Here is a 72,089-nt window from a genome sequence, read left to right as displayed (position 1 = left end):
ACCACTTGTCACGTACTAGCTTTATTTCCTCAGGTCAGACATGCAACCCGATGCACCTAGCATTAAAAACATACCGTCCATTAGTAAACTGTACAAATTACTGCGCCTTAATGTTCCTTATTCTTTTCTTCTAATTACTTGGGGTCGGCACTGATGAGGTTTAAGTCCAGTTTCAAAGTCGGATGCCCTTCCTCGCACTAAACCTACGTGGAGGGATATATACACTGCGAAATAACGTGTTTCTGTGGTGGTTTGTAGTGTGATGTATTGTATTAAATTAATGACGTCTATTAAGATGGTAACAAACCCCCGCCGACCAAATTGGAGGAGTTAACTAGACGAGGTTATGACCCTGTGACCAATGACTTGAAGGTCACTCTGCTAACCATTCAGCCAAAGAGCTGGAACATTCTGTATATAATTAATTAAATTACGTTAACAGACCACAGATAAAATATACATTGTGGATGAATGAAGCATTTTGGCAGCTATAAGGATACATATGACGGAATAACACCGCCGAAAACGAATGGTTCTAAGCGGTGAGTTATGGTTACGTTTCAGCACAGTGAGGTCCTTGATGAACATGTCTCACGAGACTTGGAAAAGACTAAAGGGCAGAGCATTGTGAGTCTAAGTTGACTTGTAGTGAATACATTTGCTCATCTAAAAAAGTCATAAGACGAAGAATGTACAGTTCCTTACTGCCGCAGCAAGATTTAGTTCGTATCATCGGCTGGCGAGAGAGTATAATACTATCTCTTAACTGATGTCTTACTAAACTTTGAACAAAAATTCTGTCGTTGTAGATTTATTTAGGGAGTTATGACATTACTTGATTCAAGAACTGGAAAAAATCTTAAGGAAAGCAGCTCGATCTGTTCTGGGTGATTTCCGACAAAATAGTAGCCTTGCGAAAATGTTGCAAAGTTTGGGCTGGAAACACTTGGCAGAAAGGAGACAAGCTGCTTGACTAAGGGGTATGTTACAAATGTCAGTGGAGAGATGGCGTTGAATGACATTTGTAGACGAGTAAGTTTGAGTGGTGTCTTTAAATGTGGGAGAGATCACAACATGAAGATGAAGTTAGTATTCAAGAGGACAAAGTTAGGCAAATATTCGCTTATAGGAAGGGTAGTTACGGATTGGAATAACTTACCAAGGGAGATGTTCAATAAATTTCCTATTTCTTTGCAGTCATTTAAGAAAAGGCTAGGAAAACAACAGCTAAGGAATCTGCTACCACGACGACTGTCCTAAGTTCAGATCAGCAGTGATAATTGATCGTATTCAGTGGCACTGTCGGGTGAAGTTATTGTGATAAATAGTTTACTTGTAGCCGGCGCAAGAGGCTCAGACGGTAGAGCACTAGCCTTCTGAGTTCGTACTGGTGTGTTCAATCCCAGCTCAGTATAGTGGAACTTGAAAGTACTGAAATACCCCAATCTCCTGCCGGTAGATTTACGTGAATGTGTCCAAAGTGCTGTATTTCTCAAAAACACTTTCCACTGAGCACTGTTCCTCGACGTGAGAGGCTGGATCAGTGTCCAGAAATATCAACCATCTTCGTACGGTCAATGAAGGTCCTAGGAGGAATAGGATATCATCGTTTCATCCATCAGTAACTTCGGCACTACTTGTCCCTTTGTCCATAAGATTTAGTCTTGGTATTCGTTTATACTGTAAGCTGAATGTGTCCCAGTACTACAGGTGAAGGCATCGTTTCTAAATCCCTGTACTTTATCACATGGGATCGAAATCACGTCCTTCGGTGTGAACCGATTACGCCTTTACCGCCTATGCTAGGCAGAGGCATAATAATAATAATAATAATAATAATAATAATAATAATAATAATAATAATAATAATAATAATAATAATAATAATAATAATAATAATAATAATAATAATAATAATAGACAAATCTGCAGTACAAGAAAGGGTACACAAGATGGAAAGAGCATATGGTATCACAAAGAATTTTTATAACAAAAAGTGTCTATCTAAAAATCTTAAAATAAGGCACTACACTACAGTGGTGAAACCGGAATGCTTATATGCAAGTGAATGCCTGATACTAAACTATAGATTAGATAAACTTGAGGTACTAGAAAGGCGAATCATGAGAAAAATCTTAGGCCCTGTGAAAACAACAGAAGTATGGAAATTAAGATCTAATGATGAAATATACAGGAACATAGAAAACATAACAGAAACCATAAGAAAAAGGAGATTGCAATTTTTTCGGACATTTTACAGAATGGATGATTCCAGATTAACAAAAAGGATTGTCAAGTACCTTTAGGACAAAAAGGCAACAACTAGCTGGATTCAAGAAGTAAAGTAAGATTTAGAAAGAAATAACATAAGAGAAAAAGAAATTATGGACAGACAAATTTTTAGAAAGGGTAGTAAGTATGGAAGGATTCCAAGGAAGATTGAACAAGAAGCCAGGTGCGAAGTGGTCCGAGGACAGAAGGAAACAGCATAGTGAAAGGATGAAAGAATATTGGAAGGAGCGGAAAAGAAAACAACAAAGTATGACGAACTGAATTGAAATTGGCACGTAGTCCTTAGCAGGCCTCATCGGAAATAATAATAATAATAATAATAATAATAATAATAATAATAATAATAATAATAATAATAATAATAATAATAATAATAATAATCGTATATTTTATCCGTTAATTCTACTCGTTGACATTCTTAAAAGGCAGCGGAGCCGGAAAAGTTTGTTCCTTGTTCATTCTTTAACGTTCTAGAAGCCAAAGATGCAGTCTTATGGCACATAGACATACAACTCAGTCCGGATCGAACCTGCTATCTTGTGATAGGTAGTTCAGCAACAATTGCACCACTAATTTTGGTGACAGTCTATGATAGAAAGTCTCTCTGACAAGTAACATGTGGTTAGGTATCAACCATTTAAGTTTGATATGGTCATAGATATTTTGTATCCCACATAATTCAAGCAGGATAATGTCCTATTTATAACTAGTGTTACTACGTACTAATGTGAAAAGAAGTACTGAAAGCAGTTCAAATGAATTGTTTTATAATGCTTCACCTAAACTCTTTTGATCATGATTATTACATGATGAACAGCCTGACTTCTCGAAATGTAAACTATAGTCACTTTTAGAATAAACATCAGACGAGAACCTATATTTTTCTGGTTAGAAATCCCTCATAGCTCAAGTGGATGCTAGATATTACTATACAGTTCTTCAGGTAATCAACACCTTTTGTAGCGTCGTTATTCGAAAGAAGGGAACATCGGTTTGTGGATGGCTGCGTGTATCAGGAAGAAATCGGGTATCGTCAGAAGGTGTTTGTTTGCTGTTTGTACGTGCGGAAGAAATGTGACTAGGGTACGGTTTTGCCAAAAATTCGTCCAGAATTGCCAAGCGAATATTATTCAATTTATGGTGGCAGGTGGTGTTGGCGGAGGTGACATTTACCGTCGTATCACGCTGTACAGAGTTCAGATGGTGTTGGGAAATTCTTTATAGACAAGTAAGGACTTTCCAGGTCAGGCACAATGGACAGCCTGGTGAAAAAATTAAAGAAAGACATACAATCAACGGCTGGCGGTTCAGAAGCAAAGGTGAGTCAAAGACGCCGTTGAAGGATAGCTCCTTCGGCTCGGGGTATCCCTCACCAAGTGGAACGTTGGGACACTTAATTGAACAAACAAGGCGGCTATATTTAGGCAGAAACATCACTCTTTACTTACTGTATTTTCATGTATTCCAATCAATAAACCATTACAGGAACCAAGCCTGAGTTTCATTTGGCCAATCCATATATAATTATATTACATCATTAACAACGAAAATATTTTACTCGAAGGAGTGCTAAGATGTATCCAGTGTAGCTACATATTCAGAATTGTCTCATACCTTCAAACTAAGTGGTAAAATACTCAAGGGTGCCTGGTGTACAAGGGGTACGAATAATAAGTTATATGTTTCAATTTTGGTTCCCAGAAAGTCTTTAGTTGAAAAATTCAAAGTGCCTTAATGCAAGAGACTCCACATTCCATAGATTTATTTGTATGAAAAAGTGTTCTTTCTCAGAGCAATATCCTGGAACTCCGACGTCTCCTATGATCATTCGTAGCTGAAGAGACGGGAATCATGTATTATTATTATTATTATTATTATTATTATTATTATTATTAGTATTATTATTATTAATATTGTTATTATTATTGATACGGGGATACCGTGGTTTACAGAGGTGTAAGAAGGTGTGGGCATGAATGGGTGGATAGAGAGAAGATCAAATTTAAATGTAAACCTTTGAAACTCGAAATTTTATTTCTTTCTTTTTTTTTTTGTTCTTTTCAGATTTTAAACTTTGTTATACAATACCATATAACAATTTGATATACATAAGGGGAGCTCTACAGCTCTAAGAACAATAGTTATTTGACATTTAATAGCAATCAGATACAATAAAGAGAAGAGTTGGGAAGCTCAAAAGTTACAGTTACCAAGAGCACTACTTATCCAATTAAATACAAGTCAGGTGACTGGGCTCCAAAATTTACAACATTAGAAAGAGCGTCTTTGCTCCACACAATTACTCTCTAGGAGAATAATCTCCAAAATTTACAAGATTCCAGCCTTTCAAAGGCACAATTCAACTTTGTAAACCAATTTCCGCTGTCTTATTCGCTCGACAGTCTCAGTTACCTTTAAATAGTTAAACATCAACAGAGGCAATAAATGCCTATATAACATGGCCTTAGTGAAAAAAAAGGTTAAAGTTATTGGCCGAAAATCAAGGTGTTAGGAGGCGAACACTTTCACTCTTTGAAATTCACTAGAACATCATTAGAACCCTATGTGGACATATGGCCCGACGTTACAGAGGCTAAGCCTAAACTACGGAGGTGGCTAGATGGAAAGATAATTTTAAATTACAAGAAGATATAACTTTAAAGATTACGAAATCCCAGTCTCCTCAAGACCAAGTTGAAAGGGAATACAAGAGGTTTTACACTCTTTATTCCCTAAGTTACTCTAACGTCTTTAGACTTGTTTGAAAAATTACATTTAAGATTACATTAGAAAGAAGTTGAAACCTTACCCCCAAATTAGCTTTCTGAAGCTATTACATTAATACAAGATGTCTGCCATTACCTTGACCTGGTGGACCTTCCGGAGATGGACGAGACAAGCCTTCCCCTGCCTCCTCTACGAACACACTCTACTGCTGGACTGGAGCGATCAAAGAACAACATGACCCAAATGGTCCCAGCTTTTAAAGCGGAGAGGAAGGTTCCAGAATTCCCTGGGCCGAAGCAAATCAAATAAGTCAGTCAATACTGATCTGCATTTAGGGCATTCGCCCAGGTGGCAGATTCCCTATCTGTTGTTTTCCTAGCCTTTTCCTAAATGATTTCAAAGAAATTGGAAATTTATTGAACGTCTCCCGTGGTAAGTTATTCCAATCCCTAACTCCCCTTCCTATAAATGAATATTTGCTCCAATTTGTCCTCTTGAATTCCAACTTTATCTTCATATTTTGATCTTTCCTACTTTTATAAACGCCACTCAAACTTCTAGACACAGCCACAAATATCATAGGATAATGAAATAAATATAAAAAATGTCTGATTGGTCGGACATTTAGAAGAAGAAGGAAGGGATAGTAGTGCTAATAACCTAGGAACACAAGAAGTATTTACAACACTTCAGTGACGAAAACCTGAAAATTATAAATTTCTTAGAAAATTACATTTTCATCTTCCCACCAGGGGAAGAACCTAAATTGACAGTAGACATCCGACGATAAACGTTCAAACTTCTTCCACTAGAAGTTGCATAGTTCGTATTACAGATGGCCTCTTAAAAGGCGCTTAGTTTGAACGTACGGAGTTAGTGTACCTCCGGTACAACTATTATTATTATTAATGATGAACATATTAATTGAACAAGATTAACCGAAACAAAAATATGACGAGATGAAGATTATTATTATTATTATTATTATTATTATTATTATTATTATTAATAATAATAATAATGTTTCTAGTAACTATTTTAAGGGTATTGTAAACGGAGAGTTGCCGGAAAATGTATAATGCAGGAGTTCTTTTACGCACCCGTAAATTCTACCCATACGAGGCTGGCATATTGGATCACATTCAAGTACCACATAGCTGAAATCGAACCCGCCAGCTTGGGCTCAGGAAACCAGCGCTCTTCCATCTGAGCCACTCACTCCAGCAAGGTGAAGGTTACGTCAATAAGCAATACATGAATAACAATATCTTTGTGTCATCTAAAACCAAATCCGAAAAACGAAGCCTTAATTGTTGCAGTTGTTTTAGCGGTATTTTTGCAAGTTGCTTTACGTCGCACCGACACAGATAGGTCCTACGGCGACGATGGGACAGGAAAGGGCTAGGAATGGGAAGGAAGTGGCCGTGGCCTTAATTAAGGTACAGCTCCAGCATTTGCCTGGTGTGAAAATGGAAACCACGGAAAACCATTATCAGGGCTGCCGACAGTAGGGTTCGAACCCGCTATCTCCCGAATAATGGATACTGGATGCACTAAAGGGACTGCAGCTATCGAGGTTTAGCGGTGTCTACGTACAAGAGAATGCATTCATAAAAAATATAACAAGAAAAGATTATTGTTGAATTAAGTGGAACTGGATGGGAGCCAGTGCTGACGTAAAGTCTCGTCCCTTTATTGTACATACATGACAAAAATATAACTCAACTCTGTTCGGAAAGCTATTTGCATTCCATCTCCACGAAGCACATGAACTCCTTGTCTACTGACACAGTGCTCGTGGGGAAATTCATAATGTTCTTGCGCGGTACAGAAACTCCCCTTATATCACATGAATGGCATCTCCAACCCAAGTGCCGAAGGAACAGCCTATTAGAAGCTAAAAGGTGACGATTTGGCAGCGAGTTTGATTAATCTGGCAGCCATCATCCTTGGCTTTGCAGCTTTAACTGACTGAGAACCTGCTTAATATAGCCATTAAAGTGGAACACGGAGGAAATTTGGAAACAATGCTGAGACGCCCTATTAATACACACGTCGCTTCACTTCATGGAATATCAACGTAGCTTCTGAAAACTCCCTGCATGTTAATCAGCAAGCTCAGCTCAATGTCGGCGGAACGTGCAAGTCCGCTGTTATACGAACTGTGAGGTCCCGGCAACACTGGTTCTGCTTACATACACTAGTCTGTTCTGATTCGTCTCTCTACGCCGAGTTGGCGCGTTCGATCCCGGCTCAGTCCGGTAGTATTTGAAGCTGTTCAAATATAGCAGTTTCATATTGATATATTTAATGGTACGTAATAGAACTACTGTTGAAGAAAATTTCGGTAACTCAGTGTCTCTGGAAAGCGTAAGAGAAATAGTTACCGCGTAGCAATGAACCATGTGCAGCAAGCCCAACAAACAGAATCGGTAAGAAAGCCCCTCATTTAGGCACTGGAATAACACGCGTACATTGTTTTTAAACTACTCTTACGACTCACGTGTCCTCGTGCGACACTTATGGCTTTTTGTAACCCCAATCACTAACTTACTAAATTTTCCCCTTGGTATGCCTTGCTTCTTAAATGTGTAGTAGTTCACTCAGCTTCTTTTCCTTCTTCAAGTTCTTCAGTTTTTCCCACTTTTTGGGTTTGGATGTAGCGCTGCTTCATCATGATTTTTACACGAGTACAATTTTATACACTTTTTTTTGCTATTTGCTTTACGTCGCACCGACACAGATATGTCTTACGGCGACGATGGGATAGGCATAGGAATTGGAAGGAAGCGGCCGTGGCCTTAATTTATACACTTTAAGCATTCTCTATACACTTAATTACATTCACTATTCAACAACATACATACGACATCGTTATTTTCTCTCTACCGTATACTCGAGTGCCACGTACAGCGGAAAGACATTGGTTGCCTTTCCCTGCACCACTTCTGCTGTCGACACGATACAATGAAATTTTAGTTCTTCTCCTGCTTTTATTGTACCATCATCATTAGATCCAATAGGTTTATTATTTCCATACATTTGTAAATGAATCTTGTCTGGCTAAACGTACCGTTTAGTCGCTGGATCGCAATCCTATTCGGGATCTTCTACAGACTGCGGAATAGATTTTAAATAGTTCACTTGTTGTAATATAACAGTCTCCATGCGAATAGAACCATCGTACCAACAGCGAAATAATAGCTGCCAGATGCTAATGGGTACATTCGAAATTCCTTTGCAACATTCTCATCGAGTGGTTTACCCATCTGATCAATAAAAGTCATAGGCTGAGAGCGACTTAAATACTTAATTCGTTGTAATTTAGCCGCATCGACGTCCCGTCTATTTGCTGGATCGTTGTCCAGTTCGGGATCTTCTACAGAGTGAGGTGTAGACTTTAAGTCGTTAATTTGTTGTAATAATACGGTATCCATGTAACGTTAATTCTCTGGATCAGTGTCCTGTTTATCATATGTCATGTATCGCACTGCGGTATCTCAGTGCTATATATATACATATCCATGTCTAAATAAAAGCAGTTTCACACTATATGCAGTATACCATTTATTATGAATTTCGTCGTTGTGTGTTTTGAAGTGTATTAAGCAAGCGCAATTATTTGCAGTCGCGGATGCAGTTTCGTGTCTTATTCCAGAATCGACCGAACAAAGCCTCGGATCGCTTTTTCCCACAACCATTCGATGTCTCATCACCGGACCGTCGGGAGGTTTAAATACAAACCTCCCGCTTACTCTGAATATCTTGTTGAACGGAGTGCATTTTCAGAATATTTACATCTTCGCCAAGTCATTTTATCAACCGTAGTACGTGTTCATAGAACAGGTCATGTCCACGATCAAAATAGAAAACATGGTTTATTTGCATTAGCAGCGCACGAAGACGTTGTTTCTCCAGATAAAGTTCGTTCGACTCGTTCATAATTTTCGACGATGTATCAACGGATCAGCAGTCATTCAGGCGATTTTAGTGTTTGATGTCACAAAATACATACTATTTATATCTTTGCCAAACCTATACTCGAATACCAAAACAGCTGATTCGCGACAATGCAAATGCTAATGTCCTATTTCGACAAGAAGAGCAAAACATGCGTCATGTCTACGACGACCATGTGAACACGAACATCTCTTTTATTGCTTTCAAGGAGTTGTGTACCGCCTGCTTGGATGCCCATCGCCATGGCTGTCTCGTTATCGACAAACAGAGTGAAATCGACTAGGGCCGAAAACGTTGGGGTTTCGACGGTTTGAAGCTAACTCTAATATAGAGATTGATATCATGAAATGATATACTGACAAGCATCTGAAACAGCACATTGTCAGTTCTTTCAAAAACATTTAAAATCATTACTGGGGACATTACTGAAAAAGATGTCAAATGTGGCACAATCCAAGACAATGCAGACTTAAAGTAAAGAGCTCAAGACACAGGCAACGCAGCCTTTGGGCGACGAAGACGAAGTAGAAGAAGTAGAAGAAGAAGAAGTGCTTTCTCCTCTAAAGGAGTCACAGTTTCTCTCAACACCTGTCATTGTTTCAACGCCTACGACGTCAAAAGACGCTTCAATATCCAAAATCGTGTCCGCCGGAATATCCCACACAATTCAAAACGTTGCTTAGAAACACCTAGGGACCTAAAGTATCACCATTTCTGGAAGAACTATTTATCAAGAAAACCGATGCGAACTTTGGCATGCTCTACGAGAACAAGAGCTTTCGCATTGGCGATTCGGATACTGAAATAAACGATAATTCTATCACGGTGAAGGGCATTCAGCAAAAATCAACACCAGGGTTTCTTGAGATTCTGTTTTCGAGAGTCCCCAACAGCAAAGATAAAACGACGATCTCATCAAGTACATCTTTCTTTCCATCAACGTAACTACAGTTGTTCGGAACCCAACCATGCAAATAAGAGCGTTCAATACCGAACGATCACCGAAAAGTTATTCCCCACTGCGGAAAGTGTTCGACGCACAGTTTTGGCATTTGGCGACGCGTTTAAGACATTAAAACCTCCCGTCGATTTTTTACTGGAATAATCCCAATACATTTTAAAAAACGACAGCTTTTAATGGCATCTCCACAGGCTCACTGAGGAGAATTTTTTTAAATAGGAGAAGAAATCCACCATGCCTTGATCATCCACAAAACCCTCGCCTGATATACCATCACCTATTAAAATGGCAATTGTCCGCGTGTTGCACAACCTTGTGACGTACCGGGTCACTTTAATTTTAATATAAATACTCGCTCATTTAACTCTCCATACAGGATAACTCTTGGGAAACAGCCTTCAAACTTATGTCTTGAAGACAATAGTTGATAGTTAATAGTAATAAGTAATTGGACACTACTGTCGATACTCCCAGAGGTGGGGTGACAAAAATAGCATTAAGTACACACAAACTAAGAAACCAAGGATCATAAATAAGAATTTATTAAAGTATCAATTAAAACGATTTATTAGGATGATAAACGTGACGGCGTATTTTTACGGTAACTGAAGTTAACGGAATCAAAAGAAAACTTGAATGAAATTAAATTTAATTAAATTAACTGTTACGCTGAGACTTGCAGTAATTTATCCCATTAGCTCTCCATTTGTAGATACTGGTATCTGGACACGTTCGATGTAGGAGCTGTTGTTTGATGGTCCTCTCGTACTGCCGTTGTCGTCTCTCGTAGTAAGTACCAGTCCTATTTCCGATTCGTGCATTGCCCACTAATTGGACAACGACTTTCCTGACGTTAACACTACCTATAATACTCTTTATATAATGTGGTAATGAGCCCTAAATTGAATATCAAAACCACCTTGGGTTACGCTCATGGAGATAATACACTTGTACTCTTCAATATTACAGAAATATAGCGTAACTAAAGATATAACAAAATTATCTCCTGTTCCACACAAGTCAAAGTCGGTCTCTCGCTAACTTTATCTCTCTTCATTGAGATAGCCAGTTCTCAATGAGAGTAACTTTGAGTAGTGATCTACTCAGCTGCATTGTGGAATTGTAAACTAAACGGAGAACTTACTCTTGTTATCTTACCTGTCTTCTCTCGTATAATAAGAACGATGATAAAGACCTTCTTCCTCAATTATCATGACCAACAGACGCTAATACCTTCAGACCTTCACGAGTTCCTGTTGTTGAAGAATATAGGCTCTAAAAATCTCACTCCATCTCTCATATCACACGGTACAGTAAGATATGATGTTCTATCCCTTCTTCTCTCCATCGATGTATATCCACCATCGTGATTCGTATCATTCATTCACTTAGGTTGAAATTTCGCGGGCTTCGTACGCGCCAGGTAGCCAGCTACAAAAACTGGGAGTTAAAAAATTCTAACCTCTCCTCAGAATATGGAAGGGACTGATTAATTCTACAATCTCGATTATGTTCTTTTCCTGGTAAAGGGTTAAAATTGGCTTGGCGTGTCCGGTCGCCTGAACTCGGGCTTCTGGAAATTTACTGCAACCTATTAATACGCGTGATGTTGTAATACCTTACTCAAGACTTAACTCGTTCAGGTTTTTTTATTGCCTATATATAATCATAATAATTTAGAATGGCCTACCATAAATTAAATATATACATCTTTCGAATTAATTCTACAGTTTGATAATTTTATGCACATGCTGTATTGTTCAAAACATCACAACCCCACTCGTCGTAAATATTTTTACCACGAAGTCATTTCACGCGGCGTTGACTATCTCTGGCAAGCCGATCTCGTTGAAATGAAACCTTATACCAAGAGTAACGATGGGGTCAAGTACATGCAGACGGTCATCAATATCTATTCGAAAATGGCCTGCACGGAACCGGTGTTTAATTCAACATATGCTCTTGTAACTGCCGCATTGAAACGCAAATTACAGAGCTCGTAAAGCCATCCTAAACTACTGTAAACAGAACACGTAAAGCAGTTTTCAAATACGAAATTTCAGAATATCTAAAATGTATGGTTATTCACCAGTATTTTACTTATAGCAATTTAAAGGCGGTAATATAGAACGCTTCAGTCGAATTTGAACATGTGGCTAGAAATTACAGAGGATCGTATCGCTGCCTCGATTTACTGCAAAATATAGTCATACGTTTAAACGATATCGAACGTAGAACCATCGGATCGAAGCCACGACTCATAACGAAACATGTCCCGCTGTTGGATCGAATTATTAATACCATCGAAACAGTCGATCCAAAGAAATTACATTTTGAGAAAGGGCTTGTATATGGATGATTCGTTTTAGAATATGTGCAAAACATTTCTTAAAATCTACTCCAGGGGAAGATATCCGTTGAAATCAAAACTCGGTCTTGAAACGGGAGCAAAAGTCGCTAGAATCCATAAAAGAAAGGGAGCTTCGTTTGACTAGAAGTCTATATGTAATCGTTATTTAGAGTCTTCAGGCAAGATGATAACGAAGTTCAAATCGAGATATATTGTTTAGTGGGAGTGAATAGGTATTTACGAAGAATATAGTGCTCTAAGAATAGATACAGAGAAACATTAATGCACCACGGTTAAAACATGCTTCAGGCTGCTTTCACAACTTATGTTATAAAACATACTTCAGACTACTCTCTCATAAGGACTAATTAACTAAGGTGTTAATACGGTCCATATCCATAGCATATCGTCACATATCCATTATGAGAATATGACTGAGGTTTGGAGGCATTTACACTGGAAGCACTTCTTCCCTGTCATGGACAGGCTTACAGATTGTAAAATATAATACATATATATGTCTGTGTGCCCTATCAAGAAGGTATCACTCTAGTGGAAATTTTATTTAACAATTAATTTATGTGGTGAACTAACTTAACCAACGAAAATATTATATTCATAACAGAAATGTAATCCTGGAGTACATATTCAAGAATTGTTATTTGGGTCATCAGTCCATAGACAGGTTCGATGCAGCTTCCATGCCTACCTATCCTGTGCTATTTTTTAATTTCTACCTCAGTACAACATCCTACATTAACTCTAATCTTTCGTCATACTCATGCCTTGGTCTATCCATACAGTTCATACCGCATACACTTCCCTCAAAACCCAACTAAATAAGCCTCGGACGTCTCAAGATGTGTTCTATAATTCTATCTCTTTTCTTGATTAAATTACTCCAAATTGTACTCTTCTCACCAACTCAGGTCAGTATCCCTTCATTCATGATTCGAGCTATCGATCTCGCCTTCAACATTCTTCTGTAACAACACATTTAGAAAGGTTCTATTCCCTTTCTTTCTGGGCTAGTTATTGTCCACGTTTCACTTCAATAAAATGCTATGCCCCAAACGAAAACCTTCCAAAACATCTTTCTAATTACTATGTCAGTGTACACAATGAGCAAATTTCTTTCCTAAAGGATATTTCCTTGCTTTCGCTAGTCTTCATTTTATGTCGTCTTTTCTAATGCCATCGTGAGTTATTCTGCTACCCAAGTAACTATATTAATCTATTTTAAGACTTCATTTCCTAATCTAATATTTACTGCATCACTTTATTTAGTTCGACTGTACTCTATTACTCTTGGTTTATGTTTATTTATTTTCACCTTGTGCTCCTTCTTCAATACTGTGTCCATAAAGTCAAGCAATTTCTCTAGATCTTTCGCAGTAAAGAAAGAAAGAAAGAAAGAAAGAAGGAAGGAAGTAAAGTATTAAGTATCGTCTTTCAGACTGATAGTGCAAGCGTAACGTACAGTAGTTAATGTTCTACTTCAGCTCAATATTATGAATTACACTGTCTTTATTAAAAATGTATGGACACAATTTAAATTTCATCATTTCCCCACGACCACAAATCGATTTTATTTCATTTCTTGAGACCTCATGAAATCAGGTAAAACAGAAGCGGAATATAATAAACAACTACAATCAAATCCAAGATATATTGTAAGTTAGAGAGAGTGAGTGGGAATTTACTACGGGATAGGAATGTATAACTAAATGGAGTTTATCTCGGGTTTTAAGAATGAGTTGCTAGACACAAAAGTGATAATAGTGGCTACAACTATACTTTTGCTTTGAAAATAAGTAATTTACTGCTTCCCTCGTATGTGGCATACATCGATACACCTTAGCTTAACATGGAAGATGGGGAGTGGAGTGTGTGGAGATTTAGTTTGATTCAAAGGGTGTCAGAAATACCTAGCTTGTGATGTGATGTTCCTCCATTATATAAATATTTACTTACTACAGTCGTTCATAGGTATTCTGAGCAGTCATGTTGACTAACGATGGCTCGACTATTGACATAAAGATTCCCACGGCTTTCGGTCTGAAAATTTCAAAGACATAACCTGTTATTGTTATTGTGTTTCCTTTATCCCAGTTTTACGTATTTAATTTTTGTGTTGACAAATAAAGTAATATTGCATAAACGACTAAACAAGTAATTGTTGTGATGTGTCTCTCTTGTTACAGCTCGGTCCTATATGGTTAGAATTCTGTACAAAGTTTTCCCTTTCCACTGTTTCTTCTGTAAAATGTGCAATACATTCATGATTCCGCACGGAATATGCAGCGAAGGTTACAAAAGAAAACATACATTTCTCTTAAAATAACAGATTAAGAAAACGTGAGATGACAGCTTCCAAAAGTAACCCAATATTTTCACATAAACGAGGGGGTTTCAGTACCAAATAAAATCCATCCTCTAACTTCAGTATTATTTGAGGATAATGTATTTAAATCTTTAAAATATGACTTTGTGAAAGAAAAAGGAAAGCTCTCAATTCATACGTATTCTCGCAATCGAACAAATCACTTAACAGTGAAGTTTACGCAGACGAAATGTTCTTAGATTCAGTACTAACAATAATATTTGTTAAGTCGCACAAGGTGTAGAGATGGGTAACTCTGAAGCAATGAAGGATAAAGCATTAACATGACATATACGATGGAAATTTTTGAAGCAAATGAACACCAGTCTCAGTCATAGATGGCACTTAAACAGACAACCTAAATAGCACTCTCCTTTCAATATGGAATCAAAATTTTTATTTTATTTTCCACTTATCACTAATATACCTCTATTGTACGGAATAAATACGTACAGTCGTACTTAAATTGATGCTTGTATTATAATGGTAATTCCAACAAGAGTTTAGTATTATATTTGCATCGTAATGGTGGACTGGTGGCTATAATTACAAGACGATTGTAATGGTATGTACTAGTTAACCATTGTAACTGTAATGGTTAATGGTAATAGGCGATTAATCAACAATTTATGGAAAACATTATAATCAGCAGCCAGTACACTCTTATAATAGATTTAGGTTGTTTGAAATTGCCATCATCCGAACAGTCCTATCTCCCGGACTTAAGAAGTTTATCCATAGATTGTTCTTGGTAAATGTATTTTGAGCACTCAGTTCACAGTGTTTGTACGGCAGGTTTTTCTTTGTTCTCCACAAGTGAAGAGTTTTAAACAAAGGAATTCATATGAAGTAAACACATACTGGACGTGTACCCGTGTAACTGAAGCCACTACGTCAGAAGAATCCAATCGAAATATTTTGTATATGTGCAGAAGAATTGTATATAATTATTCTTACATTAATATACGTTCCTTCAAATGTCTGATAAGTAGAAGCTCTGGAAACCCCTCGTAGCGTCTGTGACTCAGTACAATGAACCATTGTGCCCAAGAAACCCTTCTTTCGCCTTGACTTTCACCCTGACTACTACTTTCACCTACTTTTGTGCAAAAAATTCACTCTTTTCTAGTTCTTGTCTTGTGTGTGAGACTTGTTTTTTATAATAATCGGTGATACTGCGACCAAGCGATCTGTGATTCATTATTTTCTGATGTTTGGAATTACCTTCCGGCATTTCGTTCATATCGTGGAAATATACGTTATCCATATATATTATGAATATCATGGAATGCAAACATTCTGTAGTTACATCGCTGCTGAACACTTCTTAAAAATAATGTTTCCTTTCAAATACTTTAAGATGAGATTCTCCTGATGTTCTTATGGTTCTTCGTGATTGGCTGCTGGCTTTCCATTCCCAGTCGAACCCAAGCTGCAATTTTCCTCTGAAAAAACATGTTGTGTCACGAAGAGTATCCGTCTTAGTACTTTCTGGAACATTTTGCATTATTCCAGAACATTTTGAATTATCCTTGATTATTTCGAGAATTCTGTATCATTCTTGCGAAATCAAGAACGGTGTAATGTACTCTAGATAATTCAGGAAATTTCTGCACAACACTTCAATGTAGGTATGTCTACTATTTCAGGTAGCCAGATTTTCTGGAAATAGCTGTTGGCTCAAGAAAAGCCATATAAACTAGTAGTAGGTAATTATAATTTGGTAATTGCGTAATTTCATTAAACATAATTGGCATTATGAAATAATCGAATTAAATCTTTCGCAATGCAACGTATCAATCAATCACTACTGATCTGCATTTAGGGCAGTCGCCCAGGTGGTAGATTCCCTATCTGTTGTTTTCCTAGCCTTTTCTTAAATGATTGCCAAAAAATTGGAAATGTATTGAACATCTTCCTTGGTAAGTTATTCCTATCTCTAACTCCCCTCCCTATAAACGAATATTAGCCTCAATTTGTCCTCTTGAATTCCAACTTTATCTTCATATTGTGATCTTTCTTACTTTTAAAGGCATCATCCAAACATATTCGTCTACTGATGTCCTCCCACACCATCCCTTCACTGACAGCTCGGAAGATACCACTTAGTGGAGCAGCTCGTTTCCTTTCTCCCAAGTCTTCCCAGCCCAAATTTTGCAACATTTTTGTAACGCTACTCTTTTGTCGTAAATCACCCAGAGCAAATCGAGCTGCTTTTCTTTGGATTTTTCCAGTTCCTGAAACAAGTAATCCTGGTGAGGGTCCCATACACTGGAACCATACTCTAGTTTAAGTCTCACTAGAGACAAAATCCTCTCTCCTTCACATCCTTACTACAACCCCTAAATACTCTCATAACCATGTGCAGAGATCTGTACCCTTTATTTACAATCATATTTATGTGATTACCCCAATGAAGATCTTTCCTTATATTAATACCTAGGTATTTACAATGATCCCCAAAGGGAACTTTCACCCCATCAAAGCAGTAGTTAAAACAGAGGATTTTTCCTATTTATGAAATTCTAAACATGACTTTTATCCCCGTTTATCATCATACCATTGCCTACTGCCCATTTCACAACATTATCGAGGTCATTTTACAGTTGCTTACAATCTTGTAACTTATTTATTACTGACTTATTACAGAATCTGCGAATAGCCTTATCTCTGATTCCACTTCTTTACACATATCATTGATATATATAAGAAAATATAAAGGTCCAATTATACTGCCTTGAGGAATTCCCCTCTTAATTTTTACAGGGACAGATAAAGCTTCACCTACTCTAATTCTCTGAGTTCTATTTTCTAGAAACAGAGCCACCCATTCAGTCACTCTTTTTTCTAATCCAATTGCACTCATTTTTGCCAGTAGTCTCCCATGATCTACCCTATCAAATGCCTTAGATAAGTCAATCGCAATACAGTCCAATTGACCTCCTGAATCCAGGATATCTGCTATATCTTGCTGGAATCCTACAATTTGGGCTTCAGTGGAATAACCTTTCATAAACCCAAACTGCCTTCTATCAAACCAGTTATTAATTTTGCAAACATGTCTAATATAATCAGAAAGAATGCTTACCCAAAGCTTACATACAATGCATGTCAAACTGACTGGCCTGTAATTTTCAGCTTTATGTTTATCACCCTTTCTTTTATATACAGGGGCTACTATAGCAACTCTCCATTCATTTGGCAAAGTTCATTCATGCAAACAACAATCAAAGGAGTACTTCAGATATGGTACTATATCCCAACCCTTACACATTAATTTAATTACATTTCGAAAACCACATCTGTGATTGCCTTGTAATGCATTACATGTTTCTGCATTATCCCGTAATGCATTACACATTAATTGTTCTCTGTGCGTCCATTATTTCTTAACTTTTTCCTTTCTGACACTGAGAATACTGTAGTCATTGTTAGGAACTCCTAGTTGTGGTTAGGCTGTGTGTGTTACTCAGCTCTGGGGATGATTATCAACACTTAAGATGAAAAATTGTGTTTCGAAGCTGTTCCAGGAATTGTTGATTTCCACGAACTTTTCAGTGATTTAAGGAGCTAAGTAGCTTCAGTCTTTTAATTTTTTATTTGCTGAAAATCATCGTTAAAATTACTAATGCTATTCTTAGGAACGAATCTAAATAACCTTAATAAGCATAATATACATTTAATTCAACATTGTGCGCTAGGTTTGTTTTATAGTCACTACCAATATTCATTGGTGCAATGTTCATTGATCTCATGGTTGCTTTTGACATTGTATGGAGGGACAGGTTAGTGTATAAACTCGTAAAAATATTACAGTGCAAAAACTCTGCAAATATAATCAATCGCATGCTTTCAGATAGAATGAACAATACCCTGAACAAACCAAGAAAATTAAACGACAGACTTCCGCAAGGCTCCGTATTTGTCGCTGTGTTATTCAATGTTTATCTCGCAAACGTCCCAGAAGCGGCGTCAAGACAATTTGCCTATGCCGAAGATATCTGCATAGCCACCCAACACACAATATTTAACAGCCTTGGGGACATGCTAATAAATGATCTATGCTCACTGACGAATTACTTTCAGAGGTGGTGCCTGACACCTAGCACTAGCAAATTTGCCTGGTGTGAAAAAGGAAAAGCACGGAAACCATATTCGGGGCTGCCGATGGTGGGATTCGAACCAACTAACTCCCGAATGCAAGCATGCAGCTAAGCGACCCTGAACACACGGCCAGCTCGCTCGGTCAGAACCAAAACAGGAACACCTTGCTTTCATTTCCGGAACTAAATGGCCGAGACCACCATGAAAGTTACTCTCCATGACAGCATTTTACCATATAAGCCAAACCCAAAATATATTGGTGTAACACTGGACAGGACACTTTCCTGCAGTTAACATCTCTCCAACCTTGAAGTCAAAGTTAGTGCAAGAAACAACATCCTATCTAAACTCTCTGGCAATGCATAGGGATCCACAGGAACAACTTTGCGTACTTCTGCGCTAGCTATACAACAACTTAATACTGCTCTTCCGTCTGGCCAAATTGCACCCACACCTAAAGAATTGACACCGTCCTGAATCAGGCAATGCGGATTGTCAGCGGTGTCATAAAAAGAAAATACCACTGCACTGGCTTCCAGTCCTTAGCCACATCCTTCAGGTCTGCGACGCGTGAACAATTTTGCCCGAGAAGCAAATAAAATACAGACCAATAAATCACTTCCAGTTCACCAAGGCATCTATAGAATAGCATCACTCCGACTGAAGTCCAGACACACTCCCCCAGCGCTGGCTCAAAAAGTGATGAAAGAAAATTACTCTGGACTGCTAAGGCCCCCAATGAATGGAGATCGATCTTTGACCCCACGCTTCCCCTCACCCTTATTTTACCATCCGTGCAGTACATGGGTCCCACTAAACAGAGTGCGCACTGGATACGGAAGAAGTCGCTCTCCGATGCATTCGAGGAATCTTTGACCTTCTCCAAGCTGTGAATGTTGTGAAGAATTCCAGATCATTCGACACATCACCTTCAGATTCCCACATAGAGACTTCTGTAGAACTATCAATGACCTTCAAAAATGGCAATCATCGACTATTCACTCTAGTTTCGTTCACTTTTTACATTCTTCCTTATATTTTGCATCATTTCTTCTTTTGAACTTGTCTTCCTATTTTCTGATTGCACATATCTCTTTCGATTTCTATTTTGTGATTTATCTTTAACTTCGCATGTTTATTCTCTTTAGTAAGTTATTCATTGTGTTTTATCATCCTGTTCTTTCTTTCTCAATTTGTGCGTGGCTTAAGTTGTGCTATAATGTAAACAATAATATTACTCCTCTGACCAAAACTGGAACAATTCTCGCATGGATACAACACTTAATATCGGAGGATATTGATTAGAATTATGACAGTTCTGTTGTTATTGTGATAAGTGATACGACTAGTATCGCAACTATTAACGTGTGCCCATGCCAAATAGACTAATTTCATCGTATAACGTGATTTCTGTCCCAACCCACTGACAATGAGAATCATGTTTCTTGTCCTTTAAAGCGAGGGAAAGTAACTACAATTCTGCACATGTTTATTTTATTTACTACAACTTTTCAACTTCTAAATTTCAATGATTTCCAAAATGTTTTCGCACCTTTGATACTTTCAAATGGATTCTTAAGTTATAATTCATTCAATGAACACATCATTTTCTTTAGCACACCTTAACATACATATGCTGGTAAGCCTATAAATATCCAGTCAAAATTTACCTTCATTTCGGAAATGCATTGGCACGTTAAAATTCTGAATTTTTGATCACAGAGATATACAATATCTTCAAAAATTATGGTGTTTTTCCTTTGACTATTGGCAACGAAGCAGGACTCATACATTCATAAATTTAGAACATACACAAGAAAATAATTGCACAGCGCTAATATATCACTGCGTCATTACGACCAGTGTAGCAGCAGCAGAAGTAACGCTACGCTATCACATTATATCTGAGACAATTTGATCAATTATAACACTAAAATATAAATACACATATAATCATTAACATTTAAATAATTACGTAAATTCTTAAACTGCTTTCTTAATCTGCTTGCCTTCCAGGGTCGGTTTTCCCTCGGACTCGGCGAGAGATCTCACCTCTACCGCCTCAAGGGCAGTGTCCTGGAGCTTCGGACTTTGGCTCGGGGATACAACTCGAGAGAATGACCAGTACCTTGCCCAGGCCGCCTCACCTGGTATGCTCAACAGGGGCCATGTGAGGGGATGGAAAGACTGGAAGGGATAGACAAGGAAGAGGGAAGGAAGCGGCCGTGGCCTTAAGTTAGGTACCATCCCGGCATTTGCTTGGAGGAGAAGTAGTAAACCACGGAAAACCACTTCCATGAAGGCTGAGGAGGGAATAGGACCCACCGCCACTCATTTGACCTCCCGAGGCTGAGTGGACCCCGTTCCAGCCCTCCTACCACTTTTCAAATTTCGTGGCAGAGCCGGGAATCGAACCCGGGCTCCAGGGGTGACAGCTAATCATGCTGACCACTACACCACAGAAGCGGACAGCTACGTAACAAATTTTATAGAGGTGGCTGAGGCCTGCGGCATATATTAATCAGTTTAGGAATTTCATTGAGTTCATTTCTGAATAAATTCAAGGTACAATTTCTAATCAAGTGTAAGACGGACACAACTATTATTATACATCGTTACCTTTGTGTTGAGGAGCTGCCTGACCGAGGCGGTAAAGGCGTGCGCGGTTCACCTGGAAGGACGTGGGTTCGAATCCCCTCCCCCCAGGAAGTCGGAAAATATAAGAAACGAGATTTCCACTTCCTTAGGTGCACATGGTCCTGAGGTTCACTCAACTTTCACCAAAAATGAGTACTAGGTTAATTCCTGGGGGCAAAGGCGGCCGGGCGTAGAGCTAACCACTGTACCCCATCAAGTGCCGAGGTTACGCATAGCGGAAGCCTTTACCTTCCACCCCTCCAAGATGGTTTTGCTTTACCTTTGTGTTGACAAACACCAATAAGAGCAGTATGCCAGCATTTCAGGTGGAACATCATTATTCGAAGGAACATTTCAAATATAAGTCAATTTCTGGAATGAGAGTAAATTTTTCAGCGTGCCTCACAAAAGCTTACATGTGAATCTCTGGGAGATTTCAAAACATCCAGCCCTACATGTTTATCATTTAAACTCACGTCCATTAAACTGTTAATAAAAGCTTCCCTGGTGGCCCGGCCCACTCGTCCATTGTGCAAAGTGTCTGTACAAAGTGCGCTCCTGGGTACATAATTACTCAGTTACTATGCATTTAAATTGGATACTGATCAATAGAGACCAATTTGGGCTAGTGGGGGAAGACATTGCGTTAGGAACCCCAAGTGTTACGTTTACAGCCTCATTATACGGTGCAGTCAAAACGCGAGTGTTTCTGTCTCTTGTTCAGGAAAAAGCAGCGGAGATCGATGCACTTATGCATATGATAGTCTGTAATCACACCGATAGATTGCGCAGAGGTTCACAAGCCAATAAACGAAAACTTTGGCACAGTGATAGTTGAAAACTTATTTCCTTTGCTACTACTTTAACGTGGCACTAACACATAGAAGGTTTTCGGTTACGTCATGTGGCGGGTCGAATTTGTTTTAGTACCATTAGCATGTATTACACCGAAACTCTCAAGTAAGCTAGGCAGAAGAGAGCGACCCTGTGGAAGCAACATATACCAAATGTGCTGGACAACCCAGGGAATAATAACAAATATAACTGAGTACGTAGAGAAGGACACTAAAGGATAAAGAAGAAAGCCAACATCGGCTGAAAAAGTGGACGTATTCAAACACGAAATAAGACAAGTTAAAGTGCCAGACGAAGTAAAAAATAACGACTTATTTCATAACAGATCAAAGAGGAATTTTCCAAAAGATCCCTTGCAGTATTGGATTTTATTCAAATAGATTTGACAAACACACACATGAATCGGCAGTGATGTTTCCTAACCAATTGGCACAAGATATAAAAAGAAATATTTAGGAAATAGGTATAGCTTCCAACAGGAAAATGATAATCGAGGTACATCACTTTAAATGCACGAAAATAAAAATATCTAAAATTTAAGACGAGATGTATACATAATCAAGCCTTACACTCGGAATAAATCTGACTGCAAAACACTGCGCTTTTCTAATAACCAAAGTCTTGAAAACAGTCAGACATGCACAGATACATTTCGTTCAAATACTGTGGAATGACAGATCCCAAAGGAAAGTTTATAGTGTTGGGATATGAACAGCGTTGAAGTACGAGGGTTTTTCGTAAGTTTTCGAAATTATTGAACGAAGAATGTTCATTTGCACATTAATTCAAGCAGTATTCTAAGATTACGGAATTAGAAATCCCATCGCCCTCCTATCGATAATGATCGAGCACAATCACTCGTGAATATTTATTTGCATGAATGCGAAATGTACAAGTATTAAGTTTACAATACCTTATGGCACAATCATAAAGTCCAATGCTGGTATGGAAAATAAGTAAAAAATTTCAGCAGCGTAAAACATAGATTGTCCTCTCTCTTCAACAGTCGAAGTACGTCTCAGATTAGGATTCTGATATAGTCAGTTATATTGGCAAGTTGGAGAAGGACGGGCAAAGGGGAAGTTATGACACACTTGTCCTTGCAACCGCCGAGAACTTGTTAGAATTTAGGAGTAGAATCTAGAGCCGATGACGTCATCCGGCGCTAGTAGACGATGGCCTGGCAGTAATTCCCCACTCGTAACGACGATATGGTTTGAGCCCAACATATCATGAATGCTATACGAACCGCCTGATGAACTCGCTTACTTACAGAGTGGTCATGAGAAGAGGTACGCATAGTGATCTCTTCTCCACGGGCAATATTGCCGTTTCCTATAATACTCATTATACATAATGTTGTAATGAGCCCCGATTTCAATATCAAAACCACCTTGGGTTACGTTCATGGAGAGAATACACTTGTATTCTTCCGTATTACAGAATTGTAGCGTAACTAAATACATGACAAAGTTGTCTCTCAAACTCATCGAAAGTGGAGTCGTGAATTTGCAGACGATCGATCGACTGTGAACGACGAAAAAATTAGTGTCCATTCATCAACATCTCGTACTGTACATTTTTCTGGTTAATGTTGAGTTTCTGTCTAAGAGATTTCCAAGTTCGATATCCTTTCTTCTTTTGTACGAATGAGTCCTGGACTCGATACCTATGTAGGTTAGTTATTTTGAATAATGTTACTTTTTTTTGCAAGGGAGCCAGCAGACTCGTTCTCTGTTTTTGGTCAACTTTTAATAATGATTTTGGCTTTACGTCCTACTAAAGACGTTTTGGGGTCGCCAAAGTGCCAGACGTTAGTTCCGCAGTATTTCTATTTTAGTTCAAGCGAGTCCCAAACTTGAACTCCGTTTTAGAGCCTCAAAGATGCTTCCCAATATTACGCCCCCTATGAATAAAGAATATATATTACACCGTACAGCACCTCCTTAGTCCTGTGTGTAGCCGCCATCTTGTTTTAAGTTCGGCTTCCACCAATCTCAGCATCAAAGCCCCTGGACATTGTCACATCTTGTCTAGTTAGGTTAAGCCTGGAATCGAATCTCAAATTGAGACTGTAACACCCTTGTAAGGTTAAGCCTGGCGTCAAACGCATGGCTGTTAGGTTAACCTAGCACTCGTGACCGTAATCACGTTGGTAGTTAGGTTAAGCTGGCATTCTTAGGTATCAAATTTGGGTCAGTAAAGCTAACGCCCTTAAGTCTAGGGTCGAATCCAGGACCTGTAATATTAAGCTTAGAGTCGAATCCGTACCTGTTTGGTTAAGTTTATACTCTTGAGTATGATCACGTTATCAGTTGGGTCCAGCTTGCACTTTCTGGCATAAAAAATGTGTCTTCGGCCCTTAAGCCTAGGGTCGAACCCGGGGTGTGTGAGGTTAAGCCTGAACACGTAGTCATTTAACATCATATGAGGTTAAGGGTGTACTCTAAGTCAGCACACTCAATGAGGTGGAAGCCTCGTTCAGGGGGCCTGCGTTGGCGGTGGTACCAGAACCATCATAAAGCCACTACTGCCGTAATACAAAGAATGAGATGATAATGTGAAATGGATGACTAAAATCCCTATATGTAAGCATAATGATTTAGAATGACCTACCACAAATTAAATATATACCTATTTCCAATTAATTCCAAAGTTTGATAATTTTATGTACAAGGTGTGATGTTCAAAACATTACAACCACACCATTCTACTAAGTGGCAAGTATACGGATAGTGGAAGCCTTTACCTTCCACTCCTCCAAGGGCGTCCATGGCCTGCACGGAGATGGCATTGTTTTGCACTGCTCTTATATAATGGTAAACAGTGCAAGTGTCTGCGCGATTTCCGTCACACATCTACCAGCTTGGATTCGGGAGATAGCGGATTCGAATCCCACTGTCGGCAGTCATGAAAATGTCTTTCAATGGTTTCCCATTTTTACGCCAGGCAAATGCTGAGACTGTACTTTAATTAACACAACGGTCACTTCCTTTCCACTCCTAGTCCTTTCCTATTCATTCGTCGCAATTTCTTAAATTAAAAATCATGGTAGGATTGCTTTACATACTGTACTAGATATTACGAAATATCACACTCACTAGAACTATGCAAGCTCATATCTGCTTCTTTCTGTTTTACGTCACACTGACACAGATAAGACTTATAGTAACGATGGAATGAGAAAGACTTAGGAGTGTGAAGGAAGCGGCCGTGGCGTTAATTAAGGAACAGCTCCAACATTTGCCTGGTGTGAAAATGGGAAACCAAGGACATGCATCCTCAGGGCTGCTGAGTGTGGGGTTCGAACCCACTATCTTCTGGACGCAAACTCACAGATACGCGCCCGTAACCATACGGCCAACTCGCCCAGTTATACATTCTCTGCTTCAAATGGCACTGCATAATAAGACTGCTTTTACACAATTTGTTTCCACTCCCAGAGTGGAACGTGTGAAGAAACATTTTGTCAGAGGATTACTCAGCTAAGGCTAAAGAGATTGGTACCGAAATATGACAGAATTAAGTGAATAACCTTAGTGTGAGGAAAATGCACAATCAAATACAGAGCGATATTGGAATGATAAATGAGTTGAAATTATGAGTCCTCTGTTCCAAATCTGGCCAGAAATTATGTGCGCTGAAGACACACAAATCTTTGAGGGGCAGTCTTCTTACGCAGAGGTACGTCGCTAACGATTAAATACATAGGCTCTGAATGAGTGAAATACACTGAAATCACTTAGTAGGATTTTGAGTCGTTAATACGGGCCCTTCTAAACAATTAACAGGGGAAGTCCCTCCATGAGATGAAACAGTTTATTCTTGAAAGTGACATCCTGGTGCAAGTAGCGTCTTCCTTTTCGACACTCACACAGTTTAATTTAATAACTTTAGGAACAGGCTTCTAGCCCTGACTCCGAATGGGCGTGTCAAAGGGAAAGCGACATAGCTCGGCTATGATCTATAAGATCGAATACTATTTACAATCATTTATTTCAACTGGCATTTAGGTTTACTATCACTAGGTACAGATTTCTCTCATGAGAGCGAACTTCATTCTGTGTCATACATACCTCAGTGTGGTCCATTACCTGCTTGTGTTGAGTGTATTTGCAGTCCACACGTCTTTTGTCCAAGTTCTTCTTTCAGTTGTTGAGGACTTACAGTTCTTGGTCTACTGTGGATCTCGACAACCCATTCACCCAGACTGATACTCTCTATGTTCCGAATACTGAAAGTGATTCATCTACTATCAGTCAGTACTATTGTAATGAGTTAGTTATATACTGTGTTCTGTATCTAACAATAAATTTAAGTGCAGTAAGAACATTCAACGGCACAGGGACCAGATAACTCAAAAGCAATTACATTTTCACGGTGATAGACTACGACGTTTAAAATAGTGTATGCATTAACAGTGAATTTCGATAGAGGAAATACAATTTTATTAGGTCCTTATCCCTCCTTATACACTAGTTATGGTACTGAATGTATTACACAGAAAATAACGGATAGTTATCTGTGAAAGTATGTGAAGTATTTTAAAGCGGAAACTGATGACCAAATCTGAAAGCATCATGGTATGATAAAACTAATCTTAGGACAATCTGATTTATAACTGTTGGCAACATATAAATTCTTGACCCAAGATAAAATTCGTTGTAGGCTACTAGAATTTCGATCTGCCATGGTTTATCCTTTTTAATGACGCCTCAGAATATAAAATTAATGTTATTTCATTTGAAATAAAGTACGTAACGAACCAACAAATAAATCTTATCCTAGATCACAGAAGAAAGGACAGTGCGTGCAATGTAATTGTAACGTATTGTACGATGGTATTGAAAGCCCCACTCAATGTTGCAGTAACTACGAAATAAAATACGTTTTGATCGACAATTGTATTTGCCTTGTTTTAAAACTCACACAGGCAGATCAAAGAGAGAATAAACGTTAGCGGTACGGTGCAGTATTTCATTGACAAGGTACCAGTACAATGTTCTCGTTCAAAATATGTATTTATGTTTGTAGATTTCACTGGAGATTGATGGTTTAATTAATGCTTTTTGACAGATTCTGCATTACAGTTCGTGACTTCAATGTACAGTATAATGAAGACGGCCCTATTCATCAAGCTATAAAACTACGTTAACAAATATCAGCTCACATTGTTGGTTTGAACTTGATTTCATTCCCTGGGAGAATTTTTTGCACGATTTTGTTCACTTTTCCCCAAATGTCTGTTTATTTCATTTGAAGTGAATACATCTATAGAAATGTATTGTTGACCGTTCTGTATACGCATTTTACAAAATTGTGTGTGTATGTAGGATGGGGGTGGGGTGGGGGTTTAGCTATAGGGTGGCTTACATCATGTTGAAACATATATGCATAACAATTTAACCTTGAAACACCTCCAGTGACGTGATCGTATGAGATAAATGGAGAGAGTTGGTTATTTTGGAACTAAGAAAAATAAAGGGAGACTTGCAAAATGATTTCATGGTAAGATCCAAGAAGGCAGGAAAGGCCACAGTGCTAACTGAAAATGAAGAATTATGAAGATGCATAGCCTCTACTCATATTCTTGCGGACTGAACACCTAAAAGAACGAATATCTGTAACTGAAAGAATGGATGCATTTGATCTTGAAGCACGTAACCTTATACGCGTACTGTAACTTCAAATTTTCTGCAAGTTTTATTGCTTCAAACACATCAAGTTGTAGTTGATTCAATTAAAAGACTTGCTATGGACGCTGTGTTTTAATGGAAAAACGGCCTGTTCGAAGATTTTAACATTGAATTCGTAAGCACTAGATGAACCGTGCGAATATCTTGCATAGTATCGTTATCAGTCACTGAATGGTAATATGTGGAAATAATTCAATGCAAGCATTTATTAATGAAAGGTGTTTTATTTTAAAGAGTACTAATGAATATCAGTCACAGTCTAAACAGTGGTTATGATTATATATACAATATATCTAGTTGTAAAACATTTTAAAATAGACATTAAAATTACATATTGTCTTTTTCAGATGAATTTTGAATTTTGTTTTCAAAATTCTTTACAAACATTCTTTGAAATCTATGTTAGCATATATAATGTTATCATCGCGTACTTTTCGGCCGAATGTTTCTTTAACACAAACATAAATATCTACGAATCTACGAACTCATGAAGAAGTTACGTATAATTGTCCATGTGAAAAGACAGGTTCTGTTAAATATAATCCTGCCCTCTGAATCGTTGATCGTAGTGAAGGCTACTTTCATTGGGAATTGTATTCTTATCATTTGGAAAGGCGAGGTTGGTTCAAAAGGTGTAAGGTTAACGCAGGGTATGAGCACCATTTTATCGGAGTGAATGAATTTAGCAGTGATGATGATGATGTACTCGCCTAAGTGCGTTACCACTAACCTTGCAACATTAATTAAACCCTGATTTGCGTTAAGATTTCTAATTAAAATAATAATAGCATCTTTATTTAAGAGCAATTTATGGGCTGGTAAACCGGATGGATTTAAGGATTCAGAAATTCCTTGGGGTACAATTGAACGTTGTTTATTTCTTCCTGTTGGACTTATTCAAAACTGAGGTAAACCTTTCCCTCTCCATGTAAGACACTGAAAATGGCATATTAATTAATTGTTGTACAATAATAGTTCTTAGGACATAAAATCGCCGTTCAATAGAATTGCGAAACAGTACGTTCATTGATTTCTGTGGCATTGAATATGGTGGTAATAATACTATCGTAATTATATTAATAATGTTTCGGAATTTTGATCGCTTCATTGTAGTAATCTTAACTCCTGAATCACCGTTACCCAACTTAATTAACCATTCAGTGAAATCGGGATCATCTTTTGCCCTCATATTTTGCGTCAACTTATGTATTCTAACACGAGACAATAAGGGCGAGCGTTAACTGTATTTTCAACTCTAGCTGTTCTAAAAGCATGTCTAACAACCGGTAACACCTGAAGGAAATCTCCATCAAACATAATTATTTTGCCTCCATAAGGGAGAGTATTCATGTCAATCGTCAACGATAAGCGCGTATTTCGGAACCATTGAAATCTCATCCCGAATTATGAGGTCTAAATCACGAAGAAGATCTGCATCCTTGGTGTGATGGCGAATCGATGAGACCGATGTATTCAAGATGTGTACAGGTATTTTGAAAATCGAGTGTGATGTGCGTCCCCCTGGTAGGAGATTGGCGGCAATACCTGTCCATGCAACTGGCAAAACAACCTTGTTTCCACCTCGTAAAATGTGGCACCGTATTTGGTAGAGAAATGTCTTACAGGAGCGCCCTGATCCGTCAATGAAGTAACAATAGGGGATTTTATTCCTTAACCGAGAAAGTCTTACATGCAGTACTACCTTCACGTCTACGTTTAGCTTCTCATAACCTGTCTTCCCGTTCATATGATCTTCTTCTACGTTGTAGGCTTCTGTTGTGTGTTTTGCGAAGGTCAAAACATGGGTCGGTAGCTTGAATTGATAGCACGACTCGCCATGATGTGCAACATAATTCTCAAATTTTTGCAGTGTGAGGTTGTAGTATTCAGGTAGTTTTGCTGTCTCTGAAAATCTTCTGAAACTGCGTCTCTAATGTTGTCCACAACTGAGGTATACTGGCAGAAGAACAGAATATGCAGATATAGCGAAAAGGCACCTTAAATGCGTTGGAATTTTGTGTCTGACGGTCTCCTGCAAGCATTCTTTCCACTCTGCATCGTTAATGACTAAGTGTAATTTTTCTGCAGCTTGTTGAAATGAGTGGCACAGTATTCCATCACCGAGCTCGATAGCTGCAGTCGCTTAAGTGCGGCAAGTGTCCAGTATTTGGGAGATAGTAGGTTCGAACCCCACTGTCGACAGCTCTGAAGATGGTTTTCCATGGTGTCCCATTTTCACACCAGGCAAATGCTGGGGCTGTACCTTAATTAAGGCCACGGCCACTTCCTTCCCACTCCCAGGCCTTTCCTATCCCATCGTCGCCATAAGACCTATCTGTGTCGGTGCGACGTAAAGCAAATAGCTAAAAAAACGTATTCCATCAAACGACTGTGTCCTTTTACGTGCAGAACTAGAAAGCATTTGCTTATTCGCTTTTTATAGAATATTCCATTGTCCTTTTGACCACATAAAATGTTCTGCAATTTCGTGGTAAAGGTACTTACGGGCGGTAATATTATCTTTGCAAAATTTAAAAATGGCATGCGTTTGAAATCTCTATCGAGGTTCGTATCCGGTTTGAAAGTACACCATTTGTTCTTCCGGTATGTGGATAGGTATTGGCAGGACTGCATGTGACCGTTGGGAAAGTCGGCGTTCGTATAATCGCCATATAGCCTCTGGTGGGCTCACATAACGACAGTTCAAATAAACGTTCAGTTCGTTAACGGTGAGTTTTTGTTGACCTTCAGAATCTGTGCACAATCGTAAAGCTGGGCAGTCATGACTTTATACACGTATTTGTACAAATATTTAACGGATTTGATTGAGGAATGTTCGATATTGATATGACAACAATAGTTTCTACTGATAAATCTACAATATGGTTCAGGCCACCGATTATCCATGATAAATGATCGAACTGTCATTGTAACATCGTTATCGCGTCGTCTTAAACAGGGTAGCCATTGACAGTCACATTCATTTCCTCTTGAAAATCATTTGGTTAGTTTTTAATACATATTTGTTCGTGCATACATGGAATGTTTGGACTGGCAGTACCGCAAGGCCCGTGTAACTTGCATTCCTGAATAACTGCATAAAGTTGGAGGTTTGTTTCTTTATCTGGAATGTCTGCACAAATTAAAGAGTCTACGTCTTCAACTGAAAGTATTTTACCTCCGTTTGACAGAATGAGCAGAATGTGTGCATAAGGGAGACCTCTGTTTTGAAATTCAAGAACACAAACATAACCAATGGCTACGCCTAGTACGTGTTTTTGTAAAAGTTCATCTAACAATTATTTCAATTTTAAATGAAAAATCCTGGTACAAACTAATTTAGGTCTATTTTCAACTCCTTCATATGGTTTCAGTTGAGATGTAATTTCAGTCCATTTGGGGTTGAAAGTATTTGTGAGAACAATATCAGACTTTCCTTGTAGAGGATTGTAAACGGACAGTGCTCCTCCATCTAGCAGGGAGTTTAAGAACTATTCTTGTACGCACATAACTGTATCGATTTTATGTATCGAGTGTTGTGTGAATAAGGAAATAAATGTATTGAAGGTGTGCTTGGTGTGTCGTGTTTTATCCCCCAATATTTTGGTGCCGGAACCCGGGAGTGACTGTTAAAATACGTGATACGGTTGTGCGAGAAGACGGACAACAACCTGCTGGAATTTGGACGACCTCGAAGGGAGGGAAGAGTTGGAAAAGACGAATTTGTTACCAACCACCCCCTACGCAAAGAACACGTCATCACAGAGCTAAATCGCATGAACTTATATTTGGGACATATACTTTAAAAATTAATTGGAAATAATGCATGATTGCAAATATAATAGAGAAATCGCTAACGCATCACAACAAGGCAAATCTTTTATATTAACGAAAGCATGATGCCAGCGATAACTAGTAGCAGTGAGATGTACTAACAAGCATGCGGATTTACATTGTGACCCCATCGCCGAAGACGACTCGAAGAAGAATATTGCAGATTTAGCGACACTTGTCACCTATTCACTGTACTGTAATCTCAGTCTACGATCTTCATCTAACGGCTACTGAGCATACTACTGCTGCTAGCCTTCACTGTTACTTCATCCCTCTCATGACAACTACCCTCTTCTCCTGGTGAGCAGGTAGTGAAAGGGATTATAGCCAGCCGGCGCTAGTCTTTACTGCTTAAAGTATTCCAGATGACCAGCACACCATGGCAGAAGAAAAGCCTGATTTACAAGTGACGAATTTGAAAAGGAAAGGGATTACTTCCAGGGCACTGCTAACTAAACTTAGGACTGCAGTTAACGAGGCTACTGTGGACGCAGTAATTGACTACGAATAAAATAGCATAAGACTTCAAGATATTAGATAACCTCATCACCCTGGACTCTGCTATCCACGACCTTTTATCCGATGAAGAATACGAAACTGATGCGCCCAAGTGCGAAGAGTACGTTGACACAGCCAAGAGAGCCATTCTCTAGGCAGAACATGCGATCAAAGATATAATTTCCTCATCGGTTGCCAGTGTGAACCCCACTCCAATCAGCCCAGCAGCACCAACACCGCAACCACTTACGCATACCGTGAAACTCCCTGTCGTCTGATTAGAGCCATTTTCGCGAGACATAGTGTACCTGTCCAATGCTTCAGTACATAAACAAAATAACGTGGCTCATAAATATGATATTAGAATGAAGCACATCCGATGAGCTTCGAACTCATCCCGGTATCGAAGTCACATATCCCCTACTGGAATAATTCGCTAGCTAAATCGGTAGAACATTACGGGTCTGAATGGACCGTCCGGTGGGGCGATAATCTGCTAATAATCTCTATGATAGGGGAATCTTAATTATAAGAGGAATACTAGTTCATTACTAATCAGAAGATAAACTATATCTTATATAACAACTTTACTACACTAGTGAAACACATCTTATTCACACGGATATGCCATATAATACCCTTTACAATAATAATATTCAGATCCATCTTGACGTTTTAAATGTTTGGTAGTCTCCTTCTACACCTCATTCTACAACCAATTATTTCAATCTTAAAGAGCCGTTTCCTCTTGGATTATTTACACTTTACACTTGCACTAATCACATTGCGCATTGTCTATCACAATTACACATATTTAATTAGTATGGGCATACCCTGCTATAATTCTGTTTATCTGTCGAGAATTAATATATTCAAAATATACCAAATTACGATACCCTAACATCGGATGAACTGAAGAAAATTGTATTTCCAAGTATTTGAAGGTCGTATCACGTCATTTCACTAAATTAATCATTGCTGAATATGCAATACAATACACCCGCTTGTTTCAATGGGGTTCCAGCAAATATCCAACATGACATTATATACAACGTTGTAATTCTGTGTACGAACAATAGAACGACTTCAAACGTCCAATATCTCATGAATATACAATTTTGCACTTCCTGTATTAAATACACAAAACACACTTTTAAATACATTACATGAAGTTGCAGAAGGTTCAATCCATCTGTCGGTGGTAACAGTGAGCACCATCTTTCATTGTATCCAAGGAATGAACCGCGGATGTCCTAAGACATGGAATATGTTAACCTGTAACCCTATACGGTTTGAATGGTTCAAGAAGAAACTGGTGGGATCGCTCATCTCATAACACTGGAGCTTAATCAACGGTGTTAATAATAAATGTTAGCTTGGAATAATTGTTTCGAGGGAAATACGACATATACTACTCCTTTACCCTTCACAAACATAGCGAGCACTCGGCCCGTCTGCTATGTGCCAGGCATCATTAATCACGCCAGCTGTGACCTGGTTCACTTCCAGGCACAACGGACCGCCCTTCCGGGGTCCCTTCTGAATCCGTTTCTTCGCGGCAAAATACACCATCCCTTTCCTAGCTGCTATCACGACTCATTACACCTTGTATCTACCTCTGGCCATAATTATTTTATCTATGGCGCGGCATGCACTTCGCGCTTATCAATTTAACTCGAAAGGAGATTAATTTACATTTCACAATACACGTCCGAGCTACAGCCTGGACAAAAAGCTGTCTCTCTCCCCCTCGATACGCTGAAACAAGCCACCTTGAAGATGAATCTACCACACGGGTCAAGTTATTCCAAGCACTCCCGAGCTGAATGGGTACACAATACATACTCCAATGTCATGTCTCGTTCTATTGCATCCGACGTCTTAAATTCTAAACGGGGATTTTGCCATATCATTATGTGAAGTGTCAAATCAACAAATTGAGAAAACTTGTGACGACTCCTATTAGCTAGTGCATCGGTGATGATCTGAGTCATTTATACAGAATATTTACGCTCTATTATTTCACAACACTTCACACTTAGCTTATCTAAGGTCCTTAAATGTACGCCATGCACGACAAACCCTTATAAATAAGCAGAAAAGAAATATGGTTGCCACAACCATGAAGAAATATCTCCTACAAAACCATCAAATAAAATGCTGTCATCCCGCTGAAATAGCATACAAGCCACCTATGTTATATCTACATGCAATTTTTTTTTAGTATTTACATTATGATACGATATTCAAATAATAATAATAGTTCAAAATGTACTCAGCCTTATGCAACCACGAACACAGCTTTACAGGAGGGCACACCCATATATTTACTCGGTATTCATGATGCCTTCAGCGATGTCAACTCCTTGGATGACCAACTGATGAGTCATGAACATGACGGCTTGATCTCGCACGAAGTTCCGGACGGCCTCTGCTATACAAGGCGAAATTCCGACAGACAGCTAGATGTCTCGTTCTCACTGCTATACAAGGCGAAATTCCGGCAGACAGATAGATATATCTTTCACTCCGACGTTCTTGTAGACTCCTTACCTAAATGAGGGAATGTAGTTTAATGTGAATGCGTTAGTTTATATCACACATCACAGATGGATCTGCTCAATGACACGAGCATCCCAGCTTAATGACGGCTATGTCTCTGAGGCCCGACATTATTTCCTCCTCAACTACCTATCCTTCTTATCGATATGTATCTAGGCCCTGAAGTTTCACTGGTTCACTTAGAAATAACACCGGATACGCTACTAATGTGTTAACACTCTTGTACTACATAACTTTAATTCAGGCATACTCCACTGTACTTAGTCATACGCAGGTCGAGCTCTTTGCTGCGTTACGGATTTATCTGACGAGGCATCGCCCTTATACATTGCCGACAATGGGCCGTTCATTCACTTTCCTAAATATTTCACATTCGTTTCTGATACACTCGCTCCACGCACTTAGCTAAATGCATGCCTATTTATGTTAATTGAGCCGTATTAGTAATCGAAACAGACTTTCAACATATTAGGTCGGGTTACGTACATGTAGTACGTGTTGAAGTGGGTTTGGATCCCACTGGTGTCCGGCTGGCCATTTTTGTTCTGTACTTAACATCTCTTCGATACGTTCTACATGTACGTAACACGGCCTAATATGTTGAAAGTCTGTTTCGATTACAATGCGGTCGTGAAAATTCAATATTCCTTGACATGCCCCGCAACGGGCGACTTAAACGCACTCTACAGTGTGCTAGCAGCAGTGCCAGACCTGTAGCTCAGATCCTTTCAAACAGAGCAAAGATGGCCTAGGCCACCATAGCTCAATTGGTAGAGCAACCGACGCGAAATCGGGAGGTTGTGGGTTCGGATCCCACTGGTGTCCGGCTGGCCATTTTTGTTCTGTACTTAACATCTCTTCAACACGTACTACATGTACGTAACACGACCAGTCTGTTTCGATTACAATGCGGTCGTGAAAATTCAATATTCATTGACATGCCCCACAACGGGCGACTTAAACGCACTCTACAGTGTGCTAGCAGCAGTGCCAGACCTGTAGCTCAGATCCTTTCAAACAGAACAAAGATGGCCTAGGCCACCATAGCTCAATTGGTAGACCAACCGACGCGAAATCGGGAGGATGTGGATTCGGATCCCACTGGTGTCCGGCTGGCCATTTTTGATCTGTATTTAACATCTCTTCAGCACGTACTACATGTACGTAACACGACCTAATATGTTGAAAGTCTGTTTCGATTACAATGCGGTCGTGAAAATTCAATATTCATTGACATGCCCCACAACGGGCGACTTAAACGCACTGTACAGTGTGCTAGCAGCAGTGCCAGACCTGTAGCTCAGATCCTTTCAAACAGAACAAAGATGGCCTAGGCCACCATAGCTCAATTGGTAGAGCAACCGACGCGAAATCGGGAGGTTGTGGGTTCGGATCCCACTGGTGTCCGGCTGGCCATTTTTGTTCTGTACTTAACATCTCTTCAACACGTACTACATGTACGTAACACGACCTAATATGTTGAAAGTCTGTTTCGATTACAATGCGGTCGTGAAAATTCAATATTCATTGACATGCCCCACAACGGGCGACTTAAACGCACTCTACAGTGTGCTAGCAGCAGTGCCAGATCTGTAGCTCAGATCCTTTCAAACAGAACAAAGATGGCCTAGGCTACCATAGCTCAATTGGTAGAGCAACCGACGCGAAATCGGGAGGTTGTGGGTTCGGATCCCACTGGTGTCCGGCTGGCCATTTTTGTTCTGTACTTAACATCTCTTCAACACGTACTACATGTACGTAACACGACCAGTCTGTTTCGATTACAATGCGGTCGTGAAAATTCAATATTCATTGACATGCCCCACAACGGGCGACTTAAACGCACTCTACAGTGTGCTAGCAGCAGTGCCAGACCTGTAGCTCAGATCCTTTCAAACAGAACAAAGATGGCCTAGGCCACCATAGCTCAATTGGTAGAGCAACCGACGCGAAATTGGGAGGTTGTGGGTTCGGATCCCACTGGTGTCCGGCTGGCCATTTTTGTTCTGTATTTAACATCTCTTCAACACGTACTACATGTACGTAACACGACCTAATATGTTGAAAGTCTGTTTCGATTACAATGCGGTCGTGAAAATTCAATATTCATTGACATGGCCCACAACGGGCGACTTAAACGCACTGTACAGTGTGCTAGCAGCAGTGCCAGACCTGTAGCTCAGATCCTTTCAAACAGAACAAAGATGGCCTAGGCCACCATAACTCAATTGGTAGAGCAACCGACGCGAAATCGGGAGGTTGTGGGTTCGGATCCCACTGGTGTCCGGCTGGCCATTTTTGTTCTGTACTTAACATCTCTTCAACACGTACTACATGTACGTAACAGGACCAAATATGTTGAACGTCTGTTTCGATTACAATGCGGTCGTGAAAATTCAATATTCATTGACATGCCCCACAACGGGCGACTTATACGCACTCTACAGTGTGCTAGCAGCAGTGCCAGACCTGTAGCTCAGATCCTTTCAAACAGAACAAAGATGGCCTAGGCCACCATAGCTCAATTGGTAGAGCAACCGACGCGAAATCGGGAGGTTGTGGGTTCGGATCCCACTGGTGTCCGGCTGGCCATTTTTGTTCTGTACTTAACATCTCTTCAACACGTACTACATGTACGTAACACGACCAAATATGTTGAAAGTCTGTTTCGATTACAATGCGGTCGTGAAAATTCAATATTCATTGACATGCCCCACAACGGGCGACTTATACGCACTCTACAGTGTGCTAGCAGCAGTGCCAGACCTGTAGCTCAGATCCTTTCAAACAGAGCAAAGATGGCCTAGGCCACCATAGCTCAATTGGTAGAGCAACCGACGCGAAATCGGGAGGTTGTGGGTTCGGATCCCACTGGTGTCCGGCTGGCCTTTTTTGTTCTGTATTTAACATCTCTTCAACACGTACTACATGTACGTAACACGACCTAATATGTTGAAAGTCTGTTTCGATTACAATGCGGTCGTGAAAATTCAATATTCATTGACAAGCCCCACAACGGGCGACTCAAACGCACTCTACAGTGTGCTAGCAGCAATGCCAGACCTGTAGCTCAGATCCTTTCGAACAGAACACATATGGCCTAGGCCACCATAGCTCAATTGGTAGAGCAACCGACGCGAAATCGGGAGGTTGTGGGTTCGGATCCCACTGGTGTCCGGCTGGCCATTTTTGTTCTGTACTTAACATCTCTTCAACACGTACTACATGTACGTAACACGACCAAATATGTTGAAAGTATGTTTCGATTACAATGCGGTCGTGAAAATTCAATATTCATTGAGCCGTATTAGTTTAGCCATATATGAGGCTCGATGCACGATCTCCTCGTCATACGGAAAACGGTCATCACAGTTTCGTAACGTTTTACTAGATTTGTTAGCGGCACACTATACCTTACACTGTACACCTTCATTGTTTAATCAGATTGTGGTTACTTCCGCATAAAATCACAGATTTTAATACATCACTGTAGTGTACTGTTCACACTTCAGAATGCTTCCTTTACAAAGAACTCACACATTAGTCACAACGAACTGGTAATGAACTGATGACGAACTGAAAATGAACTGATGATGCCTGTATCGCAGCTCCGTAATATATAGGCAAGACACTCTGATGCTGTTGAAGGAGGAAAATACGCCTATTTCTGAAAATGCACTCAGCTAATACGTAACGTACAGTAAGGAACGGGATAACAAATTATAGCTCCTGTACTCCCATTTGCACTGAGTTAATCTTATTAAAATAGCTTTGTGGATTCTCGAGCAATCATAAAAGCGTCCTTTTGTCTCTGTCGAAGGAAGGTGACGATTTCTAGGGGAATCCTTGAGCTCGCTACTGCGGTCATGACCTAACATCTTGTAACCATTAAGGCGCACCCTTGTTACGGCGTAATTACCGTTCTTTTAATTATATAGAGCACTTCTCTGCTTCATAATTATGTGTAAAATTCTCTGATTCAAAGGAATATTTGCACTTGACTATCCGTTGAGCACTGTGCGATATGTATTAATTGTCTTGTGAAAAACAATTGAACTCAGCGAGCTGGCAGTGATGAATGGTTGAGGGAAATGCGGTGCAATATTAGTTCTTACGTTGGATGTCCTCCATGAGCTCTGCTAGTGACCTAGATTCTCAGTCACGTGATAACGCGCCTCTTTTCATCACGCTTGCGGTGGGAGTGAGAAAACTTGAAGTACAAGCGCTCATGTAATGCTTCGCGGATAATTACCAGCAACTAAAGTTGGGTTGCGCGAGTCAACGTACTGTCATTCGTTTCCCAGAACGGGTGGAAAAGTCCTAACTTGGACAATTTTTATCTTAGAATGACGCGGAAAACGGCACATTTCATCTCCTTGGTATCATGACGTACCATTTGTGGCGTTGTGAATGGTCACATCCCTCCCCTGCCTAAAATAAGAAAAATAACGGGTGGGGATTTTTCTTACCAATCACATGGTTCTCATACTGATAAATGGGAGTGTATCGTAGGATGGCATTTTCCTGCCTTGATGTGTGTCCCAGAATAAGGATACGCAAGTATTCTTGGGTCATGGTATCTCGTCTTTCCGCGCATGATAGACAATCTTCAGCTTCTAACACACCATTAATATTATCCGCCTCATGAAGTTCTTCTAGTTCCAAATAGTTTATTCCATAGATCTCTTCTTCAGGATCCGCCTCATCGGCGACGTCTACTCCGTTGTCTTCCTCGTCTTCTTCTTCAGGTTGTCCTTAGTCTTCCTGGTCATCTGGATCGCTTGGATTCTCCACTGGTAATTGTCCTGCTACATGGTAGAATTTTAGATTCGACGCGTTGTAGATAGCCTCAGTTGTCCCATCCATGGATTGTACATTGTACGCATTATTCTCTAAATTTTGAATTATTCTATATGGCCCAAAATAAAGCTCTGAAAATTTGTGGTAAAATTTCCGTGGTGGATCCGAAATTGCGGGACGCTTGACCAATACAAGTTGTCCCACACATAAAGGTTTATGAAATCGTTAGCTTCGCAGACGTCGTATTCGCTTTTCTGCCTGTTTCTTCAAATAATCCAGTATATCTTTCAATCTCAACTCCAATGAGGGTCTTGGATCTTTTGGACATGGCACATCATCTTTCCATGGTCTCTTGGGATGTCGTTGAAGTGAACAAAGTTGCGAATCTGCTCTGTCGATTCGTGAACGTTTGAGTTGATGCATTCCATGATTGTCTGAATAACATCTATCCACCACCAATGCTGTCTCAGGCAATAGATTCTCCAAAATTTTCCGATCTCACGCATAATCCTTTCTGAAGGGTTCGATTCTGGATGGCGGATTGAGCTCATGAGATGTTGAATCCCAACCTGCTCAAGTGTCTCTACGGAAAGCGGCTGATGTGAACTGCGATCCGTGATCGGTTAAGAGTTTATCGGGTTCGCCCAACTTGGGAATGATCTTATTCCTTATCTGGTTGACCATCGTACGGGTATTCGCTTTCTGTAATGGATAAAGCATGACGTATTTACTGAACACGTCCATGCACACCAAGACGAATTCGAGCCTCCTGGTCGCCTTGGGGAGCGGACCATAGAAGCCCATTGAAAACAGCTCACGGGGCTCCTCAGGGTCAACGGCATTGGTGGTTGTTTGAGCAAGTACGCGTCAGGCTTAATAAGTTTGCAGATGTCACAAGTCATGAAAACTGTACGAGTCATCCTCCTCATTCGAGGCCATGTAAAGGTCTCTAAGTGTAGCCTAGACTTTGTCTATCCCGGCGTGTCATATTGAATGAACTTCAGCCATATTAAGTAAACCTGGAAAGCGGGTGGAACGACCACTCTGAGACGGGTATGGGCATCATCCACATATTTATTTGAAATCCCATTTATGTTATTATAGTTTTGGGCGTGTTTCTCAACATCTTGATATTCTGGCGTTCCTAGTTGCATTTGTTTTCACAAAAACTGAATCATTCGGCGGGTCTACGGCCAATTTTGTTGTTCTTCAGGAATTTTTCTGAGTCGATCCAAGGTCTCTCGATCTCCAGAAATCAGCTGTAGATGACGTATAGGTTCGCCCTCAGGATCAGGATTTCTGCTATTGGCGTCCGCAATTATATTTTGCTTGAATGCGCAATGTTCTATCTCCAGATCAAATTGCTGGACGAACAGGGTGTAACGATTTACCCTTTCAGAAGACATGGTGGATTTAAGCACAAATGTCAAATTTCGATGATCCGTTCATAATAAAATGGGAAACCCATTAATGTATTTGCACCGGGCGAGTTGGTCGTGCGCGTAGAGGCGCGCGGCTGTGAGCTTGCATCCGGGAGATAGTAGGTTCGAATCCCACTATCGGCAGCCCTGAAAATTGTTTTCCGTGTTTTCCCACTTTCACACGAGGCAAATGCTGGGGCTGTACCTTAATTAAGGCCACGGCCGCTTCCTTCCAACTCCTAGGCCTTTCCTATCCCATCGTCGCCATAAGACCTATCTGTGTCGGTGCGACGTAAAGCCCCTAGCAAAAAATGTATTTGCGCCAGTGATTTAGTGCAGTTACGGTCGGAAGCATTTCCAATTCAGTGACGGTGTAATTTTGCTCATGCCCACGCATGATGCGGCCCTTGAAGGCCAAATAATTTATCCGTGGTTCAGCGTCCTTCCTTTCCTGATATAATACTGCGCCGACACCAATCATGGACGCATCCGTCTGGATTATGAACTTCTGGCCATAATCAGGATACCTTAATTTACGCTGTGCTCATTGGGTTCCTAGTCTTATGGAAAGCTTCCTCACAAGCTGCATCCTACTACCATCGGTTGTTTTTCTTTAACAGCTCTTGTAATGGAACAACCGCGGTGGTATATGACGGACAATGGTCCGCAAAGAAACCGCATAAGCCTAGGAACTGCCGAAGGTGTTCCACTCTGGTTGGCTTTGGGAAGCTCTGAACTGCCTTGATTTTGACGGGATTTGGAGAGATACCCTCGGCATCAATGACACGCCCTAAAAAGAGGATGCTACTCTGACAAAGGTGAGATTTTTCGAGATTAATTTTGAAATTGTTTCGGCCTTCTTCTTGCGAAACGAGGCGCAAAGGTTCCATGCGTTCTTACAAATTTTTCGTGGCTATGAAGATATCCTGTACATATTGGACAGTGATTTTCTTCACTTTATCAGTTAGGTTGCGATCAAGTGCTCGAATTAGGGCGTTTTTGAGTCCGAATGGGAAACGATTATAAACGTATGTCTGCTGGTCAAACAGAAAACCAGTCAAGACATTTGACTCGGCTAACAACTCTACATGATGATATGATGCTCGCAGGTCTACGCTTGAAGAGAACTGCATATGTTGAAATTTCTTTCGGAGCTCTTTGATATTTGGTACACGTCGTATTCCGGCATGAGTCTCTCATTGATACCTCGGGCGTCCAAACATACCCTCAGAGATCCGTTTCGTTTAGCTACAATGCAATTGTGTTGGAGCCTTAGAAATGATGTCATTGTTCTCCCTCTCCTTAATGATCTCACGCACCTTAGGGTAGGGTTTCTCTGGTATGAGGTAGGGGTTTTTCTTAAATGGTTCCCAGCTAGTTACAACCATGTTATATTTGAAATTTTGAATCTTCCCAGGTTGGGATCCAAAACGTCCTGGTAATTTTCCAAAATTTCCTTCAATTTACCCTTATTCTCGTCATCCATATTTGCCTCGTTCGTTTGACCTGTATAATATCCTCAAGCATAGGTTATACTTCTTCCATTTTCTCCAGATTAGCAACCATCTCGTCGACTTGTTTTCTAATTTCCTCAATCTTCTATTCGTCCCATTTCGGGAATTCATGGTAGTCATCCTCTGCATCTTGCAACAACTGGGTTGTCCATATCCATTCTCCGTCCATGGTCTCTGGTTTGTCATTCATTTGTACGTTCTCCTGAGTCATGTTGATGTAAAACTTAACATGGTTTTGATCCATGTCGATGACTGCCCTGTATTCACGTATAAAGTCAGCTCCCGGAATAACGTTGTATTCCATTCCGTCCATGACCAGAAATGGATGTGCGAGTGTGGCGTTGCCTATACGTAGATCCAAATACACCTGCGTGTCGAACACAGAGGTGCGATCCGGAATAACTCCTCGCACATTCATTTTAGAAACTGGTAAGGATGGAATTTTTAATTTTGACTGTATTTCACGCACAAACTTACTTGAAACTACGTTGACACTAGCTCCTGTGTCTACTAGACAGCGTACGCGTAATTCTTGGACACGTATATAGATTACTGGAAGCTCTCGGATAATCTTTCTACAACATGGGCCAGGATCCTCTAATAAATTTTAGGGTTGAATTTCCCATGAATCAATCGAAACAATGACTTGTTCTGGCTCGTCTCGATGTTTGCTAATGCGTGGAGAAATTATCCCCTCGCTACCTAATTCTTTTTTTAATAGCTCCGCACCCTGCGAAGTATTCTGACGCAAAAGGATTTAGCCGGATTCCTCGGTCTTGCTCCCGTTGAGATTGAAATTCGATACTCTCAGCTCCTGTAACTTCTTCGGATGACGCCATCTCCTGAATGGGCCTCTGCCATTTATCGTTATTGTGGGCCGATTTCTAAGCGGCCCGGCGCACCTCTTCGATTCAGCCTGTCGATCTCGTATTTGGTTGTCCATATTCGTCGGTCTATCCCATCACCGTCTGCTTTCTCCTCTCCATCTACCTTATGCCTTCTGCAAAGGTCGACCTGTCTATACCTAAACCTATTTCTCCGTTCAGGTCTTCTATGATACTCGTAACTCCTGGAGTTCCATTCTTCACGATGTCTATCTCCTGGTTCACTCCATCTCGGAGGATTCCTGTCACTATCCCTCGATGCTGAGTACGTTTCCCTACTCTCTTCGGTACCCGTACCCTGACTTCGACGTAAGCCCTTGTCAAACAGGTTTGTAGAGTATACAGATCATTTCGTGTTCAAAATTTTATTATGGTCTAAAGTGTTTTATGGGAAAAACAAACAAATCGCCTGGCTGAGTAGCTCGGCCTTCTGAGCCCAACTTTGCAGGTTCTATCATGGCTAAGTACGATGGTATTTGAAGTACTCAAATACGTCAGCTTCGTGTCGGTAGAATACATGGCACCTTATATAACTCCTGCGGGACAACATTACGGCAGCTCGGCGTTTCCGAAAACCGTAAAAGTAGTTAGTGGGACGTTAAATTATTATTATTATTATTATTATTATTATTATTATTATTAATATTATTAACGAACAAAGTTCTGCCGAGTTCGTTGTTTTATGGCAGTAGTTAAATGTAAATTTAGACATTTTAAAGTTAAAACTCCAGCGTTTGTGGGAGGTGCAAATACCCTCTGTGGCCTCTTGTGGACGCCGTTGTAATGAAGGCTGGTTCGAGGTCCGCTCAGATTACGTGATTACAATTGAGGAACTATCTGACAGTGAGATGGCGGCTCAGGTCTAGAAAGCCAAGAATAACGGCCGAGAGGATACGTCACACTGACCACGCGCCACTTCAAATCTGCAGGCTTTTTGGCTGAGCAATGGTCGCTTTGTAGTCCAAGACTCATCACGGCTACTGTGACATTTTGAACGGGGGTTTACGAAGGTGTTTGTGCCAAACTTTGATGCACAAAAATTCCACTTTAAAACCACAACAGTAACATTTTAAAGTGGGAAAAAACAGTATAATTCTGTACTGTGGAGATATAACACGTGAAACAGAGCTTTCGTCTTACGTCAGTGCTAATATCTCTTACTTTACTAAGCTGCACACCCCTCTCTCTCTCTATCTCATTTCCATAGCAAGGAAATTCAATGTATTTAAGATTAAAATAAAAGATTTTTCTCCCCACAATCAGTGGAGAAAATTAAGAAATAATATTTCGTAATTTTAAAATACACCAAATGGTGCGATCTAAATCTTTTGTTCCACCGTACCACAATAACACAATTTCATTTCCGAGTTTGGATATAAATTTACTCATAAATATGCATGGGAAAATTACCATATCAAACAAGCGACTTTATTTTATTTCAGCGTGTTAATATTACACTTTATGAGAGTTGAAATGTGCTAAAATAGAACACGAGGAATATGACAATACCTTTTGATAAAACTCATGTAACAGAGGAGAGGAGTTTTATAGTTATGTCAACATTCACCTGGTTACAAAGGTGTTTGGTCGTAGCTGTTATTCTCTCATTAACGGACTGACGGTCCATATGTTTATTCCCCCAGTCGTACAGAGAACTAGAGTGAAGTTTTCTTCCATTACTCCTGATTATTATTTTAGGTTTCGTATTAATGACATGGTTTTTGACAGGCACAGGTTGGTACGAAATGGAAGACTTACCAGTACTGTAGGAGAAAGTGAGATAGGGAAGTATCCAAAAAAGAAAGGAAGAAAAAATAGTCCCTTCTTGGAAAGAAGAAATAACATGGATGAAATAACATAGTCTTCACCAAATGCAGACAATCAATCAATCAATCAATCAATCAATCAATCAATCAATCAATCAATCAATCAATCAATCAATCAATCAATCAATCAATCAATCAATCAATCAATCAATCAATCAATCAATCAATCAATCAATCAATCAATCAATCAATCAATCAATCAATCAATCAATCAATCAATCAATCAATCAATCAATCAATCAATCAATCAATCAATCAATCAATCAATCAATCAATCAATCAATCAATCAATCAATCAATCAATCAATCAATCAATCAATCAATCAATCAATCAATCAATCAATCAATCAATCAATCAATCAATCAATCAATCAATCAATCAATCAATCAATCAATCAATCAATCAATCAATCAATCAATCAATCAATCAATCAATCAATCAATCAATCAATCAATCAATCAATCAATCAATCAATCAACCAATCAATCAATCAATCAATCAATCAATCAATCAATCAATCAATCAATCAATCAATCAATCAATCAATCAATCAATCAATCAATCAATCAATCAATCAATCAATCAATCAATCAATCAATCAATCAATCAATCAATCAATCAATCAATCAATCAATCAATCAATCAATCAATCAATCAATCAATACTGATCTGCATTTAGGGCAGTCGCCCAGGTGGCAGATTCCCTATCTGTTGTTTTCCTAGCCCTTTCCTAAATGATTTCAAAGAAATTGGAAATTTATTGAACACCTCCCTTGGTAAGTTATTCCAATCCCTAACTCCCCATCCTATAAATGAATATTTGCCCCAATTTTCCTCTTGAATTCCAACTTTATCTTCATATTGTGATCTTTCTTACTTTTATAAACGCCACTCAAGCTTATTCGTCTACTAATGTCATTCCACGCCATCCCTCCGCTGACAGCTCGGAACATACCACTTAGTCGAGCAGCTCTTCTTCTTTCTCCTCTTCATTGATAAAATGACCAATTCACTATAGGGCTCTTGATTATGTGCTTGACATTGTGCATGAGGTTTCACGACAGAATATCGAAGCAGTGCCCTGGCATTTAAGAGTGCTTAAATATCAGAGATGCATGGCAGCTACTGCCCCACATCCAGAGCAAAATGTCAACAACCTAACGTCTCTAAAGACTGATAGTTGTTGAGGTGACGTTAAAATGTATTATTATTATTATTATTATTATTATTATTATTATTATTATTATTATTATTATTATTATTATTATTATTATTATTATTATTATTACGGCGTTACCCTTGGAGCAAAAGAGGTTAAAGAAGGTGCGGGCTAAGAAGGGTCTAACTACAATGTCAAGAATATAATTTAATACTTGAACTGAAGGTTATATTTTCAGAAGATTAAACTCAACAATTCTTTTGTTGATGCCAATATTACAGGTAAAAGTAGCAATCATTAAACAAAATGGGGAAAACTCCAAGATCCAGAGTCTTCAATCCCCTAGCTTTACATTTCCTGAGCTACTAGCTCAAATTTAAAAAGGGCACAAATTTATACAAGGGCAGAAGTCCCCTAATTCAAAGAGCACTTGCTCCCAAAATTACAACATCTAGCTTTCAAGAGGCCTTCATTAATCTTACAAAAACTTTGAAAAAGAGCTAACAGGCTCTCAGTTTTACAGGCCTACTCAAGGCAACATCAACTTACAATTTCTGGCCTCTAAAGGCACAACTTACGATTGGAAAAGGATTATACGTGGGTATTTTATACCCAACCTACTGGGCCTTCATGGAAAAAGAACAACGCTTAAATAAATGGCCCGAACACAAAATGAATGGAGGCGAAACTTGCAATCCTAGGTGTGAACACTTAAAACCTAAAGGGCACTAGGCCGATGAAACAGGGGCTATTCCCAAACTACTGAGGTGACTCGTATAGAAATTGCATTACCATGTTACAGAATGGAAAAAGTTATGAAACGTAGTCACCTCAAACCAAGATGAAGGGGAGCTCGAGAGGATACATCACTCTCTATCCCCGATTTACAGTTAAAGTTTAATGAAGTTTTTACATTTGCCGGCAGAAGTTACGTTTTTTCAAAAGGAGGTTACGTAGTTAATGATTCGGACCTTTCTCTCGGGTTAACTTGCGGATTTAGCAAGAAAGAAAGATGTAATTATGTGGCCATACCTTGTAGCAGTTCAAGTAGCCGAAGAAAAGACCGCCCGCCTCCTGATTAACACACACACTCAGATAGATGTCGATCAATTGGCCAAGAAACGAGAAACGCAGTTTATAAACCTCAGGGAAGGTTCGAGATCATGTACGATTAATCAAGACACACCCACTGAATTTCATTGGTAGATTTCAAAAGTAACACTCAGAATCGGAGAAGAAGCCTGTGATAGGTGGAAAATTAATTACAGAAATTAGTGATTGGTTGGATTCAAAACTGGCGGAAAAAGGTAAATACTGCCAACCCCAAAATAAATGAACATATATTAGTTAAAAACCTAGAAGTACAAAACTACCTTAAATTATAGGTTCATTCACTGCGCACCAGGGTGCATGATCATAGTTTTTAGTGGCGTCATTTGTGGAAGAATGTTCAAACTTCTTGATGAATGTCAAACAAAACATGTAGAAATTCACTCAGGTTAGGAAACCGCACAATAACAAAATTACATCATATTTCTGTGGTGACATCTTCAGAGTAAAGTTCTAAGTTGGTGTAGTTTCAGTTTCACTGTTTTGCCATTAGAGGAGTTCGTTTAGGCGCTGAATTTAAATGCGCGGAGTTAGGGTGTACATCCTGGTACAATTATAATTATTATTATTATGATTATTATTATTATTATTATTATTATTATTATTATTAATATCATTATTAAAATTCGGATCTCTGGTTGGGGACTACACGAGAGGTGTGATCATCAGTTAGATGGATACTGACATTCTACGAGTCGGAGCATGGACTGTTGGAAGTGTGAATCGTTGTGGTAGGTTAGAGCATCTGAAAAGGGAGATGGATAGACTAAAGTTAGATGTAGTTAGTATAAGTGAAGTACGTTGGCAGGAAGAACAGGTTTTTTTGTCAGGCGACTACAGAATTATCAACACAAAATCAAACAGGGGATATGTAGGAGTTGGTTTAATAATGAATAAGAAAATAGGGCAGTGGGTAAGCTATTACGACCTGCATAGTAAGATAATTACTGTCGTCAAGATGGACACCAAACCAATGTCCACAACAATAGTGCTGGTCTACATGCCTACTAGTTCACCGAATGATGAGGAAATCGAAAGAATATATGAAGGGATAGAAGATTTAATACAATATGTAAAAGGTAACGAGAATCTAATTGTGATGGGAGTCTGGAATGCAGTGGTATGTCAAGGAAGAGGAGGTAATACAGTAGAAGAATTCAGATTAGGAGAAAGAAACGAAGGAGGATGTCAGCTGGTTGAAATCTGCGCTGGTCATAATTTAGTCCTTGCCAATACTTGGTTCAAACACCACAAACGACGGCTGTATACGAAAACGAGACCTGAAGACACTGGAAGGTATCAAGCAGACTTCATTATCATTAGGCAGATTCAGAATGCAGGTGTTGGATTGCAAACCATTCCCAGGAGCAGACGTCGACTCTGCCCACAACTTGTTGGTTATGAAATGTCATCTGAAGTTGAAGAAATTGAAGAAAGGAAAGAATGCATGAAGATGGGATCTAGACAAACTGAAGGAAAAGGAGTGTAATGGATCGTTTCAAGGAACATGTTGCACAAGGACTAAATGAAAAGGCTGAAAAAAAAACACAATTGAGGAAGAGTGGATAGGCATGAAAAATGAAGTCAGTAGGGCTTCTGAAAAAAATTTAGGAAGGAAGAAAAGATCAACTAAGAATCAGTTGATAACTCAGGAGATACCAGACCTGATTGACGAACGACGAAAATACAAGAATGGTAGAAATGAATAGGTCAGAAAATAATACAGGTGATTAAATAATGAAGTGGAGAGAAAATGCAAGGTAGCTAAGAAAGAATGGCTGAAGGAGAAGTGCAAAGATGTCGAAGGTTGTATGGTCCTAGGAAAGGTAGATGCTGCACACTGGAAAATCAAGGAAATCTTTGGAGAAAGGAAATCTAGGTAATGAACATTAAGATCTCAGATGGAAAGCCACTTCTAGGGAAAGAAGACAAAGCAGGAAGATGGCAGGAACATATCCAACAGTTATATCAAGTTAGAGATGGAGATAATTTGGTTCTGGAACAAGAAGAGGCTGTCGTTGCTGATGAAATGGGAGACCCAATTTTGAGGTCAGAGTTTAACAGAGCTGTGAGAAATCTAAGTAGGAACAAGGCACCTGGAATTCATAACATTCCCTCTGAATTACTGATCGCCCTAAAAGGAATCAGCACGGCAAATTTATTCCATTTAGTGTGTAAAATGTATGAGACAGGGAAGTGCTATCAGATTTTTGGCAGAATGTTGTTATACCTATTTCCGAGAATGGCAGTGCTGACACGTGTGAAAACTATCGCACCTTTAGTTTAGTATCTCACGCCTGCAAAATTTTAACACGTTCTATTTACAGAAGAATGGAAAGACAAGTTGAAGCTGAGGAAGATCAGTTTGGTTCAAAAGAAATGTAGGAACACGTGAAGCTATCCTGACTTTACGTCTGATCTTAGAGGATCGAATTAAGAAGAACACGCCCACGTACATGACGTTCGTAGATCTAGAAGGGCATTCGATAATGTTGATTGGACCAAGCTATTTAAGATTCTGATGGTGATTGGGACCAGATACCGAGAACAAAGAATTATCTACAATCTATGTAAAAATCAGTCTGCAGTCTGCTTTGAAAAAGAAGCAGCAATCCAGGAAGGAGTGAGGCAAGGCTGCAGTTTGTCCTCCCTCCTTTTCAATGTTTATATAGAACAGGCAGTAAAGGAAATCAAAGAGGAATTTGGAAAAGGAATCTCAATCCAAGGAGAGAAAATCAAGACCTTGAGATTTGCCGATGATATTGTTATTTTATCTGAGACTGTAGAAGATCTCGAGAAGCTGCTGCATGGTATGGACGAAGTCTTGGGTAAGGAGTACAAGATGAAAATAAATAAGTCCAAAACAACAGTAATGGAATGCAGTCGAACGAAGGCAGGTGATGCAGGAAATATTAGATTAGGAAATGAAGTCTTAAAGGAAGTAGATGAATATTCTTACGTGGGTAGTAAAATAACAAACGATGGCAGAAGTAAGGAGGACATTAAAATGCATACTAACAGAAACAAGGAAGATCTTTCCTAAGAATATACATTTGCTCAATTCAAACATTGATATAGGAATTAGAATGATGTCTCTGAAAATTTTCATCTGCAGCGTGGCATTGTATGGAAGTGAAACATGGATGATGACAAATAGCTCAGAAAGAAAGAGAATAGAAGCTTTTGAAATGTGGTGTTACGGAATAATGCTGAAGGTGAGATGGATAGATCGATTCAGGAATGAAGGAATACTGAATCGAATTGGTGACAGGAGATCGATTTGACTAAATTTGACAAGAAGAAGAGATAGAAGGATAGGACAGATCTTAAAACATGCAGAACTAATTCACTTGGTTTTTGAAGGAAGTGTAGGTGGTAAGAACGGTAGGGGTAGCCCAAGGTATGAATATGCCAAGCAGATTAGATCATATGTAGGATGCAATAGTTAAGTAGAAACGAAAATATTAAATAATAATAATAATAATGTTATTTGTTTTACGTTCCACTAACTACTCTTTTACGGTTTTCGGAGACGTCGAGGTGCCGGAATCTAGTTCCTCAGGAGTTCTTTTACGTGCCAGTAAATCTACCGACACGGAGCTGACGTATTTGAGCACCTTCAAATGCCACCGGACTGAGCCAGGATCGAACTTGCCAAGTTGGGGTCAGAAGGCCAGCGCCTTAACCGTCTGAGCCACTCATCCCGGCAACGAAAATGTTAGCACAGGATAGGGTAGCATGGAAGCTGCATCAAACCGGTCTATGGACAGACTCATACAACAAAAACAACATTATTATTATTATTATTATTATTATTATTATTATTATTATTATTATTATTATTATTATTATTATCGTCATATCAATTTTTTTGCTAGTTGCTTTACGTCGCACCGACACAGATAGGTCTTATGGCGACGATGGGACAGGGAAGAGCTAGGAGTGGGAAGGAGGAGGCCGTGGCCTTAATTAAGGTACAGCCCCAGCATTTGCCTGGTGTGAAAATGGGAAACAACGGAAAACAATTTTCAGGGCTGCCGACAGTGGGGAAGGAACCTACTATCTCCCGAATACTGGGTACTGACCGCACCTAAGCGACTGCAGCTATCGAGCTCGGTATATCATATTTCACTGTGATCCCTAGACTTACATTCTCACATATTACGGCGTGTTCTGTGCCACAAGAATGTTATTACTTCACGCTCAGCAGCGCCTGATTGCTAACAAACTTCACCTGGGAGTATCAACAACAGGGCTCGGATACTGATAACCTAATAAATGACCTAGAAATGACAAAAATGACTTAAAATGACCCAAAACATAAAGGAAAGTACATATTTACGCAAAATAGTAACTGAGTGCATTCTCCACATCACCTGTAACTCGTAACTGAGTGAATGCAATTAATAAGTAATATTAATAATAATAATAATAATAATAATAATAATAATAATAATAATAATAATAATAATAATAATAATAATAATAAATACAGAAACCCCTAAAAATAATCTTCCAGTCCTTTTCTTAAACATTCACTTCTTAGAAGAAAAATAATTGTGTACCCATACGTCGTCATTACTAACACATTATGCAATCCACTGATATTCTGGATATCACGTGTTTGTCGTGACATGCGTCTTACTGAACAGTGAATATTTTACCTGCTCTCCTTTTTGATTTCCCACATTTCTCAGAAAGATAGAAAGAATCTGTAGAAAAAATATTCTCATTGAATTTCAAATACAGTAACTTTCTTTCAAAGGACGCCCTTAGATGTCTTTACCTTTGATATTATAACACATCTTTGAACATTTCACACTTTCACCTTTAGATGTTTGAGCAGTCCAATTTTTCTGGATAACGTGTGTAGATTTCTTGAGGGGGAGGGGATGGCGTTATTGTCGTTTAATGAAAGCTCGAATGATATATTGTTTATCCAATGTAAAGACCTTAAAATGACAAAATAATAAAGCAGAATAAAGAAAACTGACTTTCAAATAAGAAATAGATATAATGAATTGCTGAAAATGATCAAATAATGAGGTAAAAAAGTGATAAAATTATCAAATAATGGCAAAAATGACGAAAACATGACTTAATAAATACTGATCTGTGTATTCAGCCAATGGCCGTAGCCGTGTTGAAACACCGGGTCCCGTGAGATGTCCGAAGTTAAGCAACATTGGGCGTGCTCAAAATTTGGATGGGTTGCCACGCGCTGTTGGTGGGGATAGGGTAATGGAGGAGCGGAAAGGAATTGGCCACCCTACCGTACGTAAACTACGGCTCAGGCACACCTCTGCGGAGGTTCGGACCTGCTTTCGGGCAGAATACACCCTTACCTTACCTCTGTATTCAGGGGGCCATGATCAGGATTTGTGTATAGTGCACCAATTTAAAGATGACATGTCAAAATGCGGGCCCTGATTATCAACATTCTATTCTCCTTTTAGTTCTCGGTCAATTACTTTCCTCAGTTCACACCACACTTCTCTGTTCTCAAACCAACCTCCGATCTGTTTTCTCCTAGAACTGGATTTTCATCTGCACTTGTAACATTAATACAGCTGGCGTCCATTTTGAAGAAAATTCCACCTTTCTTGATATAGCGTATAGCTTCCCTCGGTGGGGTGGGAGGGATTAGATTCTGTCAGCCCAGACGGCATAGGTTTGGTTGGCAGTCTATCCCGGGTTGAAATTTTAATTTGGAAAATCACATGCTGTTAGGACAGGCATCCGACTTTAAACCCCGGCATAATGAGAAACGAAACAAAATCAGTTGATGCCAGCAACCGCTGAAATAGTTACGATAAGCTGAAGTCTTTTTAGTGTACAGTATTGGTTCAGCCTTTAATTTATACTGCATTCTCCTATTTTATTTGCATTTCCCTTAACTTGTTCGTAATGATAATGCTACTGTTTTTACGTCCCACCAACTACTTTTGACGGTTTTCGGAGACGCCGAGGTACCGAAATTTTGTCAGCTGGAGTTCTTTTACGTGCCAGTAAATCTACCGACATGGGGCTGACCTATTTGAGCACCTTCAAATATCACCGGACTGAGCCAGGATTGAACCTACCAACTTGGGCTCGGAAAGTCAGTGCCTTAACCGTCTGTGCCATTCATCACGGCTAACTTGTTCGTAGCAGACTGTGTAATATCAATTATCTTGTCCTATGATTGAGATATGTATGCGACGATTTGAAATTATGTGATATCCTAGTATTCTTTCGAAGCACGTTCTTCTTCTTATTATTATTATTATTACTGAATCATGCTTTACGTTTTTAACATTGTGACTACGACGGACTCTTTACTATTCTCACTAATCTCTATTGATGAAAAGTACTTCTCCGACCTTTATTGGTTAGGGAAGATCTAGGCACAAGCTTCAAGCAAAACATTCATCGGAAATTACCGTTGCAAAGATTGTCTGATTTGTGCTGGACAAAGCGGAGGCGGGACAGGTTTTTCACAGGGCACTCCGGTTTTCCCTGTCATATTTCATTCCAGCAACAGTCTCCAATATCACTTCATTTCATCTGTCAATCATTAATCATTGCCCCAGAGGAGTGCGACAGGCTTCGGCAGCCGGCACATTTCCTATCCTCGCCGCTAGATGGGGGCTTCATTCATTCCATTCCTGATCCGGTCGAATGACTGGAAGCAGGCTGTGGATTTTCATTTTCATTAAATGTAAGAATAATGCGTCACATATAATTGCAAAGTTAAAATTGGAAGAAACCAATAGAGGTCAGACATAGTTGCGTGTTTGAAGTTACAAAAGAACAACAATTCATCAATAGAGATTAATCGTAAGAGTAAACAATCAAAAATAGTTGAAAACGTAAAATAGGAAGAAACCAAGAGTTGCCCAATTGTCAGGTGCTCTCACGTTACAAGTCGTCTCGTACTGTTGCAGAAGAATGTAATCGAAGTAATTGACAATGCATTCAGAAGTAAGATTTTGAGTTGCAGAAACTGTACTGGTGAGAAGTTTCAAAGCACTGAAAACTTCATTAATTGCATTAAATCGGATGTGCAACAGCTACTTAACAAAACATTGTTTGGTCATAATTTATTTAAACTTAATTTTGAACTTTTTGCGTTGTGTATTAAGAGCACAGGTGAAAGTGAAATAACGGATATTAAATCATTTAATACGAGGAATATAGCTATAAGTGAGTCAACTGATTTTAGTAATGTTGTCGGAGATATCTCAAACGTTATCTCTACTAAAAGTGAAGAGTTTCAAGAGAAGGAATCACGGTGGGCTTTGGCTGAAATTTTGTATCTAGAGGTTAATATCAATAAGTACAATCCCTTGTGAGGATCTTCATACATCGAGCTACCGACATGGACTTAGCAAATATGAGCTGTTGTAAACGTCCAAAACAATGACGTGGCATGTTTTTCATGTGCTATTATGTCAGATTTATACCCAGAGAAATCGAATGTAGCGAATAGAACATCAACGTATCTTCACTATTCTAGGCAGCTAAATTTAGAAGGTATAGAATTTCTTATGCAGTAAAAAGATATTACGTGCTTTGAACATGTAAATAATATTAGTATTAATGTGCATGGCGTATATAAAAATTATCTAGTAGTACCTCTGTATTATACAAGTAGTAAGAAAGGTACACATGTTAATTTACTCTACGTAGAAAATAGTGAGGATAGTCACTTGTGTAGGATTAAACATTTAAGTAGACTTGTTAGTAGTCAGTTGTCAAAACATGATGGAAAAAGTGGTTATGCGATGGATGCTTGCAGTATTTTAGAACTGAAGATCAGTTAACGAACCATTCTAAAATGACTGCAATCATGTATGTACAGAGATAATAACTTTTTAACCCATCCATACCTTGTGTTCAATATATTGGACACTAACTTTAATTCTGTTTCGAAAGCAGCTAACTGTCTCAACTACCTTTAAAACCATGTGCCCATTATTCTGGAAGTTTGGATAGTGAAGGAATTGAGTATTTCTGCCCTCTGGTGAATTATGTAATATAGATCAAAACAAGAAAGATGGCAGACTCATTGCCAGGACCATCAGGTAGGTCTGATTACTTTATTAATTACTTGAGTAATTTTCTTCATGTGACTTCTTGTTTTTCAAAATGTTATTGTGTTATTGTGTGCCAAAGAGAGTGACCTAAGTATCAGTTTTATACTATAATTACTGAATAAATAAGTTTACTTGAGTTTCTTAAGCGATGGAATTCAATGTCCAATATCTTGGACATCAGGTCACAATGGTAACACCACTTCTGAAGTACATGACATGGATGCTGATGAGAGTACCTTACTTATGAATATTTTGCAAGCTATTATCTGCTTAAATTACACAATAATTCTTCCAAAACGTACAATAAGTCTGGTTTGCCCTTCAACATAAAAAAAATTAGGTTATTTTTAGCACAAATCTGAAAAAATTGTTTTATTTCCAGGTTGCCGAAAAAATGTCAATGTCCTCAATGAAACTCATGCTAAGGAGATCCTCGACATGCTCGAAGCCGGAGATATGTCAGATATTGCCATTTCCAATGAAGAGGATAATTTTGAAGACATTCCTGCTGCTGTTGGCCAAGGCGACCGGGTAGGACATACAAAGCTTTCAGCCAAGGAAGATGGCATGATAGCCCAAATGGGATTCACGGGACTGGCAGATGACGTAGAATGTGCTGTGACGAATGAACTGATGGCAGAAGATGGGGAAGAAGGTGGTGGTTTGCTAGCACAGTTAGGGACTGGTGAGACAAATTTAACAAACGGCGACCATCTGTTCGACAATCTCACAGAAAAAAAGTGAAATTCAATGCAGGCGTCGCCCTTTCTTTTCCCCCTTTTTCAGTTTCGAGATGATTTCGGTGATGTTAACGTATTTGAAGAGTATCCCATTGATTATTTCATGAAGTATATTACAGAGGACGAATTTGAAAATTTAGCTAAATACACAAATATTTATGCCCTGCAGCGTGGTAAAACAAGTTTCAAAAGTACTAGTGCCAGTGAAATAAAAACATTGATTGGCCTACACATAGCTGTAGGAAACCTCAAATTTCCTCGAATCCGAATGTTTTAGGACACGTTTATTGGACTAGGATAGTTTCTAGGTAACATGAGTAGAGACAGACTTTTTCAGCTGTACAATGCCCTACACGTCGTTAACAATTTAGAGCGTCCTGAAAACTGCACTGAAAAACTGTACAAAATTCGTCCCTTGTATGATGCTTTTAGAAGAAGATGTCAACAGCTTCCCCTTGGGGAATTTTTGTGCATCGATGAGCAGATGGTACCGTACAAGTGACAACTTTCATTCAAGCAGTATATGAAAGGTAAGGCATGCGCACGGGGAGTGAAAATATCTGTGTTGGCTGGTAAAAGTGGAGTCACATATGATTTCCTCGTTTATCAGGGCAATACCACTGAGATTGATTAAAACAATAAGCATAGGTTTGAATTGGGAGCTTCAGTGGTTCTATATTTGTGCAACAGGATAGAAAAGGAAGGACGTAAATTATTTTATGACAATTATTTTTCGTCATACCACCTTCTTCAGATCCTAAAATAAAGAAATTTTTTGCAGCTGGGACAGTTCGTGTGAACAGACTTTTTTCTCTTCCTTTGATGAACGACAAGGATATAAAAAAGAAGCAAAGAGGATTCTCAGACCAGATTGTTAGTAGAGATGGTGACGTCGTTCTGACAAATAGGCTTGACAATAGGACAGTTGTTATGGGCTCGAATTTAATTGCAGAAGGTGAAGAAGACAGTGTAGATCGGTGTGAGAAATCATCTAAGACATATGTAAAAATCAACCGCCCAGAAGTTGCGAAGCTCTACAATCTAGCAACGGGGGGGGGGGGGGGGGGGTGGACCTTCTTGATCAGCTGACTCGATTGTACCGAATTTTTATAAGGTCAAGAAAATGGACACTGAGAATGCGGATGCATGCCATTGATTTGGCGTTGGTTAACAGTTGGCTGGACTATAGGAAATACCGCCGTGAGAACGAAGTTCCAGCAAATCGGACACTGGACTTGTTCCAGTTTCGCATGCAAGTAACTGAAAGCCCAATTCGCTCTGGACACAATGATAAAAGGAAAAGAGGGAGGCCCAGCTCTGAAAAATCTGAAAGAAGCCCAACTTTGAAAAAATCCAGAACAGAAATACGTCGTACTGGAGACATCAGGTATGATGGCATTGATCATCTCCGTTTAGTAGACCCGAGGAAAGATGCCGTAAGGTGCAAGAACACAGCCTGCAAAGGAAAGTCAAAATTCCTCTGCTCAAAGTGTCATGTATTTCTATGTATCAAGAAGAATATAACTGCTTCGTAGCTTTTCATACAAAATGAAGGTAAGAAGCCCTGCGTGTATCCAAATATTTCAGCTCTTTAATATAACATAGGTGATGACAATATCTTTTCACATAAATATTTCTTAGAACTGGATATCACTCGATAATTTATTTAACGATATTGTGTCATGTAACAAAATGTGTCGTGACATGTTACATAGCAACAGTACCTTCAGAGCTGCACATATCTGTATGTCATGGCCATAAAGCAGTACTTCACATCACAGCCCGAACGGTTACTAGGTAACATCGCGTTACACATTTTATTGCAAGAAATATTTAAGAACATTTGATTTTCCCACAGGGAAATATCTTATTATTTTAATGTTTTTACAGGTGTACCGAATGCAAGCTGGTTCATATTCTGAAGAAATGTAAAAAATAAGAAGTCAGTCCTAATTATTTTGTTTCTCGGGAGTTTTTCTTTTAAAATAGAAAGTCAGATTAAATGATGTTGTCATTTATCTGTACATATCATTGATATTAACAATTACTTAATCATATTCTGCAATAAAAACTTTTCTAACATGCATTTTGGTTACCTATGAGTTCATGGCCTTACAACCTCCCAGACCCAATGTCCAATATATTGGACAAGAAAATATTTTTCTCGAGCAAGAAGGGGGTATGCGAAGGAATAGGGTGGGAGATTGGAGTGAGGGATGCGTCTGAAACACCAGAACAGTAAAATGCATTAGCGATCTTTGTTGGGTGATATATTTGTTGCCTGACATTTTGGCGACTTTTTTGAATTGTAGGTGCCACAGACAAGCAATGAACTCAGGGCACCAAGACGTAGTGACATATTGCTTTCCTCAGTATGTTCGATTTCGGTGTCGTGTGGTTGACTGAAGAACGCTGGACTGGGCCTTGAAGTGTGTCAGCTTGCTAAGGGCGCTAGGTCGTGCCGATCTTGATGTAACCACTGCTGTTGATTTCTTGGCTTGGATTCAGCAAGTCGTTGTCTTGGTACGGCGGGTGGCCAGCTTTCTAGGAGACTGGCAGGGGCTGGTCGTGGCTCTCCTCGGTATAATTCCGGTCCGCCCCTGGTGGCACACTGTACCGGTAAGCTGCTGATGAGCCGTAGTACTGGTTGGTTTCCTCCTCTCTAAACGCATGTTCCTTCATCGAGCTCTCGTCAATGAATGTCTGCAGTGCGGTCGCACGATGCAAGCCTATATGATGTAAACCGTTGCGCGGAATGGGGCCTAAAGTCGGAAATTGAAATTTTCAAGCAGACCTGAACAAAAGTGTCTGGGGATTAAAATTGCATTTCTATATTTTGATTTCTTACGCTACGTATGAGTCTTCTTAACCAACCAAGTTACGCAACAGTTGGGTCTTCGCCACTCGATGTCATGAAATCTTTATACAATTGGAAATAAAATGAGTGAAAGCCGAAATTGCGGTTTTCTCATAATACAGTTTTATTTATACCAACAGTCAATTATTAATAAGAAGCATGAACTATTTTCCTAAATGCTCAGTATCTTACGCCGGACCGATGACCTCGATGTTAGGACCCTTTAAAAATAAGCATCAGTATCTTACGTAAGAGTCGCAAAAATCTCAACAATGAAAAATCCGCCTTTAGGCCCCTTTCCACGCAACGGGTCACCTATATACTAGCTGGTAAACACACGCACGAGCCCAGCAGAGCCTGAGACCGGTCACTGCCCGTTTGTGGTCATAGCAGAAGAAAGGGGAGGATCAGGAAATATCAAGTTTTATGTAAGGAAAAACTGTGTTAAGGAAGGCGAGGATGCAAGTGAATAGAAGTGAAAACAGACTTTTTCAGAGCAAAACAAGATGAAGCACTTACTAGGGAAGCTTTCGGACCTTCCGACGGCAATCATCAGGAAGCTTCCTGCGGGTGAATAAGTAACTGGTGTGAAGTGTGGCATTTCACAAACAGCCACAACCACTAAGAAAAGGCCTGTGAAAGTAGGGCGCACGACTGTAATGTTTGAAATAAATAACTTGACAAACGCAATGTACTTGAGGGTCATGATGTCAATATGTGATACTGTGCATGCATGGCGTATAACCTGCCTGTGTACAGCAGAAACTGTTGCTTCGTCCACCTCCGTAGCTTAATGGTTTGCATTATTAGGTGACGTCCTTACAGACGGTGAAGGGTTAGCGTGCCTTCCTCTTTCCCTGAGGCTCCGGGTTCGATTCCCGGCCATGTCAAGGACTTTTACCTGGATCTGAGGGCTGGTTCGAAGTCCACTCAGCCTAAGTGATTAGAATTGAGGAGCTATCTGAATGTGAGATAGCGGTGCCGGTCTAGAGAGCCAAGAATAACGGCCGAGAGGATTCATCGTGCTGACCACGAGACATCTCGTAATCTGGAGGCCTTCGGGCTGAGCAGTGGTCTCTTGGTAGGCCATGGCCCTTCAGGGCTGTAGTGCCATGGGGTTAGGTTAGGTCGTTACAGGCATTCCCGGTACTGCCAGAGATTTGAGAATGACAGGTGGGCTGGTATGTGGTTAAAATGTCACGTGCAGCTCATGCTGCATGAGCTTTTTCCTATGCTAACGAAGGCCGTACATGGAATACGTGTATACTATTGCGTGATGGGAAAAATGCTGTATTACATATACTGGTGAATGAGTTGATGCAGACTTACCAAAAGGTCAACATGCCTTCAACGTACATCGGTAAGCGCAACGCAAAGAAGTTATGACAGTGTCAATATTACAAACAAAACCATTGCAACAACTGCTCGACAATTCAAGACATCACCTGAAAAGTGTAGCACATAGAAAAGTCACTCGTGGGACTTGGGACGTTAGAACACAGAAATAATCGATTTGTCGAGTATATGTACATTAAATCATGGAATGCGCGTGACATAGGATGTGCAGTTCACTGCTGGAACGTAAAGAAGTGGACGAAATAACCAGCTATCTTGCACGATATTTCCAGTTTTAAACCCGGTATGTATTTTCTGCACCAATTCAAACGCCATTATAAAATGAGTTGCCCATTTCCAAAACCCGTTAAGTCCTTCGAACTAAATTGTACAGGAACCGCAAAAACTGTCGTTTGTGTTTTAATTGTTTTTCATACACTTTCCATTGTGTTTTTATACGGTATTTTACCCTCCTCTCATCTACATAGTATAATGAAATCTTACTTTGATGGTTTATTTGTAATTAAATGTACAGTATTATGTTGGACTTAAGTGTATTTGGTACTGTAGGTATGACTTACAGCCTCTGTGGTGTAGTTGTTACTGTGATTAGGTGCCACCCCTCGTAGGCCCGGGTTCGCTTCCCGGATCTACGACGAAATTTTGGAAGTGGTACGAGTGGAACGGGCTCGACACAGCCTCGGGATCAACTGTGTAGAGAGGGTTTCGATTCCCTCCTCAGCCATCCTCGAAGTAGTTTTCCGTGGTTTCCCACGTTTCCTCCAGGCACCTAACTTAAGGCCATAGCCGCTTCATTCCCTCTTCTTTCTCAACTTCTTCCAATCACCCCTTCCCCCTACAAAGCTCCTGTTCAGAATAGCAGGTGAGGCCGCCTGGGCGAGGTATTGGTCTTCCACCCCAGTTGTATCCATCGACCTAAAGACTCACGCTCCAGGGCACTGCCCTTGAAGCGGTATATGTAGGATACCTCGCTGAGTCCGAGGGAAGCACCAACCCTGGAGGGTAAACGGGTTAAGAAAGAAAGGTAGGAATTCCCGGGATTTGGAACCGCATTTGACAGTTCACGATAGCGAACAGAAAGGGATAAGTTACAAGTGTGTTAGTGTCATTATTATTAATAACTAATACTGACATCGATCACCTCATTTAATATGTTCACTAGAAAAAATAGAGATGAATAAACGTAATATTTTTTGTTAGTATTATGAATTTCCACGAAGAGCACACACAGTGAATAAAACAGACATTAAACTAATGGTAATAACACATAATGATGACATGATCCTTTCTGCTTTTTTAACGAATCATTGGGTTTCATTTTTTACTTAAACGTTTACCGGCGTTTCATAATCAGGATCTGGAGCTCTTCATGATCAGATTCTTCTTATGGTTGTTGAGCTCCAGTTTGTTGTAGTATTAATTTCTTCTAGAATAAAATACCGTCGTAATTCTCCCATATTGATTATTCAAGGGAGTTATGATGCAGTATCTTTAATTTCTCCTTTCGTTAAATTTACACCTTTCTCGATTTCTATGGGACGGTTTCTATGAAGGACTTCCCTCTTCTGCAGATATTGTAGCTTTTCTCATCTCGAACAATTAATGAGCTAGTAGTACGTTTCTTCTGGATAACTAAACTTTTAGAAGGCTTGAACAGATAATATGAAGATAAAGATGGCTCTGATACTTCTTTAATGGCCGTTTTTCATTCAGAAACCATTGCGTCTGTTCCCAGTTTTAGCAACGTACCATGATGCATAGAGCAATGATAGGAAATATTTAAATTTGCAGAGTTTAATGCTTTACCGAATACGTGGGCAAAACGTTTGATTTTAACTGTATCGTCAATACAGCACCTTTTCCTTCGGGCCTTAACAAGTTTTGCTCCTGTAGTCGGTTACATACATAACGTTTTCTGGACCTGCGACACCCCAAGACATAAGCAGGTTCGGGAATGTAGCCGATAAAATCATGAATTTGGATGAAAATCTACGTCCATTGTACCGTCATGTATGGCTTCAAACCCGTAAAAAGGTGCCGTCTTATCAGATGATTTACAAACGTGAAAACTAAAATCCGTGGACGCGACTCAAATTGTCAGACAGGAAAACAGGTTGCATTGCTAGGTTAGATTTTACCCTTGACTACACCGTGAGGGCAAGAGTATTGGAATTTGCTCGGGGCATCACGGCCTTCATTTCTGTTAATGCAATCGATGACGTCGTAGTGTTCAATATGGACGAAAGTCAATTTAAGTGTAATTTCTCGTCAAACAGGACACCACCAATGACCGGAAGAAAGATCAATGAAGCTGCTGTTCAACGCGTTGCTTCTACAACCCACTCTTACACCATTCAGTGTTTATTCCATATGAAGACGCCTCACAAGGAAACTGAACATCTGATTTCAGGAAGAGGGTGCTAAATTTTACAAACTGGTTTCTGACACACTTCAACGAAACCAACCTGTGAATACAGGATATGACAGCAGCACCAGTGCTAAGATGTCAATAAATTTTGTACATTCCTGGATGCTTTGAATACTTGAACCGCAACTGTTGGTGGATTCATGACCTAGTCTAATAGACACACGGTTGTCGACCAAAGGGACGTAAACTCGTACAAGAAAATCATACCACGTAAAAAACCACGATGTGTCAGCCATCATATTTGCTGTTCATCACGCATGCAGCACTCCAGACTTTGATTCCACTGCCGTCAAGGTATTAAATTGTCAAATGCCATACACACACATCATTCTACATCGTTGTAATGTGGTATGAGAAACAGTGCTGCATAGAAAGTTGGGTCTCACTCCACCTGTATATATGACATTTGAAAATTAAAGACGTGCATAATCTCAGCATATGCAAGTCTCATTTCAGGTACAGTATTCGTATGTTTGACACTTCACCGTATGACTGCAAAATACACAGCCGTGCGTCCTATTTTCATTAGCTTTGTCTTGATGTAGTGGGTAATTGTTCAATGTTGCACTTTTCATCAGTCACTTTGGTCTCTTGCTTGTTAACTCCAGAAAGTTACGTAACAGTTGTCTTCGGGAGGTACAAAAGCTTCCGTTGTTGGCGAAGCTGGTACTAAATCTGATGGTCTGGAAGACGCCGGCAAAAGCATTGTACAGTTTCATGAAATAAGCTACCTATTACACGTTTACATTCAGGTTCTAACACATGTTGGATGTTCCAATTATGCCAATGCCATATGTCGAACAGAGGAAAGATCGGATATAATCAATTTCAGCTGAGTTGAACGAAATAGCAGTGAATCAAATAGATGAGTACACAGTAACTGGAGGGCTGCATGAAGCAAACTAATACTTGAGTGACTTCCTTGGATCTGTACAATAAACTAGAAAGTGGCATGTAAGTAGGTTTAAAGGGTCTCTCTCTCAGTGTTATTTTTCATTCCCCAATGAAATCTCCACTGTCTCAGAAGCACAGGAATACATAAGCAATGAAGGAAATTAATAACAAGGGCCCTCACCGAACTGTGTGTTGTAATAAAACTTGTTAGCCTAATAATTTTAGATATACAGATTCAAGTCTATAGTCAAATGATATCTTTTATTCATGGCGTGTACCTACTCCTTCTTTACTTAGTTCAGTTTTTGTCATTCATAGAATCACTTTCCTGAAAAACACTGCCCATAAATCCAAATAACCCATTCACATTCCAGGCATGCTTCATCCTGGTATGCATCTCCTTACTGCACACGCTATAAGTTTTCTTAAACCGTTACGGAGTCCTAATAAATTGGCTTATTTCAGCACATCGTAGGATACCACGAGCTCTGGAATAACGCATCTATATCATTATAATTGCAGAAAATGAACAGTAATTCTTACCTAATTAGGGCCGCTGTCTCCCCGTTCGTTGGAACTCGTAATAATCCTTAACTACTTAGTGTGCAATATACGTTATTCGACGCGGCTCAAGACGGGATTCTACATGATAACTAGCCATGTTGTCACAGAAAAATGGGTATTATGGTGTAATAAATAATAATAATAATAATAATAATAATAATAATAATAATAATAATAATAATAATAATAATAATAATTTGCATCCGGAAGATAGTAGGGTCGAATCCCACTGTCGGCAGCCCTGAAGATGGTTTTCCGTGGTTTTCCATTTTCACACCAAGCTGTACCTTAATTAAGGCCGCGGCCGCTTCCTTCCAACTCTTTCCCATCTCCTATCCCATCGTCGCCATAAGACCTATCTATGTCGGTGCGACGTAAAACAACTAGCAAAAAAAAAAAAAAAAAATAAATTACAATAAGAATGTTATTGGTTTTGTGTCCCAGTAACTACTTTAACGGTTTTCGGAAGTGTAAAGTTGCCGGAATGTTGTTCCACCGGAGTTCTATTACGTGCCAGTAAATCTGTCGACGAGAGGCTGGCGTATTTGAGCATTTTTATTAACTAGCTGAAATCCTTTAAGACATCACGTTCAATGGGGTAAATATTTATTGAAAGATTTCCTTATATACGACATTCCTTCGTCCCCCTGTGAGTGAGGGTGATAGAATAACACCCACGGCATCCCCTGCCAGTCGTAATAGGAGATTAAAAGGTGTCTCAAGGGATCTTAACTTTGGAGCGTTGTTTGTCGACCACTGGCGCTTACCTGCGTCCTGGCACTGTTTCCACTTAGTTGTGCCAGGCTCTTCACTTTCAACCATCCTATCCGACCTCCCTTGTACAACTCCTCTTCCTTTTCGACCCCGATGCCATTAGAACATTCGAGAGCTAGGGAGTCTTTCACTTTCACGCCCTGCCTGGCCCTTGTCTTTCTTTGGCCAATATTTTCATTTTTAGAAGAGTCGGATCCTTTTAGACTTTTCTCTGATTAGTGTTATATAGAGGACAGTTGTCTAGTTTTACTTCCACTTAAAACAATAATCGCCACCACCATCATCACCACCACCACGTCATTTCTTGTAATTATTTTGTTTACAATTTTCTTTTAGTCACACCGACACAGGTAGGTTTTGCGGCTACGATGGTATAGGAAATGGCGAGAAGTGGGAGGGAAGTGCCCGTGGCCTTAATTAAGGTACAGCTCTGGTGTAAAAATGGGAAACCATGGATAACCGTCTTCAGGGCTGCCGACAGTGGAGTTCAAAACAACCATCTCCCGAATCAAGCTGATAGCTACGTGACTCAAACCATACAGCCCCTTGTTATGTGCGTTCCTTCCAAAATTACCTTCTGGCACTATTGCGACATTAAAATATTGCTCTCTTGACATTGCAATATTTAACTGGCTATGGCTGAAAACTGGCTGAAGTAATCGTCGCTTGCGGTTTATTGATCGTGATACAAAATGCAAGCAAATTGGAAACTGATGCCTCTTGAAAGATAAAAGAAGTGTTTTATCGGCTGTTAAGTCATTTCGAGGGATTAAAGCTTTCTTCCCAACTTTTTCACCACTTATTATTTCCAAATCGAAACAATATTCGTGCCTTCGTCTTAGAATTATATCCTAATTTGTTTCCGTTCAGGATCCACTGGGATAGTTCCGATTTCTAAGGAGCATAATTACGGCTCCAAATTTTAGATCAAAATATGAGGCAAACCAATCATTCCAAGGAATTCAAGAATTATGTTGAAAAATGATGCAGCTAGCTTTCATCTTCAGTAATAATCTGTTGTCGCTTGTGAATGGTTTTGAACTACCGAGTAGAAGCCAAATGACTTTCAGATTGATTAAAACTGCAACTTTCGAGAAAATGATGACATCTTTCGCAGAAGTGAAAGTTTTGCTATAAATTTCAATCACGATATCAACATGTGCTAAAATTCAGGCAGGTAGTTCAGTCATGTGTTAAAATTCTGGCTGAGAGGTCAATAATATTTCAGCCGTCACCATCTACATAGGGTAAGTCACCTTTACCAATTTCTTAAAAAAATTCAGTGAATTCCATTTTTTGTGGTTTTGCCCACATATTATTGTGTAAGCGAGAGGTTTTGAGGGTGGGTGAAAGAGGAGAGTATTTAGTACAATTATAAATACTTGTTTGGTGATAAGCATGTGGTAAAACAGGCAGAGACTTTATGAAATCTTACCCTAGAACAATAATTTTCCAACCAGAAAGAACGGAATGTCCTTATCTAAGATATATTTGAGAAGACGATTCACACACATTGATGAGTGATTATTTGCCATTGGGGCTTTATCCCATATTGAGCCATTCTAATCAAATATTCGTCATCTACATTGAAATTTAATTTTGAAAGAAATGTGCACTGTTGCCCGTGCCTATTCCCTTCCACCTCCCCCATCGTGCCTCCTGCTCAGCACTCTTACAGTTCAGGCGGCCTTGAAAGAACTAGCGAGCGCTATAGCGAATCGGAATGCTACATTTTTCCTTAATAATTTAAGAATATACGCCAAGAAATGTTTATGATTTTAAAGACGTTGTGCCCAAGAGCTTCCGTCAGTATGCTTTACGACGTCAGTCGGTTTAGCCGTTCTCTCAAAATCGCGGTTACAAAAATTGGTCTAGTGTTTTAAATATATAGATAAATATATCGATATATAGCCTATATATAGGCCTCACGCGCCTGGAAGATTCCTCCACCTCACGGAATATGCTGATTAAGACGGCACGCTTAATTTTAAATGACGACACCTGGCGGGTGATTGGAAAATTAGGGCGGCTGGCTACGGGTGTAGGCTTAACATTACAGGCCCGGGTTCGACCCCAGGCTTAACCTTACAAGGGCGGTAACCTTACATAACCAAGGTCATTGCCCAACAGTTCAAGTTTAACTTAACAGACTCAAACTTCGTCACACGAACTAACCGCGTAAGAGTGCAAGCTTAACTTTACAGGCTCAGGTTCGATCCCAGGCTTAACCTAACTAGGTAATATGGCGGCTGTACACTATTCTTATGGGTATAACTTTAGAGAGCTACCTCGGGGGCACACAACTTTTTACTTAGGATTTATTAGCTTTATGGGCCTCACATTCGGCGAATGACGCAAAAGCTATTACGCTATACACTGTGCTTATAAGCCTATGTCTAGAGAACTACCTCGGAGGCTCAGAACTTGTAACGTAGGACCTATTAGCTTTATCGGTCTAACTTTTGTGAACTGACGCAAGGGTTATTAGGCAATAATAGGTGCTATACGCTGTTCTTATGGGCCTAACTCTAGAGAGCTACCTCAGGGTCTCGCAATTTGTAAATTAGGACCTATTGGATTTATTGGCCTAACTTTTGGGAACTAACGCAAGAACTGTTAAGCAAGATGTTTGCTATGCATTATTCTTATGGAGCACAGTCTACAGAGCTACCTCAGAGGCTCACAACTTTTAAATTGGAGCTATGTATGTGGCGTAAGGACTAATGCGTATAGGTTATATGGGCAATAAGGGCTAAAAGGCTGAGGGGCTAAAGGACACTCTAGGGCACTATCTTACTAGCTTCTACTACTGAGATGAGTAGCTCAGGCATGAAGAGTTACAACTTAGCGAGTTTTCTATGATACACCACTAGCCGTAACAACTTGCAGACTGCAGTCTCGCGAAATTAGATGTGGCCATTAACGACGTAATTCTCAAAGCAGGGTATACTTAGAAAGCTTCAAGTCTCTATATCGATTCTTAGTAGGGACGTTGTGATACAATAATTTAGTCATTGTGAATAATGTTTGAGGGCTACCTACCTGAGGTGGTGAAGGTACGCTCGGTTCACGTGGAAGGAATTTAGTTCGAGTAACCCTCAGGAAGCCTGACAGAGTAATTTGCTAGAGACTCTGAGGTCTTTAGCCGTGAAATTGTGTTCAATTTAGGATGTCCCTACTCCTTTACAAGGCTTGAGACTGGCTCTACAGCTAGAGACGGAATTAACACCTTGAAGGGCAGGAAGTTATTATGAGTGTGAATTAATATTGTCTAATTATGTTACAGAAAGAAGACTTGTTTTGATGTAGGAGTAAGAATGTAGGGATGTGGTTATGTTGCTGTAGTGCAGAGAGATATAGCTTTCAGGTGAGGTCTTCGCTTTGAAGAGATATTACTAAATAATGCCCATACGAATTCATTCATGCTTTATTTCTAAAATTCTGCTTTATAGTCAGTGTAACCAGCATCTTGATAGGCTCTTAGAAGTTGCAATCATTTTACGAGTAGGTTGGTGTCTTTTACAGTATCTTACATATACATTGTTAACACTGTGTCTACATGCAGTCAGTTGATGTGTAGGAAATTGTGGAAGTTGTTTTGATGTAGTACATGCTTCTGCGATGGCATCTGTAGGTAAAATCATAACCTACTTTAATGGCAAAGAGGCGTTGAAATCTTCTTCTTCTACTCCTTCCTCGTCATCTGCCTCATCTTGCTTCTCTTCTACTTGAGATGTCTGCACGGCGACAGAACGTGTTGTAGGGTTAGGAAATGAAGTAGAATTAAAAAGCTCTGATAGTAGAAAAATGTGGAGATATTCTTCATCATTATCATCCTGTTTCCCTTGAACTTGACGTGTGCACAGTAACAGAACTTGTAGCAGGCTTAGACAATGAGGAATACTTAAAAATATATCGCAGAGGTGTACTTTTTAAAAATAAATAATAAATAAATCAGTATCTGCTTGAATTCTTAAGTTTCTTGCACGATGAAGCTACACTTAACGCATCTTCATGACGTTTCCCGTTGTAAGCGTTCTTGAACTGTCCTACACAACATTTGCATTGAAAATTTGTCCTAGACAATATTTCATGAAGTCCCTTGTGAGAGCTCCGGAGGAAGATTTTTCCATACTCTTTGCAAATACCGCTAGGAATGGGTTGTTCCATGATAAATGTTTCTCTAATAACAGGAAGAGAGTTAAACTACACCACTCACATTACTCAAATGAATGAATGACAAATGTTTTAATTCCCCACCCTGAGGGAATGGGGCGGACCACCTAAATGGTAACACCCTCTCTCTGGCCAGGACATTACTCAACATATGCATCTCTGTTAGGAACACACAGAGTTTCCAAGCGAATAAGAGTGTTAACGTATTTATCTGACCTTGAAAAATGATCTGCTCTACGTCGCGCCAACACAGATAGGTCTTATAGCGATGATAGGATAGGAAAGGCTTATGAGTAGGAAGGAAGCGCCCGTGGCCTTAATTAAGGTACAGCCCCAGCAATAGGCCTGTGTGAAAATGGGAAACCACGGAAAACCATCTTACGGGCTGCAAACAGTGGGGTTCCAATCCACTATTTCCCGCATGCAAGCTCACAGCTGCGCGCACGTAAACCCACGGCCAGCTCGCTCGGTAATGGCTGAATCAATGTCGTACCAACACGAGTAGGTTTCCCGCAACCCTATCAAAGAACTGGTAATATAAACCAACAGTCTTAATGCAGCTTTACAACTAAAAGATCTATATTGTGAAGCCATCGCACTTAGTTCAGACAACACCGGACGAAAACAAATCACATACAATTGTGTCTATTGTACTGTGTGTCCTAAAAGTGTGGCAGAGATTCCATATAGGTGGAAATGTCGGTCGATTCTTCAGTACTGAACGCTCAAGTAGCACATCATTGAAGAAGACCATAAGGTATATGACAGCACCTTGCTCTGGAGTCACATAATTTTAGCCTCACGTGCACCCTTCCATGTGATTGTATAACAGAGCCGGTGTACAAAGAAGCCATCCTCAAACAGTATGTCACGTTATAGGGGTGCAACGAGCACACAGTTTGTGTTAACGGATGACCACACGTTTCAATTTCGGACTGAACTTGTGGATAACCCCAGGCCTCAACACGACGCTGTAAATGTCAGAAGCAGTTAGTGGTAGGGATAGGTTAGTAGTAAAACACGACAAAATACCACTTTGAAATTAGTACAAATGATGAGACATATCATTCCATTACACAACACTGCTAGCACACGAGTATACCAAATGTCATGTCATTATGAGGTGTCCTACTGAAACAGTCACGTGACTGGTTTAACATTTCGTATTAGTTTGAGCAGGGCTTTCCTGATTCCAAGAACTGAATAAGTATTTCGTTGTAATATAGACCTTGGAACGGAGAGTCAGCAAATTACTCAGACGATAATGATTTTTTTTCGAAACGCCAAATTTCTTCTATGTTACTAATTAGGCTATAAATTACAGTATGGTGATCGGCTTCAATGCAGGTGTCGTACGTCTAAGTGTGCCGACTGCCTTCTTTATTTCTTTCATCAGTTGGCCAGTGGGTAGGTGGTGGGAGAGGGACAGATTAGTAAGCTGCACAATGCAGAGTGAATCTCCCGTATGGGAAGAAGAACGAAGGTGATAAGATAACCAAGCCAAGATATATAGTCCAATACACTACAGTGTTTGTATAACAACTGTATGTGGCCCCAACAACAAATTGCGCATCCAGGCCTGAATCTGATGACGATGGAGTAACTTTCACTCCTTAGTAACACTGATCACGTACGCATGAGTAGTGAGTGTGTACGATACCTTTTCGTACTCCAATCTGCAGGCAGACTGTTTATGAGTGTGCCTGGTGGGAAACAACGTCACAGCATTTGCTCGAAGTGACTATGGTCGACACATTGAGTAGGCCTGCTCCGCTCACTAGATGCAATGCAACACGATACTCGTTCTCCCAACTTTAATAAATTGTAATTAACGAACGATGGTAGTTTATTGGACCATACATCTTGGATTACCTCAATTTCTCAGTTACTTTCCTAGGTTTTGTCACAGCGAGAAACTCACCTTGTTCACCCAAGTAAATGTTAATTTTTAAGTCGTTATGTCACTTCATGTGGCATCGTGGAAAAGAATCCGGTGTAGAGTCTGCACAGGGTAGATTTTCAAATAATTGTGAATGAGTTATTGATGTATTTCTGCTATATCCTCGATATTCATCTGAAGATGAGGTAGTTTCCACAATAACTAACTTCTAGATTGTTGGGCAATTGCATTTTGAGTCACTTCCCCTCTGAGATGTGTTTTCTGTTCCAGACTCGCAATGCAATACGTGAATAGTGGCACAGTCAGGAAACATATCTGGTCAAGCGGCCAGAAAGCTACTAGTTTAACTCCTTAATATGGAAGCAGCTGGTAATACATAAGATACACTTTTTAACAAATGTATCTACCATGTAGAATGTAATTTTAAGTTGCTGAAGTTCAGATTATTGTAATCAAAATAGTAGCTACAGCAACAAGTAAAGTAACCGACTGTCGAGTTGCGGAGGCTCGTCACGCTCAAATGATTCAATAGATCTAGGTCTAATGTTTAAAGAGATCACATTAGTACAGAAACATGTGAAATGCATCAAGTGAGAGATGAGTTTCAGTTTAATTATACAGGAGCCGCAGGAAACTCCGCAGTACGCCACAGAATGGCCCATGAGCAAAGATTACGCACTGATGACAGAAATACTGAAAGTAATTCCATTCGAAGCATTTTAAAAATATGCATATAAGACCAGTGTTA

The 72,089-nt window shown here is 39.6% G+C and overlaps 5 non-coding genes across 5 annotated transcripts; all 5 read left to right on the top strand.

Moving 5' to 3' along the window:
- The first annotated feature begins 35,611 nt into the window (after positions 1-35,611).
- TRNAS-CGA (transfer RNA serine (anticodon CGA)) lies at positions 35,612-35,688 on the top strand. Its single transcript has one exon. It is a non-coding gene; the product is annotated as a tRNA-Ser (tRNA).
- Positions 35,689-36,193: 505 nt separating this feature from the next.
- Positions 36,194-36,270, top strand: TRNAS-CGA (transfer RNA serine (anticodon CGA)). Its single transcript has one exon. It is a non-coding gene; the product is annotated as a tRNA-Ser (tRNA).
- A 1,099-nt stretch (positions 36,271-37,369) lies between these two features.
- On the top strand, positions 37,370-37,446 carry TRNAS-CGA (transfer RNA serine (anticodon CGA)). Its single transcript has one exon. It is a non-coding gene; the product is annotated as a tRNA-Ser (tRNA).
- A 220-nt stretch (positions 37,447-37,666) lies between these two features.
- Positions 37,667-37,743, top strand: TRNAS-CGA (transfer RNA serine (anticodon CGA)). The gene has a single exon. It is a non-coding gene; the product is annotated as a tRNA-Ser (tRNA).
- Positions 37,744-37,963: 220 nt separating this feature from the next.
- TRNAS-CGA (transfer RNA serine (anticodon CGA)) lies at positions 37,964-38,040 on the top strand. Its single transcript has one exon. It is a non-coding gene; the product is annotated as a tRNA-Ser (tRNA).
- The last annotated feature ends 34,049 nt before the right edge of the window (positions 38,041-72,089 follow it).

This window comes from Anabrus simplex, chromosome 2 (assembly GCF_040414725.1).
Source record: "Anabrus simplex isolate iqAnaSimp1 chromosome 2, ASM4041472v1, whole genome shotgun sequence".
Lineage (NCBI taxonomy): Eukaryota > Metazoa > Arthropoda > Insecta > Orthoptera > Tettigoniidae > Anabrus > Anabrus simplex.
Note: the sequence above shows the minus strand (reverse complement) of the source record. Positions and strands in the feature narration are given on the sequence as shown.